Here is a 68,878-nt window from a genome sequence, read left to right as displayed (position 1 = left end):
GTGTACAACCTCAGCGAGTCCATGGGAGGTTACATGGCACAGATCTACAACGTTGGCTCCACCTTCTGGGGTGTTGCATTCGGTTTGTGGGTTAGGTGGACCAAACACTTCAAGTACGCTTGTCTGTTCTTCGCGCTTCCCCTCATGATCCTGGGTGCCGGTTTGATGATTCACTTCCGTGGGGAGGGTGGTGGTGATATTGGCTATGTGATCATGTGCCAGATATTCATCGCTTTCGGTGGTGGCTCTATTGTCCTTGGTAACGAAATGGCTGTCATGGCCTCCGCTGACCGTGAAGGTGTACCCATGATGCTGGCAATACTGGGTCTGTTCAACAGCTTGGGTGGTGCCATTGGCTATGCCGTGGCCGCAGCTATCTTCAACAACACCTGGCTCGATGCTCTCCAGAGCCGTTTACCAAGCGATATGCAGTCGCAGGCCAACCAAATTTACATTGATGGTTATACAGTCCAGGTCAAGTACGCCATGGGAAGTCCAACCCGTGATGCCATTAACTACGCATGGGGTCGTTCTCAAATGTACGGATCAATTGCCGCCACATGTCTGCTTGCTCTAGGAATTCCGTGCATCGCCATCTGGAAGAACTACAATGTCGACAAGAAGCAGAACAAGGGTACTGTTCTTTAAACAGTGGGCCTCTCCTTCTACAAAGCCTGGAAGAAAAATGATAGAATCTCTCTTGGATACCCACATCTCATGTATTAAATATTGACGGTTTGGAATGGTTGGTTAGAACGCCACAAGGAAAGGGCGAGCACCTCCTATATGGTTATAATACTTATCGATTTAATGTCAAATTCATACCCATTACTTCTACTCTTCACATTTGGGACGCTTCTGTTAATCAGCCGCTCCAGCTCTAGATGGAGCCTATCGCCCTCTTCTATGCATCTCTATCGCAGCACTGTGTTCACAGCTTTCTAGACTAGGATAGAGATACGGCAAATGGCACGCTCTAATATTACCTCAATCTATGATGCTCTATCACTGCTTGAACAGATCCTATTTCCTCCTGACAGCTTTTGTAGGACTTTTACCTATATTCCACGTCTTGTAGATACGTACTCCGTACATACTCGCCATACCCCAACCCCGCGGGCACGTGCGACATCCCTTGCAGGCCATCCAATACTTTGTCCCCAACCTCTGTCGATCAGTCCCTTCGCGTAGACATGATGTTACATTGCATTTAATGGGCATCAAGCTATCTCCAGCTACTCCGCTATGTCACACTGTTACTCCACTTCGTACACGCTTGTTCCCCGGAAGTGTGCCTCACAAACGATAGACCTTCAGCCCCTCCAAACATGCTCTTTGTCGTTATTCAGGTCTGAGGTTTTTAATATTAATTATATGCAATGGGTATGCGTCGAGAGTACATAGCCATCTTATGTGCGCAACTGACGAGCCTTGCTCTGGGAAGTCATCAAGCGCGCTCTCTAGCGGCGAACCAAGACGTCCTTGGATACGTCGACCCTCTCATCGGGTCAAATAACGGAGGCAATGTGTTCGCAGGAGCTAGTCTACCTTATGGCATGGCTAAGGCAGTAGCAGATGTTGATGGTCAAAATACCTCGGGTTTTTCCACCGACGGTAGCAACGTCACCGGATTTTCTGCGTTACATGATGCCGGCACAGGGGGGAACCCATCATTGGGCAACTTCCCTGTGTTCCCTCAGTACTGTCCTGAAGACGTGCTTGACAACTGCAACTTCCCCAACGCTGCGCGGGCAGTCCATTATCTGAATGACTCAGTTGTCGCCCGACCGGGGTATTTCGCTCTATCGTTGGAGAGTGGGATTTATGCTGAAATGACCACTACGGAACATGTCGCCTTGTTTCGCTTCAACTTCCCTTTAGCGACAGCGGCAAATGGTTCGGGGCTTAGTCCGTTGATCATGGTAGATCTGACTGATCTATGGAAAAGTCGACAAAACGCGTCCATTAGTGTAGATGGTCAGACTGGACGCATCAAAGGCAATGGCACATTTCTTCCTAGCTTTGGTGCAGGCTCTTACGTATCGTATTTCTGTGCTGATTTTGCCGGCGCATCCATACGAGATAATGGAATCTGGGTCAACAACCGTGGAGGAACCGAACCTAAAGAACTATACGTTACTCGAGGGTTTAATAACTTTTATCTCGAGGCTGGCGGTTTTGTCAGGTTTGAACGACCTAGTAATGGATCAGTGAGTGTACGAGTCGGCGTTAGCTATATCAGCACAGATAGAGCTTGCGAGAATGCACAACGTGAAATCCCGCAACCACTAGAGGAGTTCGACGATATTCGACATCGCGCAGAGAGCGCTTGGAGAGAAAAACTTAGACCGATATCTATAAAGCCAGGTGGTGTGAGTGAAGATTTGCAAACCAGCTTCTGGAGTGGTGTTTACCGCACCATGCTTGATCCACAAGACTTGACCAGTGAGAACCCACTCTGGAAAAGCGACGAGCCCTACTTTGACTCTTTTTACTGGTATGTATAACCGATTCTCAACTTTGTACAGGACCTGACGTCCTCCAGTATCTGGGATTCCTTCAGGGCACAGCATCCATTCCTCACAATTGTTGATCCAGCGGCACAATCGAGAATGGTACGCAGTCTCCTCGACACATACAAACACGAAGGCTGGTTACCAGACTGCCGCATGAGCCTCTGCAAAGGCTGGACACAGGGTGGCTCAAATGCTGACGTCGTGCTAACCGATGCGTATGTAAAAAACCTCACTGGGATTGACTGGGACCTAGCATACGAGGCCATGGTCAATGACGCTGAGAACGAGCCCTTGGAATGGTCGTATGAGGGAAGAGGTGGTCTGCAAAGCTGGAAACGACTCAACTATATACCTTACTTAGACTTTGATTACCTGGGCTTTGGCACGAATTCCCGGAGTATCTCACGAACGCTAGAATACTCATACAACGATTTCTGTCTATCGACAGTTGCCAATGGACTCCAAAAGGAAGACTACACAAAGTACCGGTCCAGAGCTGGAAATTGGCAAAACTTATACAAAGCTGATCAAACTTCTTTGATCAACGGCACTGACACTGGCTTCGTTGGCTTCTTCCAACCCAAGCATCTAAATGGAACGTGGGGTTACCAAGATCCAATTGCCTGCAGTGCTCTTGCTTCATGGTGTTCACTAACAAGCAACCCATCTGAGACATTTGAGTCTAGCGTATGGGAGTACCAATTGTATAAGCCCCTTCCCAGCTAAGGTGCGAATGCTAACGGTTATAGCTACGTCCCCCATGATATGGCGACTCTGATAGACCTTCTCGGTGGCTCAGACACATTCGTCTCTCGACTCGACTTTTTTCATACCTCTGGTTTAGCGGATATGGGCAACGAACCTGTTTTTCTAACGGTATACCAATACCATTACGCCGGGAGACCCGCGCTCTCCGCCCGCCGTGCGCATAGCTACATCCCGTCTTTATTCAACACCTCGAACAGCGGCCTGCCTGGAAATGACGACTCAGGAGCCATGGGTGCATTTACTGTGTTCTCCATGATGGGCCTCTTCCCAAACCCTGGGCAAGATGTCTACCTTATTATTCCTCCGTTTTTTGAGGCGGTTCAGATCACGCACCCAACAACAAACAAGACTGCTACGATTCGAAACGTCAACTTCGACAATACCTATAAAGGTATTTACGTACAGAGTGCAACGCTCAATGGAAGCCCTTATACAAAGAGTTGGATAACCCATGACTTTTTCACTCAGGGGATGACGCTAGAGTTGACTCTGGGGGACACCGAAAGTGACTGGGGCCGTCGTGAGGAAGACTTGCCACCTAGCCTGAGCAAATCCTTTAGTTGAGACAAGGCCCATGGGTTATGGCAAATCGATGTGGTGCCTGAAATAGAAATGGAGCTCGAAATGTAGTAGCCTCTACTTATGAACATGGTTTATCTGAGACAATGCAGATGACTGTGCTGCACTGGCACTATATATAACACAGTAGGTCCAGACTCTAGAGTATATAAGCAAAAGTACTGTTTCGAGGATTTATTTTAAGTGATTCTGTACAGCCCCAGCTAACTAATCTCCATGGACGCAGGACTTGTCGGTTCAACGCTCCCGAGTCATGCGCAACTTTAACCTTGTTGGGTAAAGTACGGTGTCAGCCTGAGGCCATGCTATAATTACCCCGACCAATCAGTGTCGCCACATGACGGGAACTTTCCCCCGACTCCGAATAGCCCCCGTGAATCGTGATTCTGTGAACAGCAGCAGCTTATCCGATTCTATGGGACAGAGATGTAGGTGGCCGGCCCTGCATACTGCATACAGTTCAAGGGACTTTACTGTCCTGCCGAAATTCTCGTAATTGTTATTGCCTGCTATCTTTGCGACAACAATTATCTCGCTCTCTTCTTCGAGAACACCCAATTTAGTGTTGAAGCAGTCTGCTCGCCCCTCCTGACCTACTACTTAGGTAAATTGAACCGCTATAGCTTTCCGTGTCACGGTAATTTCAAGGCTCTTTGCCCTGTATGCCCTCGCGTCGCAGTCATACAAAGTCCCGAAAGGGCTGTCTGCAATGTAAGCGGCGCCATGTCAAGGTTGGTTCCTTCTATGATTTCCTGTCTTATATTTGTTTCGTCACCACATGGGTTTCATTGGTTTCATTAGGTTGACCATTTCTATCACATCTTTCGTTCTGCTTTTGGAAGACAATTTATCTTCCATACAGTCGTTGACAATCTCTAGTGCGACGAAGAGCTCCCAAGGTGCGGCTTGTGCCAAAAACGAAAACTGCAATGCAAGTACCCAGCCTCATCCAATGAGGCAGATGGTCTAAACCCTTCCACACCTCAGGATGAGGTTGAGTCAATATATAGTTCAAACGAGTTGTCTTTATCCACAAGAATGCTGGAAATGAGGCTTTTCCATCTCTATCTGACGGAGACGTACATCACCCTGTACCCCGGGAAGTTAGATACCAATCATTTCCAGTCCGCCGTCCCAGGGCTAGCGACCTCTTATCCATTCTGCCTGGATGCCCTGCTGGCATTTTCTGCCCTACATTTGGCCTCGAAAGAGGCGGGCGATAACCGCCAATGGGTGGAGTGCGCTCTGAAGTACCAGAACCGCTCCTGTTCTGCCATGAGCCGCGTGTTGGCTGAATTCTCTGTTGAGTACTCTGGGCCAGCTTTCATTTGCTCCATACTCATCATGTTATGCTCATACGCCTATCCCTGCGTTTCCAAAGACGACCAGCCATTTGATCCTTTGGCACAGGTCCTAGCAATCCGCCGACTCCTTGCTGGTTGTGCTTTCTTTTTTCACCAACTCGGTAAGATGGAGCATCCGGGCGAACTAGCGGGATGGTTACGATACAAAGACGATGAGGACTTGGAAGAAGAGCTCCCCAAAGAGTAAGCACCTTACGCGCTACTACTGGACCTTGTAAAACGAAGGATTAACCGTGTTTCAGACAACAAGACCCGAAACTCATCCAATTACGAAGGTATTTAATGTTCCTGACCTGTTGGGGTATATGGATATGAATGGGCTATTACTAACATCACTCGAGTGCCCTACTGAATTCCCTAGGCCGTATACGAGGAATGATTGATGATGTTGATGAATCTCGCAGAGAAGTAAATCAGGACATTTGGGAGTTCCTGAATGAAGCAGTTAAGCGACCATTGGGCGGACGCGAGGGGGGAGTTATTGCGTTGCCTATTAGAATTAGTGATGCTTATGTGAACCTCCTTAAAGAGGGCGATTGGACGGCCCGTATATTATTTCTCCATTTCGGTGTCGGGATGCATCTCCTCTCTGACAGGTGGTTCGTGAGAGACTGGGGACGCCGGCTCGTATCGACAGTGTTGCAGCCACTTGAGGAAATCCCGACAGAATGGAAAGAGACTGTTACATGGACAAGGCAAGCGGTGGACCTTGACAAGTGGTCACGATCTTGAACAAGAAGGAGGGCAAATAAGGGGAAAAAACCCCCCCCGAAAGCAAACCAGGAGGGAAAATTAACTCTTGATACATAACAGGATCAGCGATAGAGCCGTCAAATGCGGAGATGTGGCTGATAGCTATTACGTAATAGCTTGAATCCCTTGCGGGTTGATTCCGCTGTAAATCCACCCCATGATATATGGAGTATCAAACAATACTATAGGCGATGATAGCGGCCCGTTTGGTGGACCGTGGGACCATGGATATCCCTGCCCAATCCGGTAGGCCGTCAGATGACTTCACCACGGGCTCGCGCTTATCTGGTTCATGTACGGAGTATTTGCGGAGATACGGCAGCTCTGTTATCTCTAGATTGCAGCCCTCCTTTGCTGGGCGCAGTCAGTTACATAGAGCCTCCTTATCTCTTGTTTCATCATATTATTTACTCTCCGTACCATCTCTCTAAGTCCTAGGAAATCCCTTTCCTTGGCTTACATTCTGTCATTTTCTGTTTTTGTCTTATCTACTCGACGATCTCACAAATGCAGACCCCACACCCTAACTCGATAGGCCGGAATGAGTAATGAGTTTATCCAAACCGAGTGAATTGGTTGGGCCAGGGGTCCGAGGCATATTGGGCCGAGATGTGGAGAAACAGGTAGATATAAGCTTGCTCGTTCTCTTACCCTAACATTGCGCCATCTCTGGGCATTATTTGTCTGCTTTCGGTAGTAATACCTGGTTGGTGACCTTGGCAGCCACTTTTAACCACTTGCGACCTTCCGGGCGCCGAAGCAACCACTGGCTGGCCGAGTGACAAGAGGGAAAGAGCCTCAGTCATGTTTCGTCTATTAAGGACTACGTTATCCCTCGGCTTCATACTAGTGCTGGCATTGATACATCTACCGGATGTGCTCTCCTCACCACTGGAACCATCAACTCGTTATGATTCGCGAAGCGCCAATACAGTTGAACACATCGAGGAGGGCAAGCTCGGAGCAGTGGCTAGCGAGAGTGCTATTTGCAGTCGTCATGGGACGGAGATGTTGAAAATAGGTGGAAATGCCGCCGATGCTGTAAGTAATGGTGACTTAGGCTCCTGGTTATATTGCCTTGACTGAGTTACAAATGCAGCTGGTTGCAACGATATTCTGCGTAGGAGTTGTTGGTGAGATACATCAAAGTAGTGGAGAAGACATGTGAACTAACAAAAAGGTACCAGGAATGTACCATAGTGGAATCGCTGGAGGAGGGTTCGCGTTGGTGAGGGCTCCTAACGGCTCGTATGAATTCATCGATTTCCGCGAAACCGCGCCTGCAGCTGCATTCGAGGAGATGTTCAAGAACAACACCGGCGGATCCACCACGGGAGGCTTAGCAAGGTAACGGGCATTTCCTCAATCAAGTGAAGAAGCAAACAACTAATGTGCAGCAAGTGGCGTTCCTGGCGAGGTGCGAGGCCTGGAGTACCTTCATAGGAAATATGGCTCTCTTCCATGGTCAACCGTCATGCAACCTGCCATCCAGACGGCCCGTCAAGGTTTCCCAGTTGGTCGTGATCTCGTTCGTTATATGAACTCAGCCGTTGGGGGTGGAGAAGACTTCCTGTCTAAGGATCCGACATGGGCTATTGACTTTGCTCCTAATGGGACCCGTCTCGGTCTTGGGGATACCATCACCCGTAAACGCTACGCAGACACGCTGGAGACAATTGCCAACAACGGCCCGGATGCTTTCTATACCGGCCCAATTGCGGAAACCATGATACAGGCGCTGCAGGCTGTCAACGGCACAATGACGCTGGAAGACCTGCGTAACTACACCGTTGTTACCCGAGACACCTCGCAGATTGACTACCGAGGGTATAAAGTTACCGGAACAACCGCCCCCTCCAGCGGCACTGTCGCCTTGAATATTCTTAAGGTTTTGGATACTTATGACAGCTTCATGGTACCTGACAACGTGAATCTTAGCACGCATCGTTTGGATGAAGCTATACGTTTCGGATATGGACTGGTACGCGGAAGCACCTCTCTAAATTGGCACCTGGCTAACTCGACATCAAGAGAACCGAACTGGGTGATCCATTCTTCCTTGAAGGTTTGAATGAATACCAGAAAGATATGTTGACACAGTCGACGATTGATGAGATCCGTGGGAAGATCTCCGACCTACATACACAGAACGTGTCTGCTTATGATCCTAAAGGCCTCGAGAGCCTTGATACGTAAGCGCATGCTCGCTAAGCCTCATTATCCAGTCATACTAACCGATTCAGTCCTGGAACGTCGCATATCGCTGCTATTGATCATACTGGACTTACAATTTCCACTATCACAACAATCAACTTGCTTTTCGGCAGCAAGGTCATGGTGCCAGAGACGGGAATCATTATGAACAATGAAATGGATGGTTAGTGGTTATCCAGATAGCCCTTCTGCCAAGCTGAGCTTACCTGCTGATACTATTCAGACTTCTCAACGCCCGGCTCGTCCAACGCTTTTGGATACGTCCCGTCGGAGGCGAACTTCATCCGACCCGGAAAGCGACCTCTGTCATCTATTACTCCAACCATTGTAACACATCAGAATGGATCTGTCTTCTTTGTTGCGGGCTCGGCTGGTGGTAGTCGAATCATTACAGCGACTGTGCAGAATATCATCCATGCTGTCGACGAGGGCTTGTCGGCAGCCGAGGCTTTGGCGAGACCACGCCTTCACGATCAATTAATCCCGAATCAGGTCAGATTCGAGTATGCCTACAACAATGAGACAGTGGCTTTCATGAAATCTCTAGGTCACAATGTGACATGGGTTGCTCCAGGAGACAGCACCGCGCAGGCAATCCGGGTATTACCGAACGGAACATTCGATGCCGCTGGGGAGCCTAGGCAACTTGACTCTGGCGGTTTCGCAGTCTGAGGACTATTCCCTAACTGCAGCTATATACGGTCTACAGGCTAGCTGCTACCACGGATACAAGGATATATTGAACATACTTTCGGACATATTATCAGCATCTACTTTTGTCGATATGGGAACCTGACGAGATATTTGAAGATATAGATAGAATGTTCCTCTAATGCGAATACAGATATAAAGATCTATTCTCTGGATGTTCTTTAGATTACGCCGACTCCCCGCCAGTCGTAGGCTGGTCACTTTTCCCCTAACATGACCCTGAGATATAATTGTAGGCAGCTGAAGTAAAGCGAAAGCAACACATACTTCGGCTATACTAGTGTAGGTAACAACATCGATCTATAATAGAACCTAAAGGTGCACATCAACTTGATAATAATTGAACAAATAGGACATAGATCCGGATGCTGATTAAACAACTACTTGACTATGAGAACATGAACATAAGCTTATTATCCCTGTTACCACTTCAGGTTGTATGATTAATATCCAGCTGGTCCGTGCGCGCGCATCAGGATCTCCGCGTCTCGCGTTTCCTATCAGCGAAGCTCTGTTCGCTCATTTCTTCCGTACTTAGGAAGTAACGACTGAGATTATTGGCTTACACACACTTAATTACTAGCATACCAATTATTATACTTCGCTGATCTAATAAATAAAGCCAACTGTGTGTTCCCCGCTAATTCATCCTACAATTCTCGGCACCGGGATCATGGTGGAGCTCTAGTTCGCGCATAGCAGCGAGGATTTCCAACTTTCGATTATGACAGGCATACACACAATCTCCCCTCCAACAGTGAATATACCTCGGGACTATTCACCGAAAGCGAACCCCACTAACACCACAACGATTGTGTTAATCGTTTGACCACTGCCGCCACTTTCTTCTATCCTGAGCATGCCCGACCCTAGTACATCGTCCTGCCACCAGTCGACCGGATGAATAACATAATAAAGCGGATCGTTTCCCTGTTCTCTGTCAAAGAACCCCAAAGGGACGTTCCTCCAGCGGAGCACAACGAGACCCCCGATCAGTCTCCGACTATGGTCCGTCCCAAGCCTGTCTCCGTCGTTGTCTCTCCTCCCGCCTTCGATCTCGATTCCTATGAACCCTTCGACGAAGATTACTTCCAACGCACGGTTGATGAGATTCTCTCCGATGAGGCTAGTTTTGAGAATAGCTTTGATGAATATCACGGCGCTAAGATGATGGATGGGACCTGTGATTGGGGGACTAGCATGGCGGGGGATTCTGGTCCTGGGAGTTCGGGGTCTAAGGTGTCGTCTTATTTTCCGAGTAAGCTGGCTAGGAAGAGGCCTGTCGCGCATAGGGTTATTCGGAAGATTGAGAGCACAGATGATGAAGATAACTCGGAGGAGAGTGAGGAGATCCTGATTTCGGAAGAGGCTGAGCGGGTTCATGATGGCCAGAGTGGGGGCAAAGTGATCAAACGGGCGGATCCTGCTGATTCTGTCGCTAAGATTAAGCTTGAGGAACTTGAAAAACGTGGGCTCGGGGATGAGGGTGTTCGTGCTCCAAAGGAAGAGGCCGAGTCTGCTGCTCAGGCTTCTTCTGTGATTGGTGTCGATGCCTGCGATGATGAGGATCTCCAGGAAGTCTCAGAGGAGAGATTTGTTTTTGCTTCTGTTTCGGAGGAGGAACATGACCGTCTTGTTGAGTTCCTTCTTGATCATCCTTTCATGCGCGAAGGTGCGTATCCGGTGAGACGGTCTGCGCGGCGCAGGTTCGTAAACGATGTGCGACGAGAGGCTTCTATCTCTGGCATGGATGGAAGTGCCCTTGGAGTACTCATAAAGTGGATCAAGAAGACATATCTCGAAGTTTGCATGGTTCCCGACGCTGACAAGGAAGGATCGGAGTTCGGTGACGAGATTGATGATGAGAAGACGGCTGAACATCGGTCACAAAGAGAGTTGAAGAAAGAACGGAAGAGGAAGAGGACTAGTATTGATCAGGCAAGGGGAGAGACCAAGACAAAGAAGACGAAGAGATCTGACATTCCGATGATCCCTAGCAAACACGACGTCCGAGAGGCCATAAATATTGATAGCGACGATTCTGCGATTGCGATCTCTAAGTCCACCTCCGCAAACACCCAAGTTTTAGAAAAGAACCCAGCTCCCCAGACTGATCTCCAACGCGCACCTACCTCCCATCGAGTGAACCATGGGGATGTACAAGTTGGAAGAGAGATAATTGAACATGTTACTCCCCTAACACCAACCACACCTTCAATACAGAAGAAGCGCAATGAACAGAGCATCTCGCACAAGAAGCCATCACCGCCAATGCCTCGACATTATAATTCCACCCCTAACAATGATGTCAAAAGCAACGAGGGAAATCTACGAGTATCCCAAGAGCGCATTTTGCGGAACGACTCGCCTAAAAAACCTACCGTCTCTTCTGATACAGACCTCCCGAGCTCATATTCGAAAAATCCGAAATCGCCAAGTAACTTACTGAATATCGCTGAAAGCCGCAGGAAGAAGAAGAAGCGCGAAAAGAACAAAAAACGGCGACAGCTCCGGAAAGAGAGAATAAGGTCTGAGACGATGTCTGAGATTAGCCAGCTTTCCCGAAAAGGTGATCAACATGCCACTGCCACTCGTATGGGAGGTACCGTACCACAGGAGCACTCAGCGGAGAGCACTTCGTCTCTACACAAGGCAGTGGCCATGGATGACCCATTTTGGGATATGGATTTTTAAAGCCCAATGATTCGCAGGGGTTGACCGCCTGCGCTGAGGTGAGGTCGAAGTATTTTAGGAAACCATCAAGGCAGACAAAGTTGCCGAAGCATTCAATACCTGAAGAAACGCTCCTGATTTTGAAGGAGTTGGGACTGCCACCCGACATCCTTTCGTCCGACTCTGATTTGAGTGATGTACCTGATGAAACCACTTCTATTAACGATAACGCCTTCTTGTCACATCCCACACTACGTATACCACCCCCAAGAGATCATATTGCGGAGAGGTCCACGGAGCCTCCCAGGACTCCGGTCAATGGTGTATCTCCAGTTAGATCCTACATCGATCTTCCAAAACCAGTCCTTACCAGACCCGCCAAAGTATCGCCCTACTTTCCCCAGCCGCTTGTGGATCCTGAATCATGCATGCCTTTTCCTCCTATTGATGCTGACGCATTCGGGTTGGTTCAAGAGCAGCTTGCAGATGATCCGTTCCGCCTGCTTATCGCGACTATATTTCTAAACAGAACTCGAGGAGGGGTTGCCCTTCCCGTCTTGTTCAAGGTTTTTGAGCGATTTCCCACTGTCGAAGCAATGGCTTCAGCGAACGTATGTGACCTTGTGGATATGATACACTGTCTTGGGTTCCAGAATCAGCGGACAAGGAAGTGTATTAGTCTAGCGCAGATGTGGATGTCTCACCCACCAAAAAAGATGAAAGATATCGCAAACTCCACTACCCCTGCAAATTAGACGGACGGGATGTCCGACCACAAGAGTGTATTGATGATGCAGACCCCCGCGTGGCCTGGGAGGTCGCACATCTGCCCGGGGTGGGGGCTTATTCACTGGATAGCTGGCGAATCTTCTGCCGAGATGAGTTGCGAGGCCTAGCCAAGGATTGGAAAGGGTCGGGTGCAGCTACGGCCGACTTTGTTCCAGAGTGGAAATCAGTTCTGCCACATGATAAAGAGCTGCGGGCATATCTGACGTGGATGTGGCTTAAGGAGGGTTGGGTATGGGATCGTCAGACGGGACATAAAACGCGAGCTAGTGAGAAGATGATGCGAGCTGCACGCCGCGGCGGAGTGGCTCTTGAAGAGAATGGGAATTGGATACTGGAGACCTCGCCAGTGAAAAAAGCTGCGAATGGTCTGACTACGTGGGATTAGGCATTGGCGGATTGCATGTGCATGGAGTTGGTTCACGAGTTGGACATTTCTCGGATCGTTGTTTTAGGAAAGACCTTATTCGGATATGAAATATGATACCCTTAATTGCCTATGTCGATAGATAGTCCAAGAAGTGTAGCTACTCAGCACTATAATTGTCTTGTTGCGGCCTAAGGCAAGCGACCATCTATCTGCCTTAGGCACTCGGTATGGCATCTCCAGAAACATCGACAAGGCAACTTTTCTCGACATGAGACTGAATACTTACTCCCTTTTCCCCATCACAACTATCCTTCTAGAGCTTGATGTGCCCCTTGGACTAAGATGGATTTGCCCTCTCCCAGTTAGTTCCCGTCAATTGATCGGCTCGACTTTGGGCTTCCACGCAGCAGGCCCACCACGTCAGACTCACTAAAGACGAGCCAGCCCTGCGGGGAAGTCCAACCTCTTACTCTTCACCGCAAAAGTAAGGCTGGTGCTTCCCAGTTCTTTCTCTTTATGCACCGTTCCTGAATGTCTTCTCGATCTTTCTCGATCCTTTGTGCGACCTAGCCTTATCTATCAATCCTTCACTTGTCGATTCTTATTTCTTTTTTTAGATCGTCTTCGCGCGACGGGATGTCGCATGCCCCTCGACCGGTTTTTTCCCTGGAGTGACTCAAACGCCGTGTGATTGGCATTCGACCAGTGAGACGCGCATTCCTGGACGCACTCTTAAGCGCCAGACGAGACAACCTTCTACTAGAGTGTTACTGCCTACATAACACAGCCTATTGATCGGCTTCGGATCAATCGATCAATCACCTGAGCGATCGCCAACCCTCCGCCGTGACACACTTCCGAGAGGCCTTCAGAGAGTTAACTTCTCAGCCTCTTATTCCTTCTATTTTGATTTAATCTACGAGGTAACTAGACGATTAGCGGGGAAGAAAGACTGCAAGGGGGGGCAAGTGGTTCAATCTTCAGGAAGAAAATCACGACGACACTACCTCTGCCTTTCCACCAATTCCCTCCTCCCCCTCCACCTCACTCGAGCCCATTCATCCCACGTCATGTTTCTACCCATAAGGCTAAATGACCGAGATCGCGACAGGGACCGAGAGCGAAAAGTATCGTCGTCCTCCACCATCTCTTCCAAAACAAAATCTAAACCTCGCTCGTCCCACGGTCGGTCCAACCGCTCTTCAACCAAGGAACACGATCGAGACGCCCCGACGGCCCGCTCCTCGACCCCTACGACCGCCAGCTCCCGCAAACAGCGTCGGTCCTCCATGCCGGGCGTCGACAGTGCCAGCCGTCCTGTCACGGCTTCTTTCCTCGAGTCGAGGACCAGCTTGCCATATCCTACTTTCTCCAAAGCCCATAGTCGAGAATCTGTGGTCCAGCCGGACCTTCCTACCCCAGACCCGACCGACCTGACGGAAGAAAATAAAGAAGGGGGAAAGCGACATAGTCAACACCGTACCGATAATCATCATGCACCGCCTAGCCCACCGCTGACCAGTGTCGATCAGAATTCACGAAAAGGAAGCACGGTCGGAGACAAGGAAGATAAAGAGAAACCAAAAGATGGGAAGGCTAAGATTCGGATCAGAGCTGAGTCGACCAGGTCGTCATCGAGTCTGCGCTCGAAAAGGGACGATGAGTCTAGAACAAGCAAAACGTTCCGTGCAGACACTCCATCCTCCAAAACGAAACGGTCTAGTCACGATAAGGACATTCCCGCCCGGACAGCGAGTCGCAACTCTACGAAATCGAGAATCGTCGAAGAAGGCCCACTGCCCAAACGATCCTCATCCAGTCGTGCCGCCCCGGTAGTGTCTCCCCCTCGATCCCCTGCGACCGTTCGCGATGTCGGCTCTGAATCGGCCAACGGGTCAGATGCGACCATTGCTGCACAACAACAGTCGTCTTCTCGCAAGCCGAAGAGCCCAGAGAAACCGCCTTCTCGGGCCCAGACACGGTCATCCATGTCCCAGCGGCCCAGTAGCCGCACGTCGGCCGATTTCGCTTTTGAGTATGGTCGACCTCCCACATCGAACTCAGCCTACGGCACCCCTCCTCCGCCACCTCCTCCGCCAGAGATGCCCGTTACCATCCCTCGAGTTGATTATCTGCTGCAGAACGGTGGGCTTGACCATCGAGTGCCAAAGGCCCTTCTGCTCGCCACTGGTACTCCGGAGCTACCGCCCTACCAACCGTTTCAGCCTCAGCTTGCAGCGTCGAAGATCTTTGACCCATTCAGCCGTATACTTGAGGATTATCACAAAGTGATGTCTAAGAATGGCTCGCTGGCAGTCGCCACAGGATATCGATCGGTCGCACGCCGGCTGCTTGACCGACTTGAGGCTGTCTTTGCCCGTGACATCTCATCAGAATCATGTAATTGCTTGATGTGTGCTCATGAGGAGCTCGAGCCGGAAGAACATCCGTCAGGGGTCAGCTGGGGTGAGGTGCTGGAGTTGGTGTCTGGTCGCCAAGAGCTACCCAACTGGCCACCCTTCATGCTGTCGCCGTCGGTCAACGATGCGGACCTGTCAGGTGATGAACACATTCCCATGCAGAAGATGGACATCGACATTCCAGAGGAGTACCGAGAGCACTTCATGCGACAGTCGCGCAAGACGAAAGTGACCGTAGACAAATGGCTTAGTGAGCAAGTCAGCCAGGCCACCAACGCACCGGATGAGGTAGATGATGAAACCCTCACCTTCGCCATCCTGACACACCTTGGGCCTGAACAGCGTCCTTTATTCCGCGCGCTGCTGGGAATTCCGGCTGGCTCCCCTACCCCCCAACCAGACGGAAAGCGTCCGCCACGACCTTCGGCATTGATATCGTCATCTCTAGCTATACAGCGTCTCTATCGACTGCAATCCCTGCCTCGGGACCCGGAGGCTGCTATCTACATGTTGAATCACCCGGAACTCCACCACGTACTTGCGACTCTCGCGGCCATTAGTGATGACGAATGGGAAATTCTGATCTCAGGTCGCTTTGATGGATTCCTCCGCAGTGGTGCAGAGGATTCCTTTGCGGGGTCCACACCGCAACGATGGAGCAGCAGCCGATCAAATACTCCTTTCACCACAGGTGGCATTTCTCGAGGTCCGACGCCCAGTCAAATGGATCCCAACTCCCGACCAGCCAGTCAGCCGTACGGCAGGGTTACATCACCAGCGAACTTTGGAGGCCCCATCGCCTTGGATGAGGAGATGGAAATTGCAGCTTTAGCCGAAATTGAGCGTGACATCTATCTCGGGATGGAAGCTCTCGAGGATGCCTTCGAGGCACTCCATTGCAAAGCGGAGGTCGTCCGTCGAGCTCTTCGAGAGCGCGGTGCTGGCTTGTCTGTGGCCAACCAGCAACGCCGCGGGTCATATGTCGAGGCTCGTCTAGGCACGCCAGCATCTGGGCTGGGCACATGGGAAGACAGTACCGAAGACGACGGTTTGGATGATGACCGGTCTTTGGCCCCCGATGACTCGGCTAGCAACATCAGTTCCAACCGCAGACGGCGACCCAAGCGCCGCACTGAACGACGGACCCCAGCCCCAGTCGAAGAGGAAGACGAAGAACAAGACACATACGACAGCCGACGAGATCGAGGCTCCAAACGGAGATAATCTTGAACCTCCCCCCAAAAAACAAACCCCCTCATTGTCTATTTTGAGCTCATCAATAATCTCTTGTTACCACCCATTGCATGATCTTTTTTTTTCTCATCATTATTAAATACTTCCAGCGTTACGACCTTGATGAGCAATAGTTGAACCACGAATGCACGAAACGTGATGAAATGAATTGAAGCCCAGCTCACGAGAATCCCTTGATCTATTGAATGACTACGTGTGAAGTCGCAGTACAGAACCCCTTGGTGTATGTATGTACATTGGTACATCGGTACAGATTGACATGATTCTTAATGCTACTGTATTCTACTTTCCCCTTTCCATCACCAGCGCACATTGGTACTAGCTTAGCATCCAGCAAAGATAGAATATCTTCAGGAGAGAACACCAATAGACCAACCCACCCAACAATCCCAAACATGAGATAAAAAACACATCGCACATCCCAATTAAACACTAGGAAATCCAGACATTCCCCCGAGACATCACCTTTAGCACACAGTACCGGATCGTAAACCCCAACTCACCCACTACCTCCTTCACTAGATAGAAATTTACATATCCACCCGATCCCAAAATCCAGTCAGTCATCCAGTTCCCTCATCCCCAACCCCAAGCATACGCAAACAAAAAAAAAAAAAAAAAAAAAGAAGAAGAAGGAACCCCATATTCCCCTACAGGCAGGTCAATTCACAATAGCAATTCCTAGAGCTACATTCCAACCTCCCCAGGCCCAAGCTCCCACCAACCCACCACAGAAGCAGCACAACAAAGAACACAAAGCACGTTCCCGAGGGTGGCCCCATGGTTGCAGGAGAGTCCAGCTCCCCGAATGCCATTGTCTCCACCCTCACATGTGTGGCTACCTACACGCTAGACCGAAAGAGTCAGGAAGGTGAGTCCTGGGGCTGGTGAATCCATTATTGTGTTCTGCTGAGTTGGAGACGTGTGTACTATGTACGGACACCACTAGACAATTAGATTGTCTGGGAGGAATCTATGACTCCAAGGCCCACAAGGGGAGGAAATTTGGATCGACGGTGCTGGGGTCTGGACTACATGTCGAGTTCATTCTCTGGGTGACAAGGTCTGGGTTATCATGTGTTTGGAGGCAGAAGGATGTATTTCGAGTGGGTGGATGGGGTTAAGAGGGGATGAGTCTTTTTCCCCCCCCCCTTTCTCTGATGTGTACTCTGGAGTCTGTACTCCGTATTTTGATCCTTCTGGTCACTAGGAGTGGATGGTGCCAAGACGGGGTGAGTCCTTTTTCTTTCTTAAGTGTCTGTCATTGTTGGGTGAGTTGGGGTTGTGATTGGTAGGCTGGGCAGGCGTAAGGTAGTATTCTGGAGGCAGGAGGAAAATAGTTTCACGGGGGAATACGGCCGAGCAGGTCCATGGCGTAAGGCTAGACTATTTATTACCTAAATTAGGAGATGCGTGTTTGAGGCTCTTCTGGGGTATAATATATTTAGTTTTGAGCTATTGGAGTTATTTTCAGGGTTGCATGTACCATACGGATGGTTCTTGTTTTTGTTAGTCATCTTTATGCGTTCTATATGCAGCTTCGGTGGTTGATATGTGAAATGTGTTTTGTTGAGTGTCTCGGCACCTTGCTTTGGCATCAGAGCCCTTGATCTTTATTCTTTTTTATTTGGTTTTTGCCCTTCACTACCTGATCTTGTACATTCCGCTACGGTATCTACCGTCTGGAACCATGGCTCGGGGACAGGAACCACAAAGATTTTCATGGCAGAGGGGCTGAAAATTTTGCAAGTGCCGCTCGCTGGAGCCGGGTTTCCACCCGTCTCCTTCGTTCTACTCTGATATTGGATATCTTAGGAAACCAGTCTTTCATCATGGCTTCAAGTCTCAATATTGAGAGCTGCAGAACTTTTGGTCGTCCGACGCAAACTCGGGCTCGGATCTGGTAGAATTTCGGTAGGGAGGGTTCCGAGAAGTTGAGATGGTGAGATAGGGGGTGCGAGATCTGGAAGCTTATCTCGTTTTTCGAGTGGGCTGTTGAGTGCGAACCATTGAACCACAAAGTAGGGAATTTTTCCCACTGTGGAGATCCATGCTACACAGTAGAATTTTGTCAACCCAATCAAAATCAATGAGAGCCAATACACGGTACTGGTTAGAGCCTCTCCCCCGGATGCAGTAGTGGATATGGAAGCGCACGTGCAATGCATCGAGGAGGATCTTGGAAGGATGAGAAGGATGCCCGATGAATCTGTTCCTAACATCAAGGGAATATGATCAGTCATCAGGGAACCATCCCTGTGCCGATCAGACGCTGCATAGTGGGCGTTTGCATGAAACCGTCACGGGTACACCTAACCCGAAGAAGGCCAACGTGCGGCTGCAGAAATCGTTTATCGCGGGTCAAAATGGATTGCACCCATGGGAAAGCTCTCCACCATCGAGGCACGTACACAAGCATGCGCAATGGAAATGTAGGCCACGGCTCGTAAGTAGGGATCGGCAGAGGACTTTCTTTTCCCATGGTTAACTATGGGCTGAGGACATGACACATATGGAGTACACACATACTCTGTACCAATCAATTGGAACCTCTTCCCGTGGAAGTCTATGGAATGGATACCAAGAATTTGGAACCGGAAGAGAGCGAGGGGGAAAATTGAGGTACGCCAAGACTGACTGGGCCCATGGAAAGACCAACGCCAGATGCTCAGGGGCTGAGCTAAAGCTTACTAGAAGCGCCATAATTCCCTCAATTTCCAGGGTATGTCGGTTCACGCCCGAGGATACTACGTCGAGACTTGGCATCATTGACATTTTTTTTCTTCCTTGGATACAGCCGTATTGGTAAATGCTTCAGTGTTTGCCCGTCGATACATGAGGAACAACGGTTGCTGAGACGGTAACGCGCTGCATATCGGCAGGGACGACCCAGTTTTGGTTGTTAGAATCTCCAGTTAGATACTTTCTGATGGGACTACCGGATTCTTCCCGGTAGACTCCAACCAATACCCGCTATCATTGCGATAGCCCACCTTATTTCCTAATGCAAAGCTGCCGAATTGCCGGATCGACGAGATATCAGAATGAGTGAGTGAAAACCTTTAACCACACCGACACAGGCGGGATGGTCAACCAACGACTCGATGTGGTCCTCGATGAAAATCATGATGCACTCAGAAAGTATGCACCTGGACTGCTCTTGAACTAGACGCTGGTGCGCTGACAGGACATTGAATCGTCATTGCACGGGCTCGCTGAAGCCATAGCATGGGCTGGAAATGCTTGGCTTTCCATTGAAGATATAGCGCTCCAACACAGCTCCAGCAGCTCCATCTGGTTGCTATCGACGCCTTTACCTACTTCCAGCTCAAAAAACTTGTGGACTGGGCGTTTTGTTCATGTCCCACTCCGTCACGTGGAGCAGATTTTAGCATAATACTATGACAGTCTCGCAAAGATAACCGTACCTATCACGTACGTGATATGCGAATATACCCATTCGCAGCTCATATCCCTTACATATGATAATGACAAAATGCTTACCTTAGAGGGCAAGGTTGGCCCGGAGCTCTACACCGTCGTAGTGTCAATCATGATCTACATATCCATAGAACGATCTCTTTAGAGCAATGGTGTCCAGTTGGAGAAACAAAGTAGGAAACAAAATCTTGCTTCTCATGTATTCATGAGAAGCATGTCCTGAATTAAATGGGATCAGCGGCAAGTGGACTAAAAAAGGCAAAGCTGCTCATACTTGGCTTGGTGCAAGCTGCTCCCAAAGCTGAAGACATATCAAAAGGTTCATTGATCGACGGTGTCTGGCTATAGGATTGAAGTTCCAGAAGCAAGAATTTATTTAGGTTCATTCCAGAAACCTATAAGATTTAGCTCGGGGAAAAACAAACCCTATTCTCAGCCCGCGGGACCGCGGTGGTGGACAGCAGGCAACCCTTGCCGGTGATCTATCATGAGAATTTCAATCGACACTCAGGGCATTATAACGCGAACCCTGTGTGCCACGGGATCTCGGCGAAAAAATGACAAAGTACCGAGGCACATGCTCGTCATCCGTCAATACGCAGGGTCTAATGCGCTATCGGTTGGCTAGTATCGCCAAGGTGTTGCTCTGCTTTCTGAGTACGATGATGAGCTGCATGTAGCCATGTGGCAGTCATAGCTTCCCAGTTGAGGATCGCGGTCCATGGACACAGTACTCTGGAAGTGTCCAATCTTTGAAGGGAGCTGGGCTTTGACACCCGGTGGAGGACGGTTTAGGTTTTGCAGTAGCACTTGTCCGCAGTAGTCAACACATTAGCCAAAGTCAAATGAATGTCATGGAGAATTAGTAATGATTAAATGACTACTGCGTACGCTAATTGCCCCATACCTTACTCCAAAATACCTATCACAGGGAGTGAAGTATCCACAAGAAAGATAGTGAGGCTGTACCAGACGGAAGATACTGCAGGGGGGGTATTGAGTATTGAGAATCCATGGTATCCGAATTCTATTGATCTGGAGTTTGAAGTATGCCAGTCAGTGATGATCATTTGGGGAAAGTTTATGATAGCAAAATTCAGCCCACATAGAGTTGCATGACTATCACCGTACTATGACGATGACGATGAGAACTGATGAGCAAGGCGAAAAGGAGAGTCACAGAGCACTAACCCCAGAAGAGAAAGTCATGATCGAAAAGGATCAAAAAGACCAGAAACCGGTTCTGGTACTTCCGTGCCTAATCGGGAAATGGAACCGAAAAGCCTAGAAATACCTTAGGCCCATTCCGGAATAGCGTCATGTCATGCGGCAATTGAACGGGTCAACTTCTTGTTCATGATTAACAAGCAGAACTAAGCATCAACAAGCAATTGGGACACAACTTCCACGGTGGTAATCCGTGGCCAACGAGGGTACAGACCTTTACACAGTACCTCATCCCCATCACGCTTGATTTATGAGGGCCTAATTTGTCTGACTGCTCAGTTCATCCTCATGATAGACAGTGCTCTCCGAATGGTTTTCGAACTGAGAGCCATCACATGCAGCCTCATATTTGGGGTTTCGTTCTTCCACACTATTGCTCAATAGGGTTCGTTACATTTTAAGATTATGTCTGTTGAATTAACAGACACCAACATGCGATTGTCTACTGCAGGGATGGGGTGTGACTATTGTATGCACTACAGTATACTAGTACGGACAGTGTCTAGAGCGTGGCTACTACTTCTTACCGGAGTACAGCCTCTAGCGGGAAGTGGGCTAGGCACACCAATCAATTACCCAGCAGTTCAGGTTCCTTGTCATCGACAACCGCTACTGTGTACTCCCATTGTCAATCACACATTCGTACCATTCAATTTGTGAGTATCGCAGTTCGCAGCTGTGATTCTCGAGTCCGGATATTGCCCGCAAGCTTCTGATTGTCGATGAGATCTGCCCAGAAATTTGGGTGGTGTGCGCCCGCTCGGACAACACCGAGCCGCGCCTCGATGTGTTATCCAATGCTGCTCACTGAGCGCATATTGAAGTAGAAGAAGAAGAAAGCAAACGAAGAATGTCAACTCCGTCTTTCTTTCTTTCTTTCTTTTTTTTTTTCCTCTCCCTTCTCAGTTTTTATTACACAAGCACACGGAATGAATGATACATGATTACAGAACAATGCTCCATTCCTCAGTGGATCTCCGGTATTTATTACCCACAACGATCGACGTAAGCGGGGTCTTGAGAGTCTTGAGATGGTTGGGTTTCTGGAATGGTCTCTCTCCCCCTTCAGTCTCGGCAACACTAATGCAATTTTGTTTAGGATTCTCCTCTTTTCCCACGGAGAAGTCTTATCTCCCGGTCACCAAGAAAGGAGTGAGATGTTTGTTATGCTTGACCTGGAAACTTTGCGGGGTTCCTGAGGCGGTTCATTCCTATTGTTGCTAATTTCCAGCTTAAAAGCACTACGGATGCACCTAACGTCCAATCCGGTGTCTGTCTGCCACAAGAGTGGTGGCAAAGTTGAACTAGTACTCCTGTTTCGATATTTATCCTTCTGCCTGTGGTCGGTCAAAGTCCACTTCTGCCACAATGGGCCCAATTCAACCCCTGCAGCTGCGGGCGAATTGCAGACGACGGCTGTTTGGAACCCATTTGGTTCAACGGTTACCATCTGTGCCCTTGGTTTTACTCCGTACTAGGCAACCTAACCCCGTAAGGTCATGGGAAGGTTCTTTATCGTCGAATTACGAGAGCCAAGGAATTTTACTACGTATGTACATTGTCGAGCCGTTCCTCCTCAATTCCCCCGCAGCCCAAAATCACATTCGTGGCCTTGCTTCTCTTGGCATGGAACCTCGTGTCTAGAGTTTTCAGGAACCACCTTCAGGGCCCAGAAGTCCATTGAGGGTTTTTTTTTTTTAACTTCATATTTGATCGCCCGGAAGGTTGCCCCTGTACTGGCGTTCCAAGTTCAGTCAGTAAACCTACTACTCCTTAGTCTGTCCAGTCCTGTGGAGTCGGTCCCTTTCATAAAGGAATTGTTGGATGAGGCGGAGACAACTAAGCCCATCAGAGTTTAATAAAAGCTTTGCGCGGCCTACGGATGAGAAGATGCCACTCCACACAATCCACTCGCCCAATGTCGGTAGTTTAGTTTCAATCCCCATTTTAGTATTTTAGTTAAAGAAAATGAAAAATAATCGAATTAATATTGCACCACTTTCGTTGTGGCCCTTAACCTTCTCATCCTCCCCCTCTTTTCTTTTCTCATGCTGATAGCTGGTCCATCATGGAATAAGGACATGGACTGCCCCTGAAGGAAGCGGATATAATAGATATATCTCCGCTTCGGACTAAATCGCCATAGGGTGCCAGCCCGACGATTTGCATCCTAGTTCTGCCAGAGAAACCAGCGTCTCCCCAGGGTGGCTTTTCATCTTCCTGTTGCTAATATCGTTCCGACAACTTCGCCCTACCTTGGGGCACGGCTTCCGCACGTGTCGCACGAAGAATGATAACAGCGGGATCGAAAGGATTACTACGAGCGGTTAAACGACAATGAGTCTGGCTCAGGTGTTGAGTGTGCTGGCCAGTCGTGACGACGAGGGTAACTCCCTTGCACGGCGACTGGCTTATACCGATACTGGCCCTACATTGGATATCGATCCTCTACCATCTGCCCAACGCAAGGGTTTAATTGCGGTCACGGTCATGGCCTTCCTGTCCTTCATCGCGACTTTGATTCTACTATTATTCATCACTTATCGGCTGGTCTTCTGGCGCTCCAGCTACGCACGATATATCGGTTACAATCAGTACATCGTTCTTATTTATAACCTAGTGTTGGCCGATCTGCAACAGTCACTTGCATTTTTACTCTGCCTTAAATGGATCACAGAGAACAAAATAGAAGCGTCTTCGGCGGCCTGCTTTCTTCAAGGATTTTGGCTGCAGATTGGGGACCCCGGCAGTGGTTTGTTCGTGCTCGCAATTGCCGTTCACACATTCCTTCTGGTAGCATTAGGTCACAAGCTGAGCCATCGAGTCTTCGTTTGTGGCGTGGTTGGCGTATGGCTTTTTGTGGTTATCTTGGTTATTATTCCGCTCGCATCCCACGGACGATATGTCTTCATTCCGTCAGGCGCATGGGTAAGGGCCCTACGTTTCCCCGGTATAAAAGTCAATTGCTAAGTGTAACCTCAGTGTTGGATCAGCGAAGAGTACGAGCCAATCCGTTTGTGGACTCATTATATCTGGATTTTCCTGGCCGAGTTCGGAACCGTCTGTCTTTATGCCATCATGTGGTTCCAGCTACGACGTCGGATCAAGCAATCTGCGATCCTGGGAAGCAGTCATACGGAGAGTCTCAGGCGCCTGCGACGTGTTATCGGATATATGATTATCTATCCGGTTGCGTACATTGTGCTGTCATTGCCTCTTGCTGCAGGACGAATGGCAACAGCCCAAGGTCAAACACCAAGCATTGCATTCTTCTGTGTCGCTGGTGCCGTGATTACGAGTTCAGGCTTAGTTGACGTCCTTCTCTACACGCTCACCCGTCGAAACCTGATTTTAGAGTCCGAGCCAAGTCGCGACCGCAGTTACAACCGCTTTACAAGCAGCAAAAACCGAAAGACTGACCACCTGACGACCATTACCGCTGCAGAAGGCAAGCACACTCGGGCTGATATCAGCATTCTGCGCACCCATCGACACCGTGATGACGACGACGAATTCGGCCACACTGTGCGCGAAGGATCTACTGACAATATTGTACAACCTTCGGGCATGGAACTGGCACCTCTTGGAAAGGTGTATCAACATACCACCATTGAAATTACCCACGAGCCTGCATACCCGGAGGCTGAAAGCAGTGACCGGTCGAGCAAAGGGTCCATCGGGAACGGCAAAGGTCCCGAGCAGAGCGCCAGGATGTGGGGGAGATAGCCGACAGTCGACTGGCTTGCAATCCTTACTCTTACGGAAGAACGCCAACTCCTAACGTCATCGAATTAATGTCGAATGCCCTTTCCTTTATTTCATGTTTCTCTCTCTTTCTCACGCTCTCTTTTCTGCCATTCATACACTTTCTTGACATAATACACTTTATTAGTGATGCCTGGCCCTCCCCTTTCTGGGGCATCTTACTTTTTCTATTATTCATGATGCTTATATTGATATCCCAGGCCGTCAGCCCTGTGTTTCTATTAGTCCTAGGGTGATTGGTCTCTCCCTGTCTTTCATTACAACTTATCTTGTACATATATACCATTCCCTTTTATTTTCACATATCTTTATATTGGGAGGGGAGATGAAGATTTGCAACCAATGACTTATTTGGCCATGACGAGCCTTCTCATTCAAGACTCTTCAGATAGAGTAGATACCATTTCTACAATCCAACAGAATACAAAGATCACTCGAAATTCCAAACCACAGAACCCCACTACATAACCCCTTATTATATCAATCCAGGTATGCACACATACTGACAACTACTTCGCAAAACTCATCCCTCAGCACCTCACCACACAACCAGGCCTATATGAGCTGGAACTATTACACGCTAACGAACAACGCAATGGCTTCCAAACCAGATCAGCAACCAGCGTGAGCACGGAGCCCCGGTTCGTCATAGCATGACTGAATAAACGGGCCAGGTTAACTAAGGATTTGAACCGCGTTGCTGGAAGGATGGCGTTCCGCGCCGCGTCAATGCGGTGGAGAGATCTTCGTGATCGTCCAGACGATGCGAGATGATCGACTGCGATATCGGCTGTCTTCGGAAGGGGTCGCGAGGTCCGGTGCTCGTAGTGCTTGGTTGTCTGTGGGAATTAATGACAAGGATTTGTGGTCCTTGGTGGGGCTTATATTGGTCTGAGTTTGTCTCTTTGTTGGTTATGGGCTGCTAACATGCTTTTCAAACTTTTGTGTTTCCTGTTAGGTTGCATGCAATCACCATTCGATTGATGGGTTCCTAGAGGGTTTAGCTGAAGTTTGCATGGGTTTTGTTGGGGGGGGAAAGAGCAGAGTATAAAAGTTACCTGCTCCATACCATATCCCGAGTTTCATACGTGTCTACTGGGTATATCTTCTTTCCATTAGAAATTGGTACAGTGATGTATACTGTGGCTGCTTTTGGTGTATTTGACCCCTGGGGAAGATATACGTCGGTCATATCGGGTTAGTGGTGGGAGAGATATATATCCGGTACATATTTATACCACAAGAAAATTGTATTAGTCTCGGCAACATCGTTCTTTTACTGATCATAGATAGAATCGATAGGAGCTAAAGCATAGGCATCTCTCTCTCTCTCTCTCTCTATGTGTGTGCGTGTCTATGCGAAATAGGGGGGGAAGAGAAAATGGAGGGTTGTTCTCTAGTATACCTCATTGTGATCAAGGACTGAGAACTCAATCTGCTCATCGATAAAATTATGTATGCTACCAAGAATCTGGAATTTGCAGTTAGTCAAATCATCCGTCCTTGCCCATCCATGTCTATAATTAAACTTGGTTCCTAGATCCAGGGCCAGCATCGCCATCATTCTGTCATTGCCTACAGCTTGCTCAATATTCGCATTACCGACTATGAAGGCTACTGTCTCTGTAGACACAAGGAATGACGGGCGATATAAACCTATAATCACTTCTAATATTAATCTCAGCCATATTATTTTCAACTACTGCCACTCGGCTACACTTTACAGTAACAAAGACCCCAGACTCCCCACGAACTATATTATAAGAAGTAGTAACTGAAGATTCTCTTGGAACTACAATATATGTGACTATGATGCATAGTGGTCTGTTTGAGAGATCTGTAGGGGTAGTCTAGAGGATGAGACATTAAGAATAGGAAGGTAGTTGTCCAAGTTCGCGGAACATACTAGGTCAACGCCAATCAATGATATTCCATAGGTAACTGCGATATTGAATTTCTATTTAACTAGGTCTGATATCTTATTAGGACAACATTGAAGTTGTCACCAGGGCGTAACTATCTCAAGCCCTATATTCGTCTTGCGCGGGATACTATGGTTGGTTTGGCGGAAGTCAGTGGATAGATATTAATGAGTTAGGTAGGTTATGAATCACACAGTCGACATTGATATCAGTTCTTCCGTCAGAAAATACATGGGCAAGGAACGCTCTATTCTGGTGCCTTATCGTCCTAAGTTGGGACCAGTCGTTGTTCCCCTTGAGGCTTGAACACCAGGGATGTCTCGTCATACAGGACATATTTCTATGTGGAAGGGCACATGCACTAGCGAATGACCGAGACAATGAAGACGTAGAGCAGTCCCCATGGGATATCCATCTGCCGTGCCACGTGATCAGGTTTACCAACCGTGCAGAGGCTCCTTCTTGATTTTATTCTTCGACAACTATTGATATCGCATTCTCCTGTCAGCTCACGGGGAGTGCTTCTGTAATGAATACTATAAGGCCGTCCATTCCTCGTTTGTCCGGCTTGCTCCGCAAGAAACCATTTCCCAAGTCTTCTCCCGGGCTACCTTTACCGCCCGGCATACTCGTTGATGAAGAGATCTCGCCAGTGTACAATTCCAAGTACTTCTACCCAGCGGAGCCTGGAGAGGTACTCGTCAATCGCTACCAAACCCTGGTTAAGGTTGGCTGGGGCGTGTCTTCAACAGTATGGCTCGCGCGTGATCTGCAAGGGTAGCCTTCAATAATCTTTGTTCCATTCGAAGCTCCCTCTGTATCTAACAAACATACAGGCATATTGAAGGGCCAGAGAGAGAGTCGTGGCACTAAAAATCGCAAATAGCAATGCGAGATCCGCTTGTCATGAGCGCGAGGTTGAAGAGCACATTGCCACAGCAGACTCATCACATCGCGGTCGCTCACTTATCCGAACATTAGTTGACTCTTTTGAAGTTAACGGCCCAGAAGGTTCTTATTCGTGTCTTGTGTATCCACCTATGAGGGAGCCATTGTCGATGTATCAGCGGCGATTTGATGATGGGAAGATGCCACTACCCCTCATTAAAACATATATTCGTGCTCTTCTTACGGGGCTTGATTATCTTCACAAAGAATGTAGGATAGTTCATACGGGTAGGTTCATCTTTGGCCTTGCTTCCCGTCCGTGATGCTGAGCCAGGGCGGCTACCTAGATCTAAAGCTTGAAAACATCATGGTCTCATTCGAGGATCCAACCGTACTTGCTGATTTCATGGATTCTCAGCTTGAAAAGCCGATGGCTTTCAAGATTGATTCGACGGGACGAACAGTGTACCAGTCCCGTAATGACTTCGGGCCACTCAAAAGCCTGAGAAGTATACCACAGCTTGTCGACTTTGGTTTGGCAACCAGGCTCGAGGAAGACGACGACTGGGGCGTCTGGCCTATCCAGCCAGACCACTATCGGGCGCCAGAGGTGATACTGGGTAATGGATGGCAAATGCCTACGGATATTTGGAATCTTGGTGTTCTGGTGCGTCCCGTTGTTTTCCAAGGTTATTGCATTCACTAATATCAGACCAGTTGTGGGATATGATCGACAGCAAAGAGCTATTTCGGCGTATCCATGATCAAGGAGGTAGTTACGATGCTAAACTACACCTCGCCGAAATGATCGCCTTACTAGGCCCACCCCCTCCAGAGATCATACAAAGGTATCAATACATGCGAGAGTACTCGTGGCCGCAACCTGTCAGACGAGAAGATGACATAGTATGCGAGACCGCGGAGGAGTACTTCTGTGGGCCATTCTTTGACAATAATGGTATTCCTGTTTCCTGTTTCGAAAAACTCATTCTCAAACTCACGAAATATCTTAGGTCGCTTTCTCTACGAAGATCTGATCCCCGACCGGAATCTAGGTGGCACAGTTTCCTTCCTTGAGGGAGAGGAGAGGGAAGCGTTTCTAGATCTCGCCAAGGGAATGCTTGCCTGGCATCCAGATGTGAGAAAAACGGCAGGCGAACTGATGGGGCATCCTTTTCTTCAACCAAAGCAAACAAGCGCGTGATGTCTGCGAGCGTTTGCTAGTGGAATGACTCGAAATCGTGGTCGATCCCAGTTCGGCGGTGCCATCGGATGACTGGTTGAAGCGTTGACGTAGTTGTCTTTTTGAATGGCATCTAATAGATCTGATAAGCACCTCCCCAGTGAATTGACGGTCAAAAACAACGTTTCTGACATGGTCCTTTTTGTTGTTCTGTAACACGAGGATAGTTAGTTATTTTAGGTAGGTAATCATGGGAGCTAAGTTGCCAAGAATGGTATTCGCAGACTACGGAGTACAGGCGGAGTACACCAGAGGCAAAACTGCCGTTGCTCGCTTAGCGACTAAATCGATGCTCGGCTGAGACCAAAGCATCTCCACATCTCCCGCCGGCGACAATAAATGCGTCATCCGCTTAGTCAAGCTAACATAGCATGAATACTTCGTTAGTGCGCTGAGGGGTACATGGCTTAGTATCAAGATATCGACCGCCAGTGCTGGATGATCTGAGTTAAATTGATTGACCAGGGCGGGTGAAGTGTTTCTCCTGGAGACTGACGGTAATCATATATACTTGCCACGAATGTCTGTTTCTATCTGAAAGATAAAGCCATTGTTCGAGAGACCAGACCCATTGATACGTGCCTGTGGATTGTAGAACGAGCAATTACATAGCAAATTATCAACCCTTCAGTTTAACAAGATGGAGTGGCAGATATATTTGGGCATTGCGTTTACACTGTGGATCGTTCAGGTAATACGTGTTTTGTTGTGTGCGCTTCCTCCTGAGCGCTCATTGAATACTGTGGTGACTCACCATATCAGGTCCTCTATATAGCCTTCTTGTCTCCTCTGCGGCGCGTTCCAGGGCCATTCTACACGTCTCTGACTAGGTTACCTCTCAAATCCGCAAGCCTCACGGGGAATCGCATTTATTTCGTGCACGAACTGCATCGGAAATATGGTCCAATTGTCCGCGTTGCCCCGGACGAGGTTGACATATCATCACTTGCTGAATTCAGGGAAATTCATCGCGCCGGGACTCCATTTTTGAAGTCGAAATGGTACGAAAAGTTTGTTCCCTCGAAAAGATCTGGAGTTTTTACAATGAGGGACCCTAAACAACATGCTGCGCGGAGAAAACTGTTTGCACGTCCGTTTTCCAAATCAGAGCTGCGTCGAACCTGGGAGCCAGCTGTCAAGGAGAAAGTTCAATTGGCAGTCTCTCAGATCCGGTTGGAGTTAAAGACAGACGGGAAATCTGACTTGCTCAAATGGTGGACGTTCCTTGCCACGGATGTGAGCGGTCATTTGATGTTCGGGGAGTCGTTTGACATGCTTCGGGTTGGGAAAGTAAGTCGCGTACAACATACACGTAATGCATTGGCGTGTTACTAATGGCTCAGAAAAATCAATACATACATGTGTTGGAATCGACCATGATGGGCTCTGGAATCGGGGCGGAGCTTCCGTTACTGGCGTGGCTCGGTCGTCACATTCCTCTTTCATCGTTCCGGAACATGTTCCGTGCAACTGACTACCTTTTCCAGTATGGACAGCGGGCGATAACGAATAGCCGGACGACTAGTAATGCAAGTCGTAACATCTTTGCTGGCATGCTGCATGAGTCAGAGAAGGGCGACGGCATGATTACCGATGAAGAGGTGGTGTTGGAGGCCGGGAATCTTATCGTGGCCGGCTCAGATACTACCGCAATCACTCTAACGTACCTCGTCTGGGCAGTGCTCTCGCAGCCGAACCTGCAACGCGAACTAGAAGAAGAAGTCAATAGCCTCAGCGCCGATTTCAATGACGCTGCGTTGGAGGAGTTACCGCTGCTTAATGCAGTCATCATGGAAGCATTGAGGCTTTACGGGGCAGCGCCGGGGGCGTTACCTCGAGAGACACCTAAAGGTGGAGCGACGTTCTGTGGCTACTTCATCCCCCAAGGAATGACTGTGAGCACCCAGGCCTATTCAATCCACCGGGACGGGGGTGTCTATCCGGATCCCGAGAGGTTTGATGTTAGCCGCTGGCTCACAACGGTGACGAGCGCTTCTGAGCTTGCCAAGAAGGCCTTTTCGCCGTTTGGTGCTGGGGGTAGAATCTGTCTTGGGATACATTTGGCTTGGATGGAACTGCGACTGGCGACGGCTCAATTCTTCCGAGAGTGTAGAGGGGTCAGATTGGCGCCAAGTGCGACATGGGAGAACATGCGGCCAGTGAATTACTTTTTAATTTCACCGAGAGGGCATCAGTGTGAGATTGAGTGTCACTAACTAAAAGGTGTCACGTCAGCACGAAATGGACCCATTCTTGTTTTTCTTTTGTTAGTTCCCGTCTCTGTCTAAGGCGTAGCAACATGTACGTATTACCTGAGTAATAACCTGTCATGCCTTGAAAAGGACAAAGTTTAATGAGACCAAAAAAAACAAACACAATCTAAAAAACACAGAACAAGCCACACAACAAAAGAAGCAAACATCCCAAGCAGGTGACTCCACCTTGAGAAAAAGGAAAAAGTTATCTCCCCGATCTGCAAGATCCAATCCCTCACTCTTCTCGTTCTCGGCTGATGCCGGATCATCCAAGCCATACCCGTTGCCAAGACGCATTCCATCAAAGCTCCACCATATGGACCACTTGATTGTATGGTTGATTGACATCAAGTCGGGATTCGCTTACGCTGTTCGGGATTTGCATTTTTTCTCACGGCCGATACAAAACCTAACCATGCCATGCGCATGCCCCTCTATTTCTGCAGGACGGTGTATGATCCTTGCCTTTTTGACTTTTGCTCCATATTGACCGGGATTTGAGATATGACCGCCGATCTCGAATACAGGCGTTCTATTTGCCAGAAGTCCACCCGTCCTCCTGTCAAACTAGCCTGTCTTTCTTGGTGCGTCCCTGGCATATATGAAGTGGATGATTGACTGAATGAGTTCTCGCCCCGAAGCAGTCGTGCGTTGCGCATACGTTGTGATGGCCAGACAGCTTGCTCCAACTGCGTCGCAAAAGGAAGATCTTGCTCTTATGTGCCCAGTCGACGAGGCGGGCCACGTCCTTGTTCCAGTAGGAAGCATAAAGCTACTGCCGTTCGTCACGAAACAGTAACATCTGTTGTGGAGGTGGGGAACCGCCTACCGAAGGTCTCGAGCACGATGGGGATGTCGCCTATCTCGGGAGATGGTAAGTCGCTCTTGATCTGTTCTTTGGATTCTCTTAATAAGAGTCAAGGGTCTAATAAGTTTTATGTAGAATGGGTCCACCAACTGGGAGGCTTATGCGGCCCAGGGGCAGGCCTGCGCAGTGTGGAAATGCCCTTTGCGGAAATCGACTCAATATTTGACTCCATCTTTAGCTCACATTTAGACGAAATTAACCCCGACTCTAATTCAAAGTCGGTATCCAACCCCGTACGACTCTACGGCAGTAATGAAGATATGTAAGCTTGGGTGCAGAACCGTCATCAAGTGTTGTATTGACAGAATTAGACTTGACGCGTATTACGTTTTTATTCATCCTTATTTCCCAATCTTGCCCCCGTCTGAACGTCAGCCGGTGTCTAGCCGTCCATTAGCTAAAGGCCCTCCTACATTTGAACCGACGAGCCCTCTTAGCCTGGCTATTTCAGCCATTCTGTCTCTGATACCCCACCCAAACGAAAGAAAGCCCAAGACGACGGAGTGTTTGAAGAGACGAAGGGAATATGCACATTGCTTTGCACAAACGGCCCTTGGTGTCATTGAAAGAGACTATGAACTGCTCAGTATGAGCCAGGATTCCCAGACTGGTCTAGCTGACACTGTCAAAGCCTTTGAACGAGTACCGTTTCATCCAAAGCTGGAAATACCCCTGGAGGGCGTTGTGACGTTGTCTATGCTTAGTATTTATGAGTATGCACAACGGGGGAACATTGATGACATGCTTCAACGGGCCAACCAGGCGCTTGCACTGGCCATGAGTATGGCCCTGCACGAGGCGGTAGAGGAAGAACAGTATGCAGACTCAAAACGGAGGGTTTGGTGGATGACGGTGGGTCTCTATGATACATTCATTGTCTGGTCGTTGCTGATCTTGAACCAGTATATGATGGCATGTCAAGCATCGGCTATTAGCGGAACGGTTCGTATAAATGCGCATTCTTTACTGGATACATGACTCATCCTTCACAGCCTCCAGCCTTTGATCTCTATGATCCATGGTTTGTAACTCCGTACCCGGAAGTATGTTATTTTAATAAGCCCAAAACTGGATCACACCGATTTACTGACCAATATACATAGGGGTGGAAACTTGTCGTCGAGGCCCAACAGGTTCTTGTCGAATCTGCCGGATTCGCCAGTGACCTTGATAAGACGATGCATGAAGCTGATGACACATCGTGGGTTTCCAAACGCATGAAGGAGCTTGACAGGCAAATATCGTCTCTGTTATTCAGCAGTCGAGATGCTCCTCTAGTCTCTCAGATGGCTCCACATCCTGAATCCATTGAATGCATGACGTCGAAGACCATGCGGGATTTCGCAGAGATCAAGCTACACACGTAAATACTGCCCAGCCACGGAAGGCGATAATTTCGCTAACAGTATAGGGCACGGATCAAACTGCATCGACTCTGCGCTTTCCAAGATATTCTATCTGGTTCTATACGACATCCAGAGGTATCCATACCTACGGACAGTAATTCTCGGATGGATATGCCGTTAGAAATTAGCAGCGACCTTAGCCTGGTTGAAGACTTCTCGCTGATGTCCCAGATTCACACACTTCAGATGCCGTTTTCCAGCGAAGAGTCATCAAAGGCCTGCCTGCATGCAGCCCTCAACATTGTCACGTTGCTCGATAACCTTCTCTACCCGAATCATACCAGCGACATCCTAGCTAATACACAATACGCCCGCGGGGGGTGTGGCAATGAACTGCCTCGAACCATGCCAACAGTGGTATGCTGCGGAGTGCAATCCAGCTATGCAATGCTGATGCTGGGTCTCAAAGCGCGGGCTATCCAACATACCGCGCCTGACGACATCAATGCTCTGGATACCACCTCTTTATCCGACTTCCGGAACGAGCTATATCACAACTTACGGCTGATAGTCAAGTTCTTAGAAAATTACTCTATTGCATTCGAGGCTATACAAGGAATAAGTGGTATATCATTTCCGGTCCTGACAAGACACCGGCTAACTTGCAGCAGATAAATTAAATCAGGCCATAGACCGAGAGTTCTTGGCGTAGAATCAGTCTTCCCACTTCGCGTATCTACGTTGGGGATTGTCCTTTTCCCTTTCCTTTTCCTTTTACTTCTTCTTCTTTTGCGTCAGTAGCCTTTAGCGACCTAGATGATTGGATAGTGTTATACCATAGAGATATGTGTGTAATGCACATGACTCATAACGAATGCTGAGTTTAATGACCGTCGTTTTACTTTTTTATCCTTGCTTCATCCAATATGCTACCACCCACCGACAGTGGCGAGCACAGTAACGAACTGACCAGGCTTCCCATTGCCTGCAACCCGTGAGGGCGTATGCATTGACCTCCTCCCAAAAGATTGCGGTAGGGTCCAATGAGCCTTTTATCTGGTGACTTGGAATCAATACTCAAGCACATTGGCTGGAGTGAAACGATCAATACACGCTGGTTGAGATAGCTATTAGTCAGAAACCCCGTCCCAAACATACTTAAATCTAGCGCGGAGCTTAAAGGCGTGCTACTGAGATACCTGATTTCGGCCAGAGAAACAGCCTAAAGAATCCACGAGTCTATACCCAAACATCCTAAAGGATGGACCTAATAGCAGCAAGGGGCTATCGAAGACTGACCATTTCACACCGAACATCCAGAGCAAGGAAGCTCGCTTAGGTGTATTCACCAAGATAGGGCCCATAACGCTGTAGGGCCGATATTGGGGAGGGGAGGGATCAACCTGCCAAATGTGGATTCCAACCCCTTCCTGCAAGGTGCTACTCAACGAGTACTCAGTACCGACATGCAGCAAGGCAGACACTATGAGCAAATGCCGGCTGTCTCTGGTCGAATGGTAGCCGAGAATATCTCTGCAAGGGGGGACTAGTTGCATATGATTGACGACGTTGAGGGTTTTCCGCCCAACAAGCATTTTTGCCACATCTGACATCGCTGGGATTCTCAGTTGCGGTGATGCCGGGTTTCTCGTTGAGATGTCCAATTGCCATATTCCTTGTGACTCGAAGGCACCGCCAGTCGTGTCCCCTTACCGGGAGGTCTGTCGATCCGGGGTCTGGGATTGTGGATGTTGGTGAATAAGTACATGATGAAAAGGCCGCACAGTGGTTATGAATTGAGTGGAATACTACTAGTAGTACCGACGAGTTTTGACATTTGGTGGGCCCTCAAGGGTTACGAGGATACAGGTACCAAGACCTCTTCAAAATCATTCTTCTCATACCATCGCTTACCATACTGTACATTCCATACAAACCGAAAGCTAATATAAGCCAATCATATCTAGTTCTCGATTGCTGACCAGACACCGAATCGCCAAATTGCCACGAACCGCATACGGAATACGTCACGCAACGGGGCTGATCAGGACGTGAGAGAACATTTGTGATTCGAGAAGCGATACTAATATCTATCGTGCATGTTAAGCGCGAACTCCAACTAAAATATATATACTAGTATTGTCACACTCTTAGTCATATTAGCCAACCAAGAGTACAAGGTGTGATGTGATATCTTGCCGTGATATACAAAAACAAAAGACAAATGACTTGGGGTCTAATTGTACTCAGTAGTTTTATCTAAAGCAACGATCAACAGAATCGACGTAAATCTTGCCTGTTACGACAGACCTTCTGAAGTCCGAAAAGTGATGTGCATTCTTGGCCCTCCACTTCTCGTGTTCATCGCTCCTTTCATCTAACCTCGATGAGGTGGTTCTTTCGTACGCTCCTTCCATAGATTTTTAAACAGTTGATCGGTAGACGTACTGACTTATGGATAGTGTCACGACATGCGTCTCTTCCTGTTTTCAGCACTACGGATCCTTGGTTACTGTTATCGACGAAGAAAGAACCAAAATGCAATCAGATATGATCATCGCCTGAAGCTCGTGTTCTGTCTCGAGACCGACCCATTGCAGATCTGATAACCAACACGACGTTACAATGGACGAAGCACCAATGTAAAAATAGATACGACAGACACACTTCACATGAACACCATGAGCTATATAGATCGGTAACCTCATCCTTCCCTCAGCCCATACAACACTCACAATTCTAACTAGACATCCCAACCAGACAATAAACAACGAACCACCAATATGAATCTCATCCTGACCACCCTCCTAACAACCCTAACGGCAACAAACGCCCTAACCCCCACCACCGCAAACAGCACCACCGGCCAGAAAGTCCTCAACAAAGCCCTGACCGCAGCAGGAACGCCCTACGCCTGGGGCGGCGGATCCTGCGAGGGTCCCACACACGATCAGCCGCCCTACCAGTACGGCGATATCGGGTATGACTGCTCGGGACTTGTCTGCTGGGCTGTGTGTCAGGTGACAGGCCGGGATTTGTTCTCGGAGGGTCTGCGGGTGACGTCTGATATGTATTGTGCCGAGGAGAAGGAGTTGAAGTATAAGTATGCTGCCTTTTATTTTGTTTTCTTTGCTCTGGGTTGCGTGGCATGGTATGAGTGTTAGATCAGGCTAATGGGGTTTGTTGATTAGGAAATATCCGTATGAGCAGCGCAGAGCGGGCGATGCTGTTTTCTTCGGTGGGGAGTGTGATTGTGCGGATAGGGAGAGTATCCACCATGTTGGGTTGATGATGTATGTTTTTTTCTTCTTCGTTCCGCCTCTGAGGATATAATGCGATTGCTAATTGTGATAGGGACGCGGGCGATCGGATGTGGAATGCTCCTAATGATCGCGTGAATAAGGTCCAGGAGAACAGCATCGCCAAGTTTGGAGAGAAGCCTTGCCCTTATGTTGTCCGCTTTACTTGATTGGGATATTGTAGGCCTCGGGAGTATGATGTCTGCGGGCGAGCTGAGTGAGTAGATAAGATAGTCTATGCTATTGTTTCTAGCTGTTCTAAAGACAATGTGTGGCTTATGATGACATGGATGGCAGTAGTACGGACGTAGTCTCGTTGTCAAACGTGGTATTAAATGCTCTACTATGCTCTGCTGGCTTTAGCATATCTGATACACTCTCAGCACAAAATATGTCGGCAGAGTAGTAGGGCAACCCTAGACATTGAACACCATATTTCCGGCCCAGTAATACTGCATAGAGAGTACACATGGCGGCCTGCTGAACAGGCTGACCTTTAGCTTGACTCACAACACGTCGGGAAAATAGACTCGTTCTTCAAGGCAGATAACATCCCCTATTGAGGTTAGAGGATGCCAGCTCGCTCTGACTTGTGCTTTTCGAAGCTCCATTCTGGGCTCTAGTTCTACATCAGAATGACCCTCATGCAAAAAGTTTATCTATCCGCGGACGTAAAGGTGGTACGGACTGCTTCCAGGTTGACTGTATTTCACAAGTCAAGACACCTCCATGGGACACCTGAAGAGACAGCCAGGCGGCTAATTCTAAAGGCATGCTCCACGATTTGAGTAATGTAGCTTGTTTAGGCATTGTAGGTTGATGTTTCTGGGAATCTGAGCTTCCATTGATGTCTCGCGCGGCTGAAGCTGGAGACTCGCATGTAGGGATGCTTTCCCTTTCTCCGCAGGCCCCCCCCTATTGGATAGATTGGGCCCATAGTCAAGAAGATCGGGAAAGATTGATAGATCCACCAGGGCCTTGGCTGATTCACAGCTCCGTGTCTGCAGTGACGATACATCGGTACCCGTAGGAGTCTTCGTTTGCCTCTTCGCATGCCCCACAGAACATCTCGCTTTCGCAAGTTCATCAGCTCTGTGGAGTGGGTGGATACACAGCTGAAGTTCCCGGGATTGGAATCAGCATTACGATCTACATTTTAGGCCATCGGGAAAGGTTAAGAATCGTAACCATCACGGATATCCACGCTATGGAGTAGATACTGTATCCCAACATGAATCCCCGTCCAGCAGGGACCAGCTCAGATGGGTCTTTAGGAGTAATTTGACGTCGGTGATCTTTCGAAAATCACCTGATTCTCAGACCCGGGTGACCAGGGTCGCCTCAAGCGAGATACCCCAGGGAATCCAACCCCTTTCTTAATCGCAACCGCTGTGACATCTTGGCGTATCCTTGGAACCCTGTATGTAAAGTGGCGTGAGAGGCATTCGCTCGAATGGGGTTTGTACTCACTAATGGCCACTATGTAGTACTCGATATCGAGGCATTGGATGGCGATATGGCTGCATGGAGCGTTTCATGTTTCCTTTCCTCTGCTCTTGCGTATTCTTTCTTGGAGCTATACCTCTGATACAGGTTGTGAATTCTATGGATTATTGAGTTTCAAACCGTCATAATATTCTCTAATTCTCTTCTGGTATCTATGGGCCTTCTTCCTCTATGAGACAAAAGTATGGATGGGTGTATAATATGGTCCCTTGAAGCATCGCTCCCAGGCATGCAAGTCATATCAAACAAACACAATGAAGTTGAGTCACTGTCCTCTCTAGGCTCTATACCACCCGCCGATATTATAACCATCTGTAATGGTTGCCAAGTTTCGCCCGCATTATTGGGTCTAGCTGGTGTTTGAGTGACGCCGATGCAGTATCGAAGAAACGCGAGCAAGCGCGCAAGGTGCGAGACTCCGCTCAACCGCAGCCTCCTCTAAGCCATAGTCGGAGAAGTAAGAAAATTATTTTCCCAATGCAGAGCATGTTCAGGGCTATCCTCCGGATGACCTCCCGTGCATCCAGGGCCGCCCTTTTCGTCGTTAGGTCGCCCTGGACAGCCTTCATGGTATCTCCCGCACACCAGACTTTAGCATCATTGTACCTCCGGAGATTAATTCAAACAGATGATTGGAAAGTCTCATGAGGACGACCAGCCGTCCGCCGTGTGCGGGAAAGTGGAGCATAGAATACATCGCAGCAGAAACCGCGATATTCAGCGCAGCCCGACTTCTTGATACATGTTCACCATCTGCTGCCTCACCATTTTCGCCAACGGCCAGGACTTGCCGAGCATATTCAGGCCCCCAATGCTCAGTTGAATTCGCGTCTTGAGCGACTCAACCTTTTCAGGGGCCGACATGACCAGGCATGCTGCCGTGTGCACAATAACGCACATTGCCAGCGCACATGTAAAGAAAGGGGTCCGGGACTTGATCGTACTGGGCAAAGTAACGAGATTGGATAACATATCCGCCGCCCGCAGGAACTTCTGCGAATGCAGATCCAGGTCCGTCGGTGACGGGTTGTTGTTGCAGATCCGGAGCCGAGTGCACCATGTGCGAGCGTGGAAGGAAGCAAAGCGCATGCTGGAACGTGGGTGGTGGAGGTATATCAGTGCGCTGGTGGTTTCGGTTAGTCCTGTGCTTTGGGATGGTGTCCTAAAAGAGCCTTACAGGTAGTTGATCATCTCTGCTTGGAAGAGCATTTCGTCAATATTCGAGCTGTCTAAAGAGGCGCTATCCTGAGATGAAGGTAGTTGCATGAGTGATGAGACAAGAGCGGCGTCAACCGTCTCAACCCGGGCTTCAAGGTCAATATCCAGTGAACGGTTCACTTCCATGACTAGCCCGAGGTTCTGCGCAGCTTCAATTCGGTAAGTGAAGGAGGAGCTGCAATGGTCTAGAGACCAGCTCTGTTTGAGATCGTTCAGAGTCCGTGTATTTGGCGTGATCTGCCACGTGTCAGTTAATCTCACACTCATGCTTTAGTGAACATCATGGGGGAATTATACCTCACTTGCGGAGTTATAAAGCTCCTCAGCGCAAGGCAGTCGCACGTCTGCCTTATGGGAATATAGACGATACGAGCTTTGACCTCGCATAGCTGCCAACAACCCGTCTACAACATACAGTTCCCAGAACGTCCTCCGCCAGCTTTCGGCGAGTACCGAATTACCTTCAGAGTTGATGGGAGCGAAACTAGCGCGGTTCATATCCAGCTCCAGGGCGAGATCAATAGCCATTTGGACTTTCAAATGCGCGTTCTCTTCTTGGCCATGGGCATGCTCAATGATTGCAAGTAACAACAGTCCCTGAACTTTGAACCCGTCCCGCGGGGTGGCATCAGAGAGGACCGTATACGCCACCCTCCGGAATTCCTCCTTGAATCTCACGTCCGGGTAGTAATGTGCGCCGATGTAACGCATAATACCTGTGATATAGGGGGGTATTCGATGCCGAAGAGAAGAATGAAGGACCTTCCTCGGTATCAAGAAAGGATGTGACCGGTGAAAATTCTGATAGTATAACTGCACCATTGGATCATAGGCTATCTCAGGGGTCATGGCTGTGAGCGGCTCCGGCTCGGGCCAGGTGGCTGTGGTTGTATCATCCTGGAGGCACGGAATGTCCCATACTGGGGGCGTTTCGAGCCCATGGAGAAGTGCCGGATCTGCCTGTTCTTGTCAGTCCAGCCACCACGTCGCCAATGGCCGGTTTGGACGCTCACCTCCAAGTCTGTTGCTAGAGTGGTGGCGTTCAGCCATGTAGCAAAATCGTCTGCGGTCAACATTTGCTCGTCGAAGCCCTGGGGGGATTGATTGGTCGGTTTGGTACGCAGTCCTCGCCTCGACCGTACATAATGACACTCTGCATTGGTGGACCGGCAGCGAGTACAGGCGGGCAGCAGGGCATCGCACTTTAAATGGCGGCGGCGACAGGATACACAAGCCAGGGATGAGGGCTGGCGGGATGACGGCGGCTTGGACGGGGTGGTTGGATCCTGCATTGTATGTGGTCCAGACAGACAACGACGGTCACACAAAGCGGGGAGACAAAGGATTAAGTTGACTCTAGCTCCAGACCATCGACGGTTCCATTGCTTGTTGTATGTATAAACCTCCACGACCCTTTCGCAGTCGTTCGGATGTGGTTTACCGTACCGAACTATGCGGTTAGTGCGGTGGTCCCCGTTCGTCGATCCCGAGATCCCCGAGTCGGCGACCAGGCTGTTCGGCGACGAGTTCCACTTCACACTGGATCCCGTCCTTCATAAAGTATTCGCGTTCGCTGCTCCCTTACTTCCAGTTGATTTGACCCTGACTCGTGTCCAGACTGCGAGATGTCCAGGGGGAGAGTCCCCGGACGGGGAATTACGTCACCGCCGTGACCCCCCATCTCACATATCGTTGGATACAATAGAACGGATATCCCCGAACCAGACTTTTGAAACGGATTTCATATCCTTCGGCTTCCTCCCTCCGCCATTTGGTCGGCATCCAATATGCATCTGCGAATCCTTCAACTCCCCGACCGTCTTGGCCTCGTCACATGTTCTAGATCTCGTGGTGATCCGGGTCGCATCCCGCTGTCACAGTCAGATCACGTCGACCCTAGGGAGCTCACGTGAGGGGGAGTTGCCGACCTCAGGAAGCGTCAAGACGCGAACGATCGTTGGAACCACACCGGCGACGGAAGGCACGTGGGCCCGCACCCGACGTTGCAGACAGTACAGAATCCATCAGAGAGCAGAACCAGGAGATTGGGCGACCCGGGGTGTCAATTCCCACCAGCAGGGAGATTTCAAATAACAATCGGAGGGATACCCTGCAGGGTGGTGCATACATGGTACGGACTGAAGAATCCTAAATGCGGGCCCAGCCAAAAAGGCTATTCTGCGGTGTTTGGGTCTAATCACAACGCATCCACATCAGGCATGACCGGGATTTGCTTTATGCACGCAGAGAGTGGTTCCAACTAGTGGAAAGGGGCGAACCGTCCGTGCGAGAAATGATGACCGTGCAATCATTTTTCTGCAGGGTAGACCTGAGAAGTGACAGACAAATTAAGCCGCGCCACATTGAACTCGGTGACGCATGTCAAACGCCGTCCACACGGTCGGCGACCTCGAAACCACTGCTCCGGGTTTCAATCTTATTCCAATCAGCACGGTCAGATATCAAGGGGTGGCATGATGACCATTTCTCCTCCACTTTCGCTTGGGATTTGGGGGTGGGGGCAAAAGTGGATGGATCGCCCGGCGGCTGAAAAGTGTTGTGATAGGCGAAGACGCGTTCCCGACTTTGGTCCCCGAATCAATGCCAAGTCAGATCCACCGAGTCGTTTCACCACCTCGGACACGAACTTCATCCCCACCAGCACTAGACCGGGAATGGTTAACACTCCTCATTCCATGTCTACACTATTCAGTCTCGACTCAATGGCTCCTTTTCCGTGGCTCACAAATTAAGGACAGCATCCATCAAGACCAACGGAGCGTACGCGAGCACTGTAAATGAAACCAACCGGGTTTACCGTGCTCGTTGAACTTGAGTATGTGTTATAGAGCCGACGATACCATCCGCGTTGTTACTGCTGCCTAGGTCGAATCGTGGCGACGAAGAACCTTTGCGAAAGACCCTCTCGGGCCCAAGTATCAACAAAGCCGACCACATATTGTCTCAGACCCAATGGAGCTCGCCACGGGTTCTTCGAGCAACGACGAATCATGGATATACTCTCTAGAAATGGATGTAGAAGCCCGAGGGTCACTTAGCCCCATGTACCAGCCAGTGAGGAGCGCAACTGCGTTCACATGCTCACATCTCATCGTCTTCCAGGCCCAAAACGTCACACAAACGGTCGCCCGAAGCTCCCAGCCCGGGTTGGAAGCCTTGAGAATCTTCTGTGGCGACACATCTACTATAGAGTTGTACAGACCTGCCACACAAAGAAAGGAGTCGCCATTCCTGTGCAATTGAAGGTGGTCTCGAACAGTAATGTAGGTGACACAGTTATGATTCTTTGTCCGCATCGGTTGGACAAGTCTGGCTTCAATGTGATTCGTGTCACGGCGATAGCCGTCGCAGATACAGTGATCTGTGACGCGGGCAAAAAAAGGCACAATATTAAGGCCATCCCCGAAGTGGACTATAGAGTCTTCCATGTTGAAGTCCGTACTGATTAGCTTTCATGTTATACAAGCTCAGAAACCAAGGGTAAGAAGACGAGCAGATGGGCTGGAATAACAGGAGTATCATAGAAGCATCGGAATGAGATCCTCTCAGTATAACTCTGCCTAGGCAACTGCGGTCAAATTACATTGTTTTACCAATCCTTCCTGCATTAATGCCTTCCTCATTCCCCAGCTGAGAAGCCGCAAATCATGACAACTATCCCTACCCAGGTACATCTACTCCCGGTCTCCAAGAGACGGCGGACAATGTTTACATGGCGTGGAAGGTCTCCTGGTGCATCAACTACGTAGACAGAACTATCGTTAAGCAGATCCAGTGTTGCCTCGAACGGACCGAGCGCTTTCCCATGGTGTACGCTTGGATCCGGGAATTTAGTTACTCGTCTAACATCGAGGAAGAGTTTCGGATCAAAAGACTAGTGGGAAGCACTGAGACCTAAACTGCGGCAAAGGAGTGCGAGTGAGCTGGCACCGAGAAGGAAGTTGCGCACCTGGGAATCCCACGCCGGTGGTGATCGTAGTGGGCGTGGCTGAAGATGACGGTGTCGATATCGCTTGGATCTTGACGGTCATCGTGAAGCGATTGGGCAACGCCTGGGCCTAGTCAGTAGGGGATGCGTGATTCCATTGAGACTGTTCTTCACTCATGTAGTTCTGTAGTTGGCCGTGGGGCCATACGCCGAAGGGAAGGTGCCTAGATTTGGGTGCGTGCTGAACCCCAACGCTCCGGATGGACTATTGACAAGCCGAGCAATGGAACGGTTACCACAGCATTTGGGTCACTTGGGGAGACGAATGATCACTCAGGGAGAGTGATCTCACCACCGTTAATGGGAACACGCTGATATAGTTCTATTCTGGGGAAGGACGGGCAAGCAGGCTGGCCATGATATTCGCCCTATGCATTATTGTGTATGTGGGGTGAAGGATGTGGGGTGATCCGATATATAGCCCTAAGTATGGTGACACCGCATAATAGCATATCACACTACCCAACGTCAGGATAGGGTCATGGAAAACTTTAACCATGGCGCTCCTCACGGTTGGAATATTAACCGCATCAGTCGCCTATCTGATCTTCTATTTTGCAACTACAGTCCTTGCTCCAAGGAGAGCACCCAAGGGACTACGTGATGTTCTCGTCGCGGGGACTGCAGCTCAAATGGGTGCCTACCCGCAAAGGCAGCTCTAAAAATGGGCCCTTGAACACGGCGAGCTGTTCAAGGTGCGCTGGGGACGGGAGCAATGGACTTACGTGAGCAGCCCAGCGGCCGTCAAGGAGATCTTCGAATTCGATCTGTGACAAAGTAAGGTTTCCCAAATCAATCTTGCATCCTGCAAGGGACGGGAGGGGAAGTCGATGGTATAGTGTATATTGGAAACATGCTCGTGAAACCGTGTAGACGAAGCGCCACAGTGTATTATAGAGCTGACGTGATGTTATGTACTCCTGAGCCTTAAACATCGCACTGGATAGGCGGGGTGACCGGCATTTGGGGCATCCCACATATTGGCAGAAGCATGAGATAAACACTTCCTTAGTAAGCTATTCCTTACATCGTAATCTACCCCTTTTTCTTTGTCTTTTGTGCATGCCGTTGGTCGAGCTTCGCGTAGGGTGTATTCCAGTGTGACAGCAAAGTGTACATGGAACTCTGGGAGGAGAGTATCTCAAGAGAGGTGTTCATCTGGGGATAGCCCTGGATTGCTTCTGCAAAACCTTCTACCCCAACGACCCCAAGAAGGCAGGAATCGATGATCTCGCCGCTGCATATACAAGTAGGGAGGGCTCGTGGAGGCCGGGAGCGAGACAACCGCCACAATGCTGAATAACTGGCTATTGGCCATGGCACAGAATGCTGAGGCAGTTAGAAAGGCGCAGGAAGAGTTGGATTACGTTGTAGGATCCGACCGTCTGCCGACCTGGGAGGATGAAAATAACCTACTAAGGCGTAAGACTTCTCAGGCCCTGAGGTCCTCCACTCTTCCTGACTGCCGCACGGATGTCGACTTGCAGTTGTGCTTCAGACCATCAGATTGTGGGACTTCCATGTGGGGTATAATCCACTCTGGTATCAACCCCCACTCTGTATGGGTCGGTCGAGTTGACACCGCGTACTTAGAGGGTGGACTTAGTCGGGGGGTATTTCCGGTGGAATCTGGGGATCCTCGCTACTAATGATACCAACATCATACACCCTGTACAGAGTGAAAGCTGCTCACATCACGGTATTCGCCCCTTCGTCCCAATGTCTATCCCGTTCGTCCTGATTGTCGGCGCTGGCCCTAGCGGTCTGCTCCTTGCACTCCTGCTAGGCAAACGGGGAATCCCCGTGCGGCTGCTCGAAGCGGCAGACTCTCTTGATGACCGTCCTCGCGCTGCCCATTATTCCCCACCCGCTGTGTACGAGCTGCGCCGTGCGGGAATCATTGAAGACATGGAAGCAGAGGGATCGTTCTTGCCAAATGGAGCGTGCTGGAGGAAGCTGAATGGAGAATTTCTGGCGGCTGTCTCTTCTCCTGGTGCAAAAGACGCAAATCAGACCCCGTTGACTTGCCTTCCGCTAAATAAGCTGAACGTGGTTCTTCAGCGACAGATCGACCAATTACCCCATGTGGAGATCTTGCATTCTCACAAAGTCACTGCACTGTCCCAGGATGATACCAAGGCATGGGTAACCGTTGAAACCCCGAACGGCCTGCAAACACTGGAAGCGCAATACATCGTTGGGTGCGACGGCGCAAACAGCAAAATCCGTCGCTCTCTATTTGGTGCCAGAGAATTCCCCGGGTTTACTTGGGATAAGCAGATTGTTGCTACAAATGTGTGTCTCAATCAACTGGCTCGGCTGTGCATTGCCATAGGAAGAGCAGACAGCTAATAGACCTTCCTCTTCTTTCCAGACATATTATCCTTCGAGAAATACGGGTTTGATTGGGATTCCAATTTCATCATCCATCCGGAGCACTGGTATATGGCAGCCCGGATTTCCAATGACGGTCTTTGGCGCGTCAGCTACGGCGAGGTGGCGGGCCTCAGCTTCGACGAACTGAAGGCTAGACAGCCGGCGAAGTTCAAGGCCTTCTTACCGGGTAGTCCTGACCCTGGGGATTATAGAGTTGCCAATTTCAGCCCTTACAAAGTCCACCAGCGCCTTGCTAAGAAAATGAGGGTCGGACGGTTCCTCTTAGCTGCCGACGCGGCACACTGTGAGTCTTTCCCGTCTATACCCAGACAAGTTTATTGGCCTCGGCTTCTAAGAACATCTGCCTTTCTCTTGCAGTATGCAACCCCTTCGGCGGTCTAGGATTGTCGGGCGGAATTGTGGACGTGGGAGGTCTCTACGACTGTCTAGCGGGTATATATACTGGACAAGCCGACGACAGCATCCTTGACATCTACTGCAAGGTTCGGCGTTCAAAGTACAACGATATCATAAACCCGGTTTCGACTAGTAACATCCGTCTTTTGTTTGAACAGGACCCCGAGACAGCACTCGAGGAGAGCGAGTTTTTGAAAACGTGCAAGAAGGCCGAGACGGATGATGCAGTTGCTGCTTCACAGAGGAAGGGGCTGGAAGCTTTACAGTATGACTTTACGCGGCATTACCGGAAATGAGATGCTGCACATTAGTTTTCCAAAAACCTGAAAATAGCCTGCTGTCTGCAGGGTGGCCTTGCTTGTTATACCTGTTCAGTAATCTAAATGGAGCCATTGCCTTCTAAGACTGGCCATACTCATGCGTATTGTAGTACTACATGCCTCCAAATTCTGAAGATATAATGACTACTCTCAAGTGACATTCCGTAAGCTTTAGTAGGGTCTGTCTCGATTCCCGAGGCACGGCAATTACCAGTAGTATGTGGGGTCATCAGTAGGCTGGGGACGGGTGGCTGCTGTGCGTACCGGTGTTTTGATGGAATTCCAGGCACCATGTCCACTGACAGCGTGAGCAAGGAAGAATTTCGACAGGTGCACGGAAAGGCTATCGTGGTTCTTGGTGGTACAACATGTATAGATCGCTCGGTCAGGTGTCAAGTTTCCCTGTCGGTCTGTGATGAGCCCCTCTATACCTGAATTACCCTCTTAGCATCTACAGGGTTGCCTGGCTTCTACGCAATTCTCTCTCACATCCCTTTGCGGTGCCTGATATACAGCGGGCAGTGGAGTAGTGCGTGCGCTCGGTCCCTTCTTCCGTATGATACTAGCGGCTACACGCAAAGTGCCAATGCTAATTTGTTGACATCCGTCCGAATTTATATTGATGGATCATTCTTCAGAGCATGCCAATCACGGAGATGGGACTCAATAAAGTAGGTTTGGAAGGAATATGCTTTGTTTTGTGGTATCTTTCATACGTTTTGAAGTAACTATGGCGTTTGGCTGATGTAAGATCAGGAAGGGATTAGATAAGAAACCGAGATACAGGATGGAGAAAGTAGAAACAATTCCCAAATTGAGATATAGTTATCAGGATTGAAAGACGACGCTGGGTCCTTCTGTCCGCTTTCTCATGTACCGTTGGAGGCGGTATGCACATCGCACTACCAAGAGTCACGCACAAGTTCTTTGTATCTACCATGAGACTTGTTTGAGGTCGTCAGGAACTTTCCAACCATGCAATTGACACACTCTCGTATACGCCGCCACAGCCTCGCCGACGGAATAGTCCTCCGTCCGCCGTTGATCGAGACGAGCCGGTACTGGATCCGTACTGCTGAGAGCCATGCGAACTTGCAGCAAGACACTTTCAATACTGGATACAGGAGACCAACCTGAGCTCGTCAGTAGCTCCATGCACATCGCCCCTCCAGCCGTAACATGACCTCCACCCCCCTGGCTAAACGGCAGAAATCGTGGGCGAATAATGCGCACAAAAGGGGGTGACATTGGAAACTGAGGCGGAAACCGCAACTCCATGATAATGGATGTCAGACCCGCCATTTCCAGGTCCTGCGCCAGCGGCAGGGATGGGTCGAAGCTGTGTAGTTGCACAATCCACTGGTAAACGTTGTTAACGAGATTTGGATCAATATGCCAGCCTAGGTCATACAAAGCCGCCCGTTGTTGCACTTTCAATGTGGCCTGGAGATGCCGTTGAAGAGACTTGGTAGCCATCGTCGTAGCATACTTCGGCGGGCCAAGTAGCTGCAGAGTCGACTCCTCCAGCTTTCCGGGTCGAAAGTCAGTTTTGGACAAATCATAGAAAACATCTTTCGCTGTCTCGTCGTGGGTATCGGTACTGTCTATCCCATCTGTCTCGAGCAACCAGTCATCGTCAGTGAATGTGGCGACACTGTCGGGGTCATCATCAGACACTGGGGTCACATCATGTGAAACCTGCCCTTCACGTGTATTTCTCGGTGTCATTTCTGCATGCTGCTGGCTCCAATGACTGCTGACAGCAGAGATAGGGAGTGTCAGAGCCCTACCGGTGGGTCCAGAGGCCTCATAGTCAGGCTGCTGGGTATATGTAATTGATGGCTCTAATCCCGTGTCGCCCATAATCAGAGAAGCACTTTTACACCCAACAATGAGATACCTGGGCTGAATCCAGTCCAGTCTGTCTACCACGTATTGCCCGCTATTGAATACGAATTGCTCGGGAGCGTTGACTATTTCATTCAGTGAAAGGGCTCTGTCGATCTTCAGAGTGCTATTGGGCCACGCGTTGTTCACATGGTTGGATCTTGCATATGTCAGTGAACGCCAAAAGTGCCGCGACATATAAACCCCATCTCCCGTACTACGGCCATGCGCGATTGTTCTGAAGTGGAACCCTTCGCGTAAGATGCTATGCCAGTTGGACAGCGGGCTTCCATGCCAAGCGAATATTGTAGGGTACTCTGGATTATGGGGGGAAGAAAGTGACTTAACGGCGCTAACAAAGCGCTGCTCCTTATCCGGTGCTCCTTGCGCGAGCCTGAACTGGGCATATCCATCCAAGTGTGGAATTTGGTGTTCAGGATCGTCCTCATACCTGATACATGACCTGTTTGATGCAACAATCCACCGAAGGGCATAGAGAGCAGCTGGAGATATTCTATCGCACCACGACGACAACGTCCTCTTACAACTGCTGTTTGGGTGGCTCGAAATGAATGATCGCATTGAGTTAATGTTGGGAAGCGTATCCAGAAGCATTACTATGGAATCACATTTTGCCCTATCAGGCAAGTCGTCGAAGCATCCGTTGTACCGCACAAATTGTACTGCATCGCTGCGTTCCAAACTAATGCCCTGTCCATCCGGTGCCCCTCTAATAACCGGAGGCGATAGACGAATGGTAGACGGGAAATCGGCGTCCTGTACGCGACAATGCCACTGGAGCTGACCATGGTGAATCTGTGCACCAGAAGGCACAATCAGAATCCAATCGCCGACTCTTAAATCCGGTGTACCACGGGCATCGAGTATCATGGTAGATTGGTTGAGCCGTCCATGGTGAACCCGCTGAGTGATTGTATCGGCGTAATAAGGGACATTCATTCCAATACCTGTAGGGAAGTCTTCCAGGTAGCCAGCCATGGCACGAGCATAAGTAAAACTGACAAGCATATCGACGACGTACGGCTGGGATATTATCTCCCACTCGAGGCTAGGCCCCATACCAAGTCTCATGTACTGGTACAGACACAAGCTATTTGAGCAGACATAGGGCATAAGGGCCTCGAAGTCCGCTTCGACCTTGCAAAAACAATTGAGACAGAACTCGGTGCACCTAACAAACCTCCGAAGGGTGAATTGGATTGCAGACAGAGGAAGTGATAGTGGAGTTCTTCCTTCGGAAATATGGTCTGCTCGCAGGAACAGTGAAGTTGCGGCATTCCAAGGTTCTGGAACAAAGTACACTCCTCGTGCTACGTCTTCGGAATCCGGGATTCTACCTTGACTATTTTTCAGGAATAGCTCGGCCCCCGTCCACGTAAAGCCATGTTGGAGACGGTGTCGCAATAAGGCTATTAAATGTGTATTGAGGAGTGTATCCAGTGAGTCGCCAATGAAGAAGGGTTGCAACTCTGGTTCCACCTTCTTGGCATTTCCGGGGGTTTTAGCGTTCGTCGAAAGAAAAGCTTGCATAGCAGAAATCGAGCTAGGCTTGTATGAATCGCAGAGACCAACATGCATCTGAATCAACGGTGCTGTCGGGCTGGATTTGTCAATTACTTGGTCAAGGTTGCAGTACCCTGAAGGATATCGCAAAAGCAGCACTAGATACTGCGAAGGGCGGACATTCCAAGTCTGCATGGCAACTTGGGAGATACCAAGTTTTGCTATTCGGCAGGAAATCGAGACAATGAGAGATCCAGTTAACTCTCCAAGGAAGCCAACTCGAAACCCAGCCTTTTTTACAGCGCCCATGTCTGAGCGTATTTGCTTCATCACCTTGGCTTTGTCCGTCGGCGGTGTAAGTTGGCCGTCGGAGTCAACGTCGGAGCTAACGTTGAAGTCCATATCATCACCAGAGAAAATCTCACTTTCAGAAGAATCCTCATGGACCGAATCCAGGGCAGAACCTACCCCCAACAGAGCATTATCTATGCTGTTGCTGATGCATTCTAGAAACGGCCCAATTGTTAACCTCGCCACGGTCGGTTGCAACCGTTCTATAGCCTTAGATACATCATCGGGAACGTTATCGCTCGCGGCAAATGTAAAATAAGTATGATGGCCAGGATAGTCATGAGTGTCTGCCATGTGCCGATTAGTGGCAGTCGATGGATTGAAGAGAAAAGCAAAGGCTCATACCCAATATTGAGGTCTGAAAATCAAACGTCTGATTGCTAAAAGGTACCATGTAGGTATATAGGACCGAGCCATGTTCGTCGCCCGCCCTAACCCCTTCCAGACGGGGAAATCGCCCCGGCACTGAGGCTTGACTGAGGTCCCTCTGGAACTCCTTGCGAGGCATGGTTAACCGGCTGACGGTGCGGGGCAGGCACTAATGCCGCTAACGAGGAAGTGGAAACTTGAAATAACAGAGTGACTGCGGGGAAGGTGCAATAAGAATAAGTATATGAGGAGGAGGTGATGGCACCAAGAAAATACGTAAGTAATGGGGAAGACTTACATAGGGTGACGCTGGTAGGGATAGGAATCTGGATGAAGCATTACAGTTCCAAACACGGAAGCCACGGGCTTTGCTGCCTGGCTACAGCCTTGTGGTGTCAGTTCGGACTTCTCATGCCCCTGGTGGCAAGTGTCTCGAACATGTCCTGCTCGGTATACCCTGTGCAATCAGCTACCTGGAATATTCCCTAAGCTAGATTCTTGAATATCGCAAGGTACATTATGAGATGGTGACCATCCATGTAGGAAGTAATGTTTACGTCGTTATCAGTGGTAGATTGCATGCAGAAGAAACACTCGGTGATGAACTGCATAATATTACTAAGCTGTGCACACACCGCCCAAACCGGTTCTGCATAAATTATCGCTTCCGCAACGTTTCTCCGTCCCGCCTCAGGCAACGCCGTTCAAGGCGATTACGAATCTCACTTGTTAACTAGTTACCCACAGCTCACTACTCTATACTCCGGCTTTCTGCGGCCCATGCTTGGGAAATGAGATAACGAGATAACTGCCTAGAAACGTGCGCTGAAACGCAACACGATTGGGAAATCCTCCGTGTGTCGTCTGGTTGTCTACTAGCCGTAATTCTACGTTGGCTGCGCCCTGTACGGAGTATACATAGATGTATTCGATATGTACGCAACCGATTCCCAGCTACCGCTAAAGCGTAGGCGGATTGTCACGTCATGTTCCGAATGCCATCGCAGGAAACAAAAGGTATACCAAGGACTGCTCCCTACTACCATCTAACTTAGTTTTACTAATGCCCGTCAGTGTGATCGGAGGTCCCCATGTAACAATTGCTTAGCGCGCAACGTCGCAAAGAAATGTCTGTATAACGCGCTTCAAAGGTATGTCTCTTCTCTCAGTGGCTACCAGGGAGTGTAGTCTTCTAATACCGTGGGTAGTTCTGGCCAGATAACTGAAGCACCGGAAGTCCTGGGGCCAGAGCACGGCCAGGACCATGCGCCGGAGGTTCCAGCGGACAATGTCCAAGGCTCGGGAGATCTCGGCTACTCCATGATTACGGGGAGCAACGCTTTTGTGGGATTGAACGACGTCCGTCTTCAAGTGATGACACCTAATGGTTGTGCGTTGTCGCTAATAAAGGATAGGTGCTACAAGACGAAGATGAGTTTCGGCAGATTACATCTGCTCATAACCGTCCGTTTCGTTCAAATGCTTTGAAAACACACGCTCACACACTGATATCACACCTACCCTCAAAACCAGTACTGCAACGGCTCGTCAAAGTATTCTTTGAGGAGGTCAACTGGCATTACTCTATACTCGAAAGATTCTATTTTGATGACCTCTTCACACGCTGGCAAACCACCGAAATGCGCCCCGTTGATTATCTTAGTGTCCAAGAGCTATCTGCGGAGCTACAGTACTTCCCAGCTCTTCTATTTCAGGTGCTCGCCCTCTCACTTCAATTTCTACCACCCGAAGCGCTTGCTCCGGTCCAGCTGTCATCGAAAGAACTTTCCTCATCATATAGGTACAGCGAATTGGGCGATGAACTTGTAATAGTATTGGGTAGACATGGTGTAGCGCTCACCGCTGTCTTAGCGGACTTTTTGCGGGCCTCGTGGCTCAAGAATTATGGAAGGGGTGTTGAAGCATGGCATAGTACAGGGAATGCTATCAGGTGAGTCTGTTTCGCAACTCCGTGTTGCCGGATTGATAACTGATTTTCGATGGGATTAAGGCAAGCCCAGGAGCTCGCTTTGCACCGGCAACGCGACATTCACCAATCAAGCCTTAACAGTATCGAACAAACGTTGAGCATGATATGGTATGATGATTTCAAAAAACGTGTTTGGATTAATTTGTTCGTATGGGACAGGTATGAAAGACCCGAGGACAGATGGTACGTTCCTGGCTAATTAATGTCAAAGTCTAATGGCTATGATACTGGGGCGCCCGCGAATGATCCACCCCGACGACTGTGACGTGAAACTGCCAATCGACTGTAACATCCCTAAGGATCCGTCGAAGACAGTTCCAATGACAGTACAGTCTGGTGAACCTTCTGATGGGCCTACCACAGTATCGGCAGGCTTATTCCGATACGCCTTGGCGTGCAAGTTTCACGAGTTGAGGGCTTTAAAAGCAGATAGACCCCATGTAAAGGACCACACTATCATCAAAGGTCTACACGAACAGGTGATATCGTTGCTAGAAAATGTGCCGCCATATCTTAGATTTAAAAATCCCGATCCTTCCTGGGACGGGGACTACCCCTTCCTGCCGCAGCTCCGTGAGGAGGTTTTCATGACAGCGAACCTGTTTTTGATGACGTTGCACCGACCGCACATCCTTGCTAATGCGGAAAGCCGAAAGGCTGCGTTGGAAGCGACACTGGCCACGTTAGAATCACAGCAGCGATTTTTCGGGCAAACGAGTGAACATCACTACCCCTTATTTGGGCTTGCGTTCTACACCGTCGACGCGGCTATCCTACTCTCCATCATCATAGCATCGTACCCGCCGCACAGCCACGAACCGAGGCAATACGTCTACCATGTCCTCCAGCAAGCAATCGAGCGACTATCCCATATACAACCGTACAATCCAATTGCCAAGGCAGGACTCGGTATTGTTCAGCGATGTTATGAAAAGTTGAAGGAAGCCTGTCACTCTCCTACCAATACTTCCGCCACATTGTCATCCTCGGCTGTGTCTCCTCGGTTTGAGCTACGGGATCTCCGCCAAGAATTGAGTCATCAGAATAGTGTGCCAACAGAGCTCGATCTATTAGAACCTGAGCTTTCTGTGATACCCGATAGCTTCAGCGAGGCATACTGGCTTGACCAGCTGAGCCTCATCCAACCGCCGACCGCCGTCGGGCAGGACCCCGACACGTTTTGGGATTCCTTGTTATTCGAACGTGATGTATTTTAGAGAAGTTATACCTGTCGCCTGTGTCAATCCCACACATGGTAGAGGTTGCAATGCAAGGTTGCCATTCAGGTATGGAATTTGAAATGGCGTACAGAGCATCTAAGTCTTGAAGCAGGTCATCATCGACAGCTACCACGGTTAGCTGGCCCTAAAAAAGGCACACTGTGCACTTCATGATAGATTGCTCTTTCTCAATGTTCCTCTAGTTAGCATTTACGAAGGAGATAGTGTTGATTACAGATAACAACTGATTTCAATAAGCACTCCCAAAATGACCCCTGCGACAACACTTCGTAAGATTTCAAACCCGAGATACATGAATTGGCTCCTAACAACTGTGGCTACCCTCCTGCTCCGTACCCTTGCATCCACTACTGCAGAGCTTTGGATGACCGACAATACCAGGATTTGTGCAATGGAAAAGAATGTTTTTCAGGTCTTCCTTCTCAAATTCCGTTCCATTCAGCACGGTCTTGAGATCATCTTCCGTGAATCCTAGTCCACTTTAGTGCCCGATGGTCGACATCTGTAACCATTCATCCCGACTTACCCTTCTTGCTAATGAGCTCAGCTGAGCAGTAGTCGAAACTTGGTGTGCATACTTTCTCTGCGACTGCAACGGTGATCAGGGAGAAGAGCGCGAAGAAAACGGAGGATGACTTCATGTTGAATTCAGAGTTTAGGAGACGTGAGACGTGAGTACCAAGCTAACTTTTATCTAGGGTCTGAGGTAATTTTATTTCAAGATAGTAATGAACACATTCGAGTCCATTGGACGTATTTATAGGAGAAGGAGCTGATCTACGTTCCTCGTGAACAGGATGTGGAATGTTGACATGGGACTCAACGTCATGGTATGTGGCATCGGCATCGCGGAGCACTCTTGAAGAATGCTGGAATAGCGCCTTGATTCTCTTGTTTTCTTCCAGTCTAGACGATAACTAACTCAATCTCAAAGAGTTAGAGGACTTTGTTTTGCATTGTCAGCGTGAGCACAAAGCCGACAGCCCCAATTTTTTTTCTTTCTCTCTCTCTCTCGACGCTTCGAAGCATATCTTTGACAGGACCTCTTTTTTATCGCGTGACTCTTACATACCAGGCACCCCAGCATTCTTCCTCGGTCCCGACGTTGGGGGGTTGAGGTTGTCATTGTCATGTTCAGCATGGAGCAAGCATTCTGCCACATTTTACATGTTGACCATTTATATACAAAGCAGTGATGTGGTTCTTTCTGGTTGATTTTCCAGAATTCGAGGAGGGGTTACGGGCCGCGTATCCACAGACTATCCTAGGACAGCCCTTAGCTGTTGTTGGCACGTTTCGCATGCAATGGCCAATTTACCTGGAAAGCATTTATATCCCTAATATACTGAGGTCGAAATTATCTTATGCCAACGTTGTCTCTTATAAAGTTGCAGTAAGATTGCTCGTAAAGACTTTACAGGTCTGCGATTGCGTATACAATTGTCTTCCGAAGTTCACGTATATATGTTATGAGATAGATGGACACCCATGATGGATGGCCCTTCACTACGGCATGCATCACGAGTTTTGTAAAACCATTTAATACATAGATCTATCCCAAGTTGGTTTGTTTGTTATAGACTCCTGGTCGTTATGGCTATTCTGATTTCTTTCTTCCCTTGTTTTCCCCATGTAGTCCACAGTCTTACAATATCATCCAATCTACTGTAGATAGAGCGACTGGAACACCTCCCGGCTAGTATAAAGTCCATAGTGTTCGAAGAAAAAGGGATTGTTTGTATTATAAACTCCTTACGTATACGTGCTGTCAATATTCACATTTACGGTCACATGCTGGGCGATTAGATAATTTCACCTGCGAGAAGATGTGCAATTTAATAATTTATCACTTATTCAATACACAATCATATGTGTAGGAATAATTCTCGGTGATCAGATTGCTCAACCTCATGATGTAAGCCAAATGGTTCTCACATATCCACCACCTTTTACCCTCTTCATCTGCCTCCCCTCTTCCTTCCTTCCTTCTCGTATATCAAGGGTGTTATCATCACACATATCGTGACTCGGCTCGTTACCCCTCAACAACCAATACACCTGTGTGTACTTTGTCAACAGTGTCGGCAATTGCATACCGTGGAACTGATGCTGATACCGGTGCTGCATGGGTGTTCGCGCCACCGATGTTATGATGGGAGGAACCACCACCCACACGATGCCGGGTGGACAGCGTGCAAAGGAGCCAGATCAATGTTTATGGCCAGCCGGCCGACAGCCCCTAGCAGGCAAACCCCATGGTTGGCCGACTTTTAGTAATTGAGACCGGGGCGCTGAGTCACTTTCACGCCTCAAGGGAGATGCTGGTTGGGGGGTTGAGAATTCCTTGGGAGAAACCCGCATTGTTCTGGCCATGTCTCTCAATATCAGCCCTGGAGGCATTTTAGGCGCCCCGCTCGTCTTGGATTTCAATGCGGTGCTCGATCGCCTGCCTCGTGGAAACGAAGCTGACATTGTGTTCCCGGCATATGGCTTGTCGCGTTGCACCCGTTCATTTTGATACCAGGCACCAATGGTGATGGGGTCGGGCATTCGATGTTCGGCTGGAACTTCTCGTTCATTCCCCCCTTGCTGATTTCTTTGGGATGAAACATTCCGTCTTGCTCATACGTTAATGCTTGGCAGGCTTGTCCAGTTTGCCAAGGTCAACAAGCTTTGCCAATGAAGGCTTGGTCCGATTACCCGTGGTGAAACACACAGCTTGCTCGCTAGCAAAAGTCAAGGGGCTCCCATGATTTGTGGACCGGGCGAAAATAGCCGACCCAGCTCGGCTGTTGAACGTTGGACCAACCGAGCGTTAGTACGGAGTAGATATGTCCATAAACAATCCAATTGCAGGAAGAATCCACTCCGTCCGCAATTTATTTGTCACTTAGCTTATGCTAAAGCGAACAAGCGCTTTTCCGTCTTAGGGAAAAGCCATCAATCGTCGAGCATTTCCCACGCGCTAAAGCATGGAGCCGACGCAATCACCCCCACCACCCAGACGTTGACTGTGCACGAGCCAGCAATACGCATAATGTTGCTTTACGCGTGCAAACATGTTCTGGACCGGGTAGGAAATGTCTTGATTTCACTATCTGATCTCTCGGGGTAGGGTCGCTCAGCCCCTGGTAGCATCTGAAACTTCCGTTATCACCCCATGAATCGACAGAGATCCACTACAGCTCCTAGGTAAGATTACTTCAATACAATAAGATTGTATAAATGTGCTACTCTAGAACTACTCTATGCATTCCACAGGCAACTTACATTCTCTTCCTCTCTTTAATCATTCTTTTAGTCCTTCCTTTAGTCTTTCCTTCACCGACTGACAGTCATGAAGCGCAGTGCGCTCATTCTTTCGTTCATTCCCCTTGCTCTTGGGTGTGACAACCCAAATTCTCCCGGGCACAGCTGCGCCTCCATCTACTCGGTTTCTGCTGCGGCAGCTTCCAGCTTCTGTGCCACCTTCACTGCAAGTACAGTGACTGCTACCACGGGAGTACCAGCGGCCTTCCTCAGCAACTGCGACTACAAAACCAAGCATCTGTCTAGCGCATGCAGCTGCCTGGGGACCGCAGCTGCTCCTACTGCTGCGGCTCCACCTAGCGTGGTAGGCACCTAGTCGGCGTCTTGTTAAAGTGGTCGCACTACGGAACTAACTCATGGGACCAGACCTCTGTTTATGTCACTTCAGCAACTGTTACCCCGACGTCCTCTGCTTTCAAGACCAGCACTGCCCAGATTGTCGAGGTCGCGAAGGCAGTCACATCCTCGACAGCGGTGGTCACTACTCCAGCTTCTGTTCCAACAGCCAGCTCATCCTTTACCGGTAATGGTGGAACAACCTGCACGGTAACTGAGTATGCTGCAATCTCCTCCGCTGTCGCGTCTTGCTCCAACATTCTCTTGTCCGACATCTATGCACCCCCTTCCAGCACAATCGATCTCCAAGGCCTGCAGACTGGCGCTGCTGTGATCTTCGCTGGCAAGACTGTGTGTTCCACATCCCTCACGCAGTGACGAGATACTAATCCATCGCACAGACATTCGGAGACACTGCTGACAGTGACTTTGATCCCATCGTTGTCTCTGGAACCAGTATCACCATCACTGGTGCCGAGGGCCACGTCATTGACGGCAATGGCGAGGCATACTGGGATGGAGAGGGATCGAATGGTGGCTCTGACAAGTTAGACTTACACATCACCACCTAGACAAAGCAGTTACTGACCTCTTCCAGGCCCGACCACTTTTTCGTTGTAAAGGATATGTACAATTCCCGCATCGAGAACCTCTACATCCAAAACTGGCCTGTCCACTGCTTTGAGATTGAGAGTACTGAGCACCTTACTATCTCCGGCCTGACTCTCAACAACTCCGCCGGCGATGCCGCCAACAGCAAAAGTGATGGGGACCCCGCGGCCCACAACTCGGACGGCTTCGATATCAAACAGAGCAGCTATTTCACATTGGAGAACACCTGGGTGCACAACCAGGATGACTGTGTGGCTGTGACCAGCGGAACGGATATCGTCGTCGACGGAATGTACTGCTACGGCGGCCACGGCCTCAGCATCGGCTCCATTGGCGGCAAGAGCGACAACACGGTCAACGGAGTCACCTTCTCCAATTCGCAAGTGATAAGCAGCGAGAACGGCTGCAGAATCAAGACGAACTCGGGTGAGACCGGCGAGGTCTACAACATTCGCTATGAGAACATCACCCTGTCCGACATTAGCGACTACGGGATCGATGTCCAGCAGGACTATCTGAACGGCGGTCCCACCGGTGAGCCCACTAACGGAGTCACCATTGCCAATGTCACCTTTGTGGACGTGACAGGAACGATGAGCGACGGCCAGGACTACTACATTCTCTGTGGAGATGACAGCTGCTCCAACTTCGTCTTTGACGGCGTAGACATTACTGGCGGTAGCGGTGATAGCTGTAACTACCCCTCGACCGGCTGCCCCTAAGTTAAGACAACGTTGTGTGAACGTCAAGTGGGTCCACGGGCGGAATTGGAGACTGGCGGGCTGGGTAGATATTAGAAAATATTGAAAATACGAACCAGGAGTTCTGAAAACATCGTTTACCCTGTACCAGGAACCAAGTGACCTCCTGAGGACGGCCACCTTCGTTCCTAAACCGTGCGAAATCAACATAAGCAGGCATGGAGTAGCTCAATGTGCCACCAGGACAGTAGAATTGTGGGTATAATACACTCGACGATCATGAATATAACCTGCTAGTCAACACGGCCAACCAGACCTCAAGCAGACGCCTCCGCCTTCAAAGCCAGCTCCTTCAAACTCCTCTTCTCCTTCTCAACGCCCTGCCTCCGCTGCGCAACATCACAGACCTCGACATCGCCACACTCACACTCGCCCTCCCTCACCCAGCGATACGTAATACTCCAACGATCCCTGCGCGGCCTAACCTCGCCATCAGGCAAGGTATCATTCTTCCTCTTCTTAATACCATGCGACCAAAACAGCCTCGACTCGCCAGTCATCTGCATCATACTCCTCGGCAGCAAATCGACATCCACGCGGTCCTCCCCGCGCCGAAACTGCATCATAATGGGCGCCCCAAGCGACAGCGCATACAGCTGGTCATACGCCATATGCGCATCTACATGGGGCGGGATGCCACTGCCGGGCGGGTAATACTGCAGACAGACCTGGTCCGGGGGGCGACTCTCCGTCGTCGGGATCAGCGGCTGCAGCCAGGCCGGGAACTCCTTGTACGGAATGTCCGGGTCGATGCCGAACGTCTTGTAGTCGAACGAGTAGCCGTAGTGCAGCGAGATGCGGCCGCTCCGCGACGGCCACTCTAGTTCATTTTGGAAGATGCTGATCAGCTCCGCCTCGTGCGAGGCGCTTATGAAGTCTTCGTGCCACAGGATGCCGTGGGGCTTTATGGGGAGCTCGTGGAATTTGCGAGAGTCTTGGGGGGTCATGTTTTTTGTTTTCTTTTTTTCTTTTTTTTGTATTTTTATGTTGGTGGTTGCGTTGGGGGAAACAGGTGATGGCACGTGATGGGGGAAGAGTTTTGTGTTTGGGTTTGATAGATTTGTTTCTGGGCCGGCGGAAAGCAAGTCTTGGCTGTGGGGTCGGGTTTAGTTGCTTGCTGTCTGTGCTGGCGGTTGTATGTTACACTATCAACTATACGTCGGGTGTTATATGTGTCTGGCATGATTCCTCAACCGGTATATATCGGACTCGAATACTATCCTGATAAAGAGTGAATCATTCATGATAGTCTCATGAACCCGAGATAGCAGCAATTGGTTCAAACTGGCACCCCATGCCACGGCAATATATATATATCTCTCTCTCCACCCGCACCGTTCACCTCGACTACCACAGCACATCACACCACGCTACAACCTACCCCAACTCACCCCCAAATTAAATCAACCCCCTATGCAGCAGCACCCCCCCGAGTTTCAGGAACCCCCAACCAAGCCCCCGCCAAAAGCACCCAAACGGCACCAGAAAACCAAACCGCCGCACCACCGGCAGCCACACTCCCCGCAAAGGTATTCACGATCATCGCCACCAGGGCAAATAACCCCCAGCAGAAGCCCATGACAGCGACCCCGAAGCCACGAACCGGGGCTGCGAAGATCTCCACCGTGTACGTCGTCAGAACGGCTAGCCCGGCATACTGCAGGAAGGACAGTATGCATTCGAATGCCAACAGGCCATTCCGGGACTGTGCCAGCGTGGCAAGGAGCATGAAGAGGCCGGTGAGGAGGGCGATTGCGGAGCCGGTGCGTTTGCGGCCCAGGGCCTTGGTTTGGATTAGGATGCCTGCGGCTATGGGGCCGGGGATTGCGCAGAGGGAGGTGTAGAGGTAGCGACTGTAGAGGTAGTTGGTTGTTACTGTTGTTGCGGTTATGGGGGCGATGTTGTGCGTGGTGGAGAGGTAGGTGGTGAGGGAGGTTTTGTGGAGGGGGAAGGTGAGGCCGGTGAGGGCCCAGAGGAGACAGAGGATCGGCAGGCCGGTGGGTCGGAGGGCGAAGATGAGGGAGCGGAAGCGTGGAGTTCGTCGGGATGCGGTGGCGTCGATGGTGGAGTCGACTCGGGCGAAGGAGGTCTCGTCGAGCCAGGTGCGGCGTTTGGTGTAGGTCGCCATGTCGTTGACTAGTTGCGCTGCTTCGGCGTCGCGGCGCTTGGAGAGGAGGTATTTGGGGGTCTCACGCAGGGGGAATGTGAAACGGCAGAGGTAGAGGAATAGCGTGATGCAGCCGAATGTCCACCATACGTAGCGCCATCCTTTGTTGGAAACGTAGTGGCAGGATGAGCTGCTCTGCGCTGAGCCTTCGGCTCGGGAGGCGTGTGTCGACAGAGCTTGTGATGTGCTGATGGCGTCGGGGCCGGTGCCGCAGGTATACCCTGCGATGAACGCCCTGGATGATGTGAACATGATATATGATTTTTGAAAGCGTGGTCTGGGTTAACGTACCATCCGACTGCGGCTGAGACTAGCTGGCCCAATCCCCAGAACGCCCCTTGCACGGTAATCAGGAATTGATGGGAAGCCGGAAGAGACTCGATCAGGATAATGGCGTCAACGAGCTGATTACCTGCGACGGCAAAGCCGACCACGAAGCCGACGACACAGAGGCCGGTGAAGGAAGGCATGCCGGCACCGACTAGTCCTCCCATGCCCATCAGGACGATCGTGCTGGTGAAGATCCACCGACGACCCAGGATGTCTGACATCCATGGCCAGGCAGTTGCACCAGCAGTCAGGCCTACAGCTAGACTGACGAAGAGGTAGGACGATTTATCTCCGGGAAAGAAGAACTGGGCTTCGTTTGAAGCCGACGGGGCGATAACGACGAACGACATCGTCCAGAACTAGATACAGGTTAGGTTGGACGAGGAGAAGACTCCAGATAGACTGCTTACACTATCCAGAAACCATCCGGCGCTGGTGATGATGAAGAGCACCCATTGGTATAAGCCCATTTGCATGTCAGCCAGTGCCTGATTCAACAGCTGTGCTTTGGCAGCATAGACTGCATTACTGCCAGCCTGGTTTGTAGGAGTGCGAATAGACACGCCATTCGGCCTTCTGTAGGACTTGCTGGCGTCCGTTCCTTTACCATGCAGTGACTTTTCCACATCCACGACTAAAGTAGATGCAAATGTGCTCTGTGCTTCGACATTCCTCTCGGAAGTCTGACCATCGTTGATGGGATCTGGTATTTCGTTGGCCATGATAGTTCCCAGGTTAAAACTGTTCACCGCTAGCAGAAAGACCATGAGAATGAGTGACAGGAGAGGGGAAGCAGAGCGTCGACCCCGCTAATATAGTCCGGAGGTCGGGCAGCCCCGAAGGCTGCTGGTGACTACACATGCTTGCAGACCGGACGATATGCATGCGTAAAGATATCACACGGCTTGGCATACATTGATACCGCCAGCAGGCCGCGGAGATAGATCTAAATCTGCGTGTGTAAGTCGTGAGTCACGGCTCTGATGTTCCGATAGATGGAGGAGCAGGTCTATCTACCAAGCCACGCTACCATGCTGAATATACCTGTGTCTTTCATTTCTACAGTACTATGTGCTCGAACCGTAGAGGAATGAGTGGGCTTGGTCAAGTCATAGAATCCCTTTGACCACAGTAGGAATACAACTTATCCGGTTCCTCGGATATAGGCCATATGGCCAGACCAGCCATAGTACCCTTAAGAGTCCTATTGGGCACGAGTGGAGAAGACATGGGAACCATAATTGGCGCACCGCTAGTTGCCCCATAGCATCGGCTATGTGCCGTGCAGCCATTGCTATTCTTTTGTTAGCCACCATGTAGAGAACTCACTAGTAAGGGAAATCGGTTCATGAAAGAGAGATAATGCAACTGATGAGAGGGCTCTATATTACAGGGAAGGAAGACATCATACGAGTGGTCCTCACTGTGTATGATTTGGTAGAATGAATGGTGGTGGCTGACATGAACTAGCGAGTCAGTCAACTAGCCCTAGGCCAATGCCAACCTCGGAGTCGGTCTGAGTTACCTTATGCGGCAATCCAGAGCGGATCCCGGCTGTTGAGCTAGGAATCATGTTCAAATTACGGAGATTAGATAAAGTGATGTGATAAGGTAAAGGTATCTTCAGGATCAGTCTCGTGATGGACATTTTGCGCTAAACCAATTACCAGCCAGATATATGTGCCAACAGTGAGCACAGACCTAACTACGGAAGACTACGGTGACGTGAAGAACTATAAGACAGTCCATGCGCACCGTCTCAGCACAGAGCATTGTGCTCTTTCTCTGCTTTCTTATACATGACATCATATTGCCTCTATTCCAAGGTACAGAAAAGCCTCAAACAGCAAGCACAAATAGCCTACAGCCATATCGAAGTTGCATCGCTATCAAGCATCCCAAACGGCGCACACAATTTCACCCTCCAAATCCTTCTCTGCTAGGAGCGGCCCAACATCTCCCGACTTATCATCCCAGCCCGCTACTGCTACGCGATGGCTACTCTGTAACGCAATGGCGATTGCCTGATCCTCCCCCGAGATCTCAAACTGACGGGGAATGGAGCCATACGCCGGGTACAAACCGGTATGCGTGACATTAGTAAAGGACTTTCCGCTGGCATCAGCACAGGAGAACACGGAAATGGTGTCATTGTTGGTGCCAAACTTGTTATCCTCGCGATTGCTGATTACGATATGGCTATTGGCAGGCTGTTCCATGACAACGGATTAGCGTGTATTCTGTTGATATATTCAGTTTGTCAGGAAGGGACTCACCGAGATCGCGATCTCTGCAGCAGTGGCCCCGCTTGGCAGTTCCGGCCCGCCATACGTGGTAGTCTCGAAGAACTTGTCAAAGGCGATCGTTCCGTTCTTGGGATAGTGAACTTCATATCCCGTCAAATGGCTGTTGAGCTCCGATGTCAAATAGAACCGGGTATCGATAGCTCGGCCCGGACGTGCGCCCTTGGGCGTCCAGAATGCGCCATGTCTGGGGCCAGAACCTGGAGACACCGCCAAGGGTGTCTGCGGTTCCAACAACCCCGTCGAAGGGTTGATGCGGAAAATACGCACGAGGTCGGCTCCCAGATCGGGAACCAAAATGAATTGACCTGTCGGATCAAGCACTACACCGTGGGGGTGTGGTGCATCTTGTCGGTCGGGGTCTGTACCCGGGCCATCCAGCTCATACGTGAAGGTCTGGCGGCGGGTAAAGACACCATTGGGGTCAAGGGCATATGTTGTCACCGATGAGCCCGAGCTACACAGGGGATGGCGTTAGGCATCGCAGTATAAATTGGGGGCATGGTTCAAGTTGGGTCCTTACTAGTGGGCCACGGCAAAGAATGTGCGATTTCCCGCAGAATACAGGTGTGATTGAACGGGACCTAGTACCGTCTCCGACTGATGAATCTTGGACAGCGATCCATCGGAGTCGACTTCGAAGGAAGTTAATGTGCCGTTCGGTCCATTGAGGCCCTCATCAAGGCAGAACAGGAGGCTCTTATCGGCATTGAGCATCAGCCAAGAAGGATTGGGGCCGCAGTCAGTCGTGCTTGAGATTGTCGTCAATTCATAACCAGAGTCGGACCTGCCGAGCTCTAGCGTGGTAACCGCGCCCGCATATGACGCGGTATAGAGCTTAGACGCAGTCGAAGATGCTCCAAATAGAGCGGCGGTAAGATAGAGACCCTTCATTTTGGTAATTCCCCTTCGTTTACAAGTCGACCAACATGGATGGCAGCAAACGCTGGTGGATAAAGGGCTTACACGGAGTCGTGGTGGGAGTTCCTTTTTAAGCAGGCCACCCACATTACGCGGGGGATCGCCCAGTCGCCGGTAAAAATGCCGGGAAAAATGCCACGTCGGGACAACTTCAACCACACCACAGTCCGGAATGCTGTCCTGCAATTTCGGACTGGCGGATGCTGACTTTCCCGGTGATTTGCTGAAAGGGCCGCTCTCGATCACTAGCTGATATCCTCCTCATATAAATTCCCGGACGGTTTGGTTTCATTGGCTATGTCTGGTTGTCTTATTCTGCAGGATCCGAAATATAGTGCTTGGCTGCATGTTAGCGTCGTCCAGGAGACGATACTATGCTTTCCGATTCTGTGGGGCACACCGGATAGCATAATCTGCTACGATTCACTGCAGAGGTCTACCTTGGCGGGCCCAATTATTGAGACCCTTGCTGAGGCATTGTAGAGTAATCCTCACAGGGGCAGAGTAACCCCGCCATGCCACGCAGCATGTCACTGGTCCCCCTTCCAGCCATCTGGTCAACAGCCTGGGATCTGGAGTTACTCATATACCCAGAACGAATATGCTAGCAACCCATGAACTAGTGACATCATGACGAATTGCTCTTAATGTTCTGTCTTAGAATGGCATGGTTCGAAACCATTTGCCGGCGGACTACCTAAGGAGGCGTTTTCGATGCGGAGCGGCGCTTCTCCACTCACGTCCTGATTCGCCGAGCCCAAGGTGAAAAGTATAGAAAATAAACATCGAGTTGGACCAGTAGTGGTACAGTCCCCGCATGCATGTCGGAAAAGCGTGAACTTGGCCAATTCTCGGCATGCCGCGATTTCGGCTCCTGCCACCGGTCAGATGATGGGATTCTCTTCCTATGGCATGGCACTGATACTTCACGGAAGCATATTGGACCACCACTCTGCCTCATCGTAGTGCTGTTGGTCAATTAGCCAATCAATGTTGGCGGGAACAAATCGAACTATCTATCTGCTACGAGTCCTTCATCTCATTCGTAGTATGCGGCATCCTGTCACTTGAGCTCCTTGTCCGATTTGTACTAGTACGTGCTGTCTTAAATTATGCTTCGCTAGGCGATCAAATACCAAGCGGCTAGTTCTTCTAGTTCTTCTTCAAATTCCCGAGAACGCTCCTTGTCGAAAACGGAAGTCTAGCTTAACCGCAGTATCACTGTGAGCATGACTGTGACATAGGATCTACTCGTTGGGGCCCATCCTACGGTCTACATATGAGTAGAACTGTTGTAAATGTTGGATTTCAGACGAATTCAACTGTTAACATATGCTTAAGTGATAGATCACCAAAAGAGTAGTATTGTGACGGCTAATCGCGTGCATCTTTCTCTTATTCGTGTTAGCACAAATATGGATCCGGGTAGCAGTTGGCGGTCGTTTGTTGGGAGGAGCAACTCACCTTCCCGGCGACGTTTGATTTTCCCTTGATTATTTGTGATACCTTTTCCAAGGTTCAATTATGCACATGCATGCCGCTCAACCCTCTCACAATGTCTATGATAGCTTTTTGAAATCGGATTATGGCTTCATTGGCCACCATCACCAGGGATAAATATATGTCGCTATCAAGATAAACCCCAGCATGCATCATTCACGATTAGGATGCTGCCCAACATGGGCTGGATATCTTAAGACACATCTCCACAACAAATCCCCAGCACAAAGCTTGGCACTTTAACAGACACCTCCTTGATACATTCATGTTAGAAAGTTATTCAAGGACACATCTTGCGTTTATCTTTGAGCCATTGCGGGAGCCCCTTTGGATCTATAGACAGGGATTTATTGGGGACGTTATACCCTCTAGTATACGGAAGGCTATTATTCAGATCGTTTTTCAAGCGCTGAATTATCTTCATTCAGAGTGTCACATCATTCACACAGGTACGTTTCTACACAGAGACACTCATAATAGGATGAGCTAATACTAAAGATAACCAAATTTAAAACCAGACAATATAATGGTCAAGATAGAAGATTCATCTATTCTAGATGAATTCGCCAAAGACGAATACGACAGTCCCCTTCCACAGAAAGTTTGCGCTGATGGCCGTATCATATACCTGTCTCGAAACAATTCTGGGATATCCCAAAGGGCTACTGGGATAATGACAATCACCAACTTTAATCTCTCCATTTATGGCGACAGACCAAACAATGGCTGTATCCAAGCAGAGATTTATCGCGCTTTTAGGTCCTCCCCAAAAGGCCTTTTGGATACTGGAAAACGAACCGGGCTTTTCTGTACGTCTGATGGTAAGTGTGCTCTTTCCTGCTTCAAGTCTACGTATTAATTTACTAACTCTGTCCAACAGGAAGTCTCAAAGACCCAACACTCTTACCGACAAACCTTCAACTTCCAGAGCTTGCTAAGCAACATACATAGCGAAAACAAGACGATGTTTATCGAATTTGTTAAAAGAATGATTAAATGGCGTCCAGAAGAACGGAGTTCAGCGAAAGAATTGCTCCAGGACCCTTGGCTTTCGGCGGAATATGACGAATTATCGATATAATACCGGTGCATTCGTGAAGGCCTCGATATTATCGAGGTAAAGGGGTGGAAGGCAGAATTAGAACCATAATGACACGGAAAAGAATGGTCTCTTTTGCGGCCAAATATACGGAGTAGCACCTTTCTTCCTGACTTTTGTACCCAGTCTTCTTATTGCAGCCAGCCCAGTTCCGCCGCTTTTTGAGTTCTCAAGGCAAGCAAAGGGCAGTTTTTGAAGCCTTGATCCTAATGTATAACGTCTTTCCAAAGAGACCGAAGAAGCGGCTACCAGAGCTAACTTATTCAACGTTTGGGGCATTTCCTTTTTGATGGAGCTTGTCTACCGTATATCCCTACCCAGTGGAGGTTTAACACCAAATCGATATAGTTGAGAACAATCATCCGTCTTCAAAGATAATATGTCTAGGTGTCGGAGAGAAGAAGGGGGAAAGGTGGGATAAATCCCCACAAGCATATTACTGGGGAACACAATATGAATGCCGGGCAGCTAGCGATGGATGAGATAGGCAAGGAGGGTAGCCAGCCCTGCATCCGTGTCATTCCTGCAGACGTACATCATAGAGTATAGACCCATATGCTCATCTCCATTGCAGGAGTGATGTCCTCCCTAGCGCGAAGATTGCAGTATCCACTCCCTTGCATCATTCCTCACAAACCTCAACATATTCAATTGTTGGGAAGACACTGTTTGCAGCATGCGCCACTCTACACCCTATTTCCCTTGTATAGTTATGTTTTTATCATCAATACCCTAGTCAGAGTTATAGTCATTTGTTGGGATGGGCCAAGGCATAACAGAGCTGCACACTGGTCTTCTAGTTGAGTGAGTTAAACATTGTTGAACATGGAGGTAACGCAAATATCCCACAGAAATTCTGAAGGAAGCCCAAGAATGGTGCATCAAAAGACTCGCATACCTCCAGTCACCCGATGAACTAAACGCTATTATTAAGAAATATGCGAGTTACCTGCAGCTCTGTTGAAATATTCTCAAGGAGCACATGACGCGATCTACTTCGATACATCACTGTAACGATAGCAGTAGCTTTTATATCATCTTGACACGGTGGTATCAGGCAAAAATGATAGACTAGGTGGATCAACTAATATCCGCCCCGGAACAAGCAAGCCTGCGCCAACAGAATATTATATTGATGAGAGTGCTACCGTACATCCTTTTGCCATCGTTACATAAATTTGAAACCCACGGGCAACTCCAGTAAAATTAACTAGTAGTGTGATAACCGAGACATCATTGTGTGCAAGACTCCATCGATAGTTTTGGATCCTTATGGTGGGAATCCGTGCCTCGCACGGGTCGTCAACAAGATGAAAGCCTGGTGAAGAATTAATACATTGAGTCTCCTTGAAAATGATTTCGTCAGGTCAACCATGTGAAACATCTACTAGACCCCTTGGCGAATGGGCGAAGAGCCATCCCAAGCCTTGGGGTTGCTGAATTGACCGGACCCTCCACTAGCAGGACCAGCAGGCGAAGCGCCATCCCATGCGTTAGATCCTTGCCCAGATTGTTTGCCACAACCGCAACTAGGCGAGCCGCCATCCTGTACTCCTGATTGTCCACCACGTCCACCAGGGGCAGAGCCGTCCCAAGCACCAGATTGTCCACCAGTCTGTCCACCGGACTGACTGCCGCGGCCACCGACAGGGGCAGAGCCGTCCCAAGCA

At 49.5% G+C, this 68,878-nt stretch overlaps 19 protein-coding genes across 19 annotated transcripts in view; 13 read left to right on the top strand and 6 right to left on the bottom strand.

The window, feature by feature from the left end:
* The window catches only part of sit2 (putative siderochrome-iron transporter), a gene marked incomplete at both ends in the record, with an annotated part of 1,948 nt that extends 1,300 nt beyond the window's left edge, over nt 1–648 (top strand). The window contains one exon of the mRNA XM_022533369.1: nt 1–648. This exon is cut by the window's left edge and continues 290 nt beyond it. Coding sequence (XP_022389328.1) covers nt 1–648 — 648 coding nt within the window.
* Nucleotides 649–1,379: 731 nt separating this feature from the next.
* On the top strand, nt 1,380–3,848 carry ABOM_006239 (GH92 family glycosyl hydrolase; the record flags this gene model as incomplete). The annotated part of the gene is made up of 3 exons (XM_022533368.1): nt 1,380–2,497; nt 2,546–3,211; nt 3,266–3,848. 3 exons carry the CDS (start codon nt 1,380–1,382, stop codon nt 3,846–3,848), a joined length of 2,367 nt encoding a protein of 788 aa, XP_022389306.1.
* A 1,053-nt stretch (nt 3,849–4,901) lies between these two features.
* On the top strand, nt 4,902–5,959 carry ABOM_006238 (uncharacterized protein; the record flags this gene model as incomplete). Its single annotated transcript, XM_022533367.1, has 3 exons — nt 4,902–5,410; nt 5,470–5,502; nt 5,569–5,959. The coding sequence occupies 3 exons, from the start codon at nt 4,902–4,904 to the stop codon at nt 5,957–5,959; spliced, it is 933 nt and encodes a 310-aa protein (XP_022389305.1).
* Nucleotides 5,960–6,784: 825 nt separating this feature from the next.
* On the top strand, nt 6,785–8,866 carry ABOM_006237 (gamma-glutamyltransferase; the record flags this gene model as incomplete). The annotated part of the gene is made up of 7 exons (XM_022533366.1): nt 6,785–7,021; nt 7,080–7,113; nt 7,168–7,327; nt 7,382–7,961; nt 8,012–8,172; nt 8,224–8,357; nt 8,418–8,866. 7 exons carry the CDS (start codon nt 6,785–6,787, stop codon nt 8,864–8,866), a joined length of 1,755 nt encoding a protein of 584 aa, XP_022389303.1.
* Nucleotides 8,867–9,805: 939 nt separating this feature from the next.
* Nucleotides 9,806–11,599, top strand: ABOM_006236 (uncharacterized protein; the record flags this gene model as incomplete). Its single annotated transcript, XM_022533365.1, has 1 exon — nt 9,806–11,599. The coding sequence occupies one exon, from the start codon at nt 9,806–9,808 to the stop codon at nt 11,597–11,599; it is 1,794 nt and encodes a 597-aa protein (XP_022389302.1).
* Nucleotides 11,600–12,006: 407 nt separating this feature from the next.
* ABOM_006235 (uncharacterized protein) lies at nt 12,007–12,752 on the top strand (the record flags this gene model as incomplete). Its single annotated transcript, XM_022533364.1, has 2 exons — nt 12,007–12,189; nt 12,258–12,752. 2 exons carry the CDS (start codon nt 12,007–12,009, stop codon nt 12,750–12,752), a joined length of 678 nt encoding a protein of 225 aa, XP_022389308.1.
* A 1,052-nt stretch (nt 12,753–13,804) lies between these two features.
* Nucleotides 13,805–16,378, top strand: ABOM_006234 (uncharacterized protein; the record flags this gene model as incomplete). Its single annotated transcript, XM_022533363.1, has 1 exon — nt 13,805–16,378. One exon carries the CDS (start codon nt 13,805–13,807, stop codon nt 16,376–16,378), a length of 2,574 nt encoding a protein of 857 aa, XP_022389307.1.
* A 7,035-nt stretch (nt 16,379–23,413) lies between these two features.
* Nucleotides 23,414–24,802, top strand: gprC (the record flags this gene model as incomplete). Its single annotated transcript, XM_022533362.1, has 2 exons — nt 23,414–24,004; nt 24,059–24,802. 2 exons carry the CDS (start codon nt 23,414–23,416, stop codon nt 24,800–24,802), a joined length of 1,335 nt encoding a protein of 444 aa, XP_022389323.1.
* A 3,171-nt stretch (nt 24,803–27,973) lies between these two features.
* ABOM_006232 (transcription factor domain-containing protein) lies at nt 27,974–34,075 on the top strand (the record flags this gene model as incomplete). Its single annotated transcript, XM_022533361.1, has 11 exons — nt 27,974–28,318; nt 28,369–28,609; nt 28,665–28,789; nt 29,657–30,184; nt 30,238–31,003; nt 32,129–32,279; nt 32,329–32,959; nt 33,010–33,060; nt 33,121–33,380; nt 33,429–33,988; nt 34,035–34,075. The coding sequence occupies 11 exons, from the start codon at nt 27,974–27,976 to the stop codon at nt 34,073–34,075; spliced, it is 3,699 nt and encodes a 1,232-aa protein (XP_022389290.1).
* A 2,071-nt stretch (nt 34,076–36,146) lies between these two features.
* On the top strand, nt 36,147–36,832 carry ABOM_006231 (C40 family peptidase; the record flags this gene model as incomplete). Its single annotated transcript, XM_022533360.1, has 3 exons — nt 36,147–36,514; nt 36,555–36,656; nt 36,718–36,832. 3 exons carry the CDS (start codon nt 36,147–36,149, stop codon nt 36,830–36,832), a joined length of 585 nt encoding a protein of 194 aa, XP_022389291.1.
* Nucleotides 36,833–38,885: 2,053 nt separating this feature from the next.
* ABOM_006230 (putative C6 transcription factor) lies at nt 38,886–40,678 on the bottom strand (the record flags this gene model as incomplete). Its single annotated transcript, XM_022533359.1, has 4 exons — nt 38,886–39,291; nt 39,346–39,623; nt 39,684–40,346; nt 40,400–40,678. 4 exons carry the CDS (start codon nt 40,676–40,678, stop codon nt 38,886–38,888), a joined length of 1,626 nt encoding a protein of 541 aa, XP_022389304.1.
* A 4,009-nt stretch (nt 40,679–44,687) lies between these two features.
* Nucleotides 44,688–46,484, top strand: ABOM_006229 (uncharacterized protein; the record flags this gene model as incomplete). Its single annotated transcript, XM_022533358.1, has 5 exons — nt 44,688–44,817; nt 45,002–45,694; nt 45,770–46,075; nt 46,150–46,274; nt 46,347–46,484. 5 exons carry the CDS (start codon nt 44,688–44,690, stop codon nt 46,482–46,484), a joined length of 1,392 nt encoding a protein of 463 aa, XP_022389353.1.
* Nucleotides 46,485–47,441: 957 nt separating this feature from the next.
* On the bottom strand, nt 47,442–50,778 carry ABOM_006228 (putative ubiquitin conjugating enzyme; the record flags this gene model as incomplete). Its single annotated transcript, XM_022533357.1, has 2 exons — nt 47,442–50,557; nt 50,616–50,778. 2 exons carry the CDS (start codon nt 50,776–50,778, stop codon nt 47,442–47,444), a joined length of 3,279 nt encoding a protein of 1,092 aa, XP_022389354.1.
* A 794-nt stretch (nt 50,779–51,572) lies between these two features.
* Nucleotides 51,573–53,846, top strand: ABOM_006227 (uncharacterized protein; the record flags this gene model as incomplete). The annotated part of the gene is made up of 6 exons (XM_022533356.1): nt 51,573–51,656; nt 51,714–51,790; nt 51,848–51,998; nt 52,055–52,590; nt 52,651–52,788; nt 52,841–53,846. 6 exons carry the CDS (start codon nt 51,573–51,575, stop codon nt 53,844–53,846), a joined length of 1,992 nt encoding a protein of 663 aa, XP_022389359.1.
* A 328-nt stretch (nt 53,847–54,174) lies between these two features.
* ABOM_006226 (uncharacterized protein) lies at nt 54,175–54,511 on the bottom strand (the record flags this gene model as incomplete). The annotated part of the gene is made up of 2 exons (XM_022533355.1): nt 54,175–54,341; nt 54,397–54,511. The coding sequence occupies 2 exons, from the start codon at nt 54,509–54,511 to the stop codon at nt 54,175–54,177; spliced, it is 282 nt and encodes a 93-aa protein (XP_022389360.1).
* A 2,696-nt stretch (nt 54,512–57,207) lies between these two features.
* ABOM_006225 (glycoside hydrolase family 28 protein) lies at nt 57,208–58,849 on the top strand (the record flags this gene model as incomplete). Its single annotated transcript, XM_022533354.1, has 4 exons — nt 57,208–57,483; nt 57,546–57,866; nt 57,917–58,062; nt 58,114–58,849. The coding sequence occupies 4 exons, from the start codon at nt 57,208–57,210 to the stop codon at nt 58,847–58,849; spliced, it is 1,479 nt and encodes a 492-aa protein (XP_022389357.1).
* Nucleotides 58,850–59,145: 296 nt separating this feature from the next.
* ABOM_006224 (uncharacterized protein) lies at nt 59,146–59,835 on the bottom strand (the record flags this gene model as incomplete). Its single annotated transcript, XM_022533353.1, has 1 exon — nt 59,146–59,835. The coding sequence occupies one exon, from the start codon at nt 59,833–59,835 to the stop codon at nt 59,146–59,148; it is 690 nt and encodes a 229-aa protein (XP_022389358.1).
* A 464-nt stretch (nt 59,836–60,299) lies between these two features.
* ABOM_006223 (sugar transporter) lies at nt 60,300–62,152 on the bottom strand (the record flags this gene model as incomplete). The annotated part of the gene is made up of 3 exons (XM_022533352.1): nt 60,300–61,290; nt 61,347–61,744; nt 61,796–62,152. 3 exons carry the CDS (start codon nt 62,150–62,152, stop codon nt 60,300–60,302), a joined length of 1,746 nt encoding a protein of 581 aa, XP_022389355.1.
* A 1,122-nt stretch (nt 62,153–63,274) lies between these two features.
* Nucleotides 63,275–64,582, bottom strand: ABOM_006222 (uncharacterized protein; the record flags this gene model as incomplete). Its single annotated transcript, XM_022533351.1, has 3 exons — nt 63,275–63,595; nt 63,662–64,145; nt 64,212–64,582. 3 exons carry the CDS (start codon nt 64,580–64,582, stop codon nt 63,275–63,277), a joined length of 1,176 nt encoding a protein of 391 aa, XP_022389356.1.
* Between the last annotated feature and the right edge of the window lie 4,296 nt (nt 64,583–68,878).

This window comes from Aspergillus bombycis (genome assembly GCF_001792695.1).
Source record: "Aspergillus bombycis strain NRRL26010 chromosome Unknown contig00040, whole genome shotgun sequence".
Lineage (NCBI taxonomy): Eukaryota > Fungi > Ascomycota > Eurotiomycetes > Eurotiales > Aspergillaceae > Aspergillus > Aspergillus bombycis.
The sequence above is the reverse complement of the archived record's forward strand: the minus strand, read 5'-3'. Positions and strand labels throughout refer to the sequence as shown.